A 72,089-nucleotide genomic window follows, 5' to 3' on the forward strand; every position below is an offset into this window, starting at 1 on the left:
TAAGCAGAAACATGTGAGTATAAGGAAGGAATAATTTCAAGTAACTTAGGCTTAGCTAATATAAAAAGAATAGGAAAAAAATTCCACATACCTAGATTTACTGCATCATGGTAAGTTGCTTCGTCCATTGAGAATTGAACAGTTATTTTGGGGTGTTTTCAACATCGTTCCTAGGTTAGGGCCTGGTTAGGGCTTTCCTGTATTGAAATTTGTGTTTGAGTTTCCCATTGGCATTGCTTCTTCTACCCTCTACCGGGCATTGTGGACTTCTGTCCTAGCTTCTACTGCTTCTAAAGATACGAATTCGAATTGTTATAGACTATTAAAATATCCCAGGAACTTTAAGGTAAATATCGGAGGCTCGCGATATCATGTATTCATGCTGATCAGAAACAAAAAAATACTTCGCCGTCAGTTTTGCGACTGAAAAACTCTTTGGCAACAGCCCCCAGAAAAATAAATCGACCAGCATCAAAAATGATAGAAACAACTATTTGAAAAACATTTTAGAATCAAACTATAAGAATCTTGCAATAAATTTGTCTGTTTTTGCAGGCCAAGTTAACACAATAAAAAGGCGGGAAGACTAAATGCAAGAAAAACTTCAAATATTTACCTTAAAATAGCTCGCACTAGTCGCCAAATCCAGCTTTTCGCATCTAAAATCGCAAGTCCTCTACTAAGTTTACAATTTTCGAATGAAAAGTACCGAGAAAGAGAACTTTTTACGGAGCAAGCGAGGGCTTCGTGTGTACTTTGCAAATATTTCGCCAAGAAAGACCCGGCCACTGAGCTGTATAAAGACCTGAAGTCTTAGCATAGGTGTCCCTGGCAATTCAACACACATCATGAGGTTCTCTTTTTCTTGATTAGTTGACTCAGTTTGTCTTGATTTTAAAATCAACTGTCAAAATTTAAAATGAAAGTTAATGTTAGGATACTATCAGTAATGTTTTTGCTTTATTAATTTATGAACATATTCTGTGGTACCTAACAAACACTTATTTCTTCAGTTTAATTAATCTATGATTTGATGTTGTTGGTGATTTGTATAAATGTTATTGAGGTCTCCAATTGGGACAATGGAAAAGACATATAAATTAATTATTTTTCATACATGAAAATTTAACTTTCATGAGCCCTCAAGAATATTAATTCAAAAGGTCAAATTTTTTAAAATTGATTTGTGATTAAAACCTGCCTTGCAATACATATTGTGTATAATTATAGCTCTAAATTATCTGCACAGTTTAATGCTTGATTCACATGATCTGCACTGTTCAATGCATGGTTCTTTGACAGATAATATTAACACAAAATAGTTTTTTCAAAAAATTGTATTTATAGCCTTATGAATATATATAGCTTCATAATCATATATAACATGTTTAAGGGTCAGTTTTGAGAGATGTATTACTTAAAATTTTGTAGCATAAAAGACCACATTTGATATGGAAGACTGCAAATCACCAAGCTTTTAAATGCCACTTAACTCTCACATATATATGTTATCCAAAAATGCACCAATCAAATGTTTATAGCACTTCTTGGTTGGGTAAATAGCTAATGTGCATTTGAGGAATGGATATTACAATGTCCCATATTACCTGGTTATTTTAAGGTGATCCTGAATATAAAAATAAAGAAAATTCATTGCAAAATAATTAACAAAAAACAGAAAAATTTTTATTATTTGATTTATTATAAACTGAAATAAACAAGCATGCTTGGATTTCTTGCACATAAAGAGGTAAAAAACAGTTTTATTGAATATTTCATGAATAAATCATGTTTTAAAGTACCAAAAATATAAACCTGGGGAATTCGCATGTCCATAAATATATCAAATGAGCTCTTTTATAAAGTTTGTTTGAAAATTTGATTTCGAAAAAACTTCAATTAAGGCCTTCCAGGCTAGAAATACAAGACTGTAAGTTATGATATTTTTAATGCGCTGAATACCTTATATGATAATGCGCTATACGATGTATAACGATCGGTTGTCAATGCTTTACTCCAGCCGATCGACCATGTATTTCGCTATTTAATGATTGGTTCTATGACATTTATCGTTATAAACTTACCAGAACTATCCGAGGCAATCTTTTCATCACGTATTCTGATGTAGTAAATGATTTCAATACAAGGTTTTGTTCAATTTCAATAAAAATTATCATTAACGCGATGTGCATCACCAATCTTCACTCCTTGTTTTCAAATCTCCATTATGAATATATAATGAGAGGAATTTAACTCCAAAAATGGAGTTAATTTCTCTAACCCCTCTAGATGGGATTATTTTTGCATACTAATCAACGTTCGAAGACCTCGTTACTCCACCGAGGAGTTAATATAACTCTAAAAGTGGTGTCAAAATAGCACCAAAATTTAACACCCCGAAAAATGAAATTTGGGGGTGTTAAAATAACTCCCTGAAAATAACAGTGTAGTACATTTTATTATTCATTCAAGTAGCTATTGCTAAAAGATATCAGAACAAACTACTAAACAGTAAACACTACGAATGTTCAGGATATCATTTTGTATATGTTTTGACTTCCAGTGAATAAAATGTTAACCATACTTACTGTTTTGTTTTGTTTAAAAAAATGTAAACAACACAATGGCGGGTACAAAACGATGTAAATTTCATAATTGAAATAGACAGGATAATAATTAATGTCTAACTTTATACTGACAACAACTTTATTTACAGCGTTATTGCATCTAAAATACAAAATATTAATATGAAGTTGGCACTTTACTCTTGTAGCTGTAGGTATTCTTCAAGTGTCGGTGGCTGCAGCTGAAAGTATTCCGACACAATGTTTCCGTACAAACAAGCGTGGGCATTCTGTAAAATTGCACAAACAATATATATCTTTCCAATTGGACTTAAACGAAGTTGAAGTCCTCGTTTAAAATCTGTACACCGAAAATACTTTACAATTTCTCCAAACAGCCACTCGACGGAGACACGAACAGAGTTCATAGCTTTATTGTATGCTTTCATTTCGTCGGTGAGGTTTGCATCACGAAATGGTGCTTGTAAGTAAACTCTTAACGGGTATGCAGGATCGCCGTAAATACACAGCGTTTCCCCAGTTGGAGAATATGCAATTCTTTCCAGATCCCTCATTAGACCTGACTCAGCTAGCATACCAGCATCATGTTTCCTTCCTTCTGCAAAAATAAATTAAAATGAGTCAAATCTTATGCGTGTATTTCAAACACTCATGGAATTGAAATCAGAGATCGACATCACAAACACGTATATACTTACCCCATGGTCCAGAAAGATTCGCAATCAGACCGTTGGGTATTACGATACTTTGAAATTTTATGCTATGTACTCTTTTGTGCCCGTTATACACATCCCTTTGGTGTTTTCCAGGCCTGCAAATTGGTCGTACCGTACCATCAATAAACCCAAAACAATTGCTCAAGGGGGCGCCTTTAGCATGGATGACATTGGCATACGTTTGTAGTGAGTCTTGGGTTAAAAATGGACTATCCCATCGCTGAAGTAAGTGTGACTTTCGGACATATATATGATTAAGAATAAGGTGGGTTATTTTGCAAAGATCTGGCACAGATCGTCCAAATCGTGGAACCATATCACAGTATCGACAAGGATACGCTAATCTCTTTAGAAGTATGCACAGGGCTTCCAGACCATGGCAGTAGCTTCCTTTGTAGAACTGAACTTCGTCTGGGATTTCTAAACAGCGTTTAAGGCGAAGGTCGAAGGATGTCAGCTTTCTCAAACCGCAGTTCGGTTTGACATGTAATTTCGTCATAATTTTCCCAACTGAAAGGAGTGTAAATCTTGTATGGAAAATTAGATTGCGCAAACTCATTTTTTCTCAACTCTTCGTCCAGTATAAGCAGCTGTGTGTCAGAAAGATGACCGTTTCGGTGAGCGATCAATAAAATATCTAAAATTTCCTCTCTACTTGCCATGCATACGACTGACGTTTTACCGTGCAGTGAGTGCGCCGTACTAAAAAGTATTTTGCATTTCCCAAACTAGAATTTTGGCGGGACGTTACACGGACTCGCCCCAGGCTAAAAAAATTGAGCGCTGACGTTGCCGTTGCGATCGCGGTGCGTTTCCCAAACTCTCTAATAGCTCTCGTGTGCGGCGGGCTTAATAGGAAGACGAGACCGTCCCTCTATAATCTATATCCAGTAAGTAAATCTTCTGACATGCTTCGATGCATGAATGTCGTCGCACGTAGCCAACTTTATGACATAGAACAATTCCTACATACATACACTTCATACATCAACAGGTAACGCTGCGCATGCCTGTATTGAGGTTCCTAGTCGTAATGCGCAAAAATCGAACAAAGTTGTTTTTCTTAAAAAGCTTGATTGTGTCATGCAATTTACACAACTTTACTTGCTGATAAAGTCTATTTTGATGGATAGTGTTAACCGAACCCGCGTCTAAATGCATCCAAGACTGGGGCCAGTTGTATCAAGCTCGTTTAGCTTAAACGGTGGATAAGTCAAAATTAGATAACGCTCTTACATCTCTCTTGAATGAGTGAACTTGAATATTATGCACTAAATATGTAGTTTAGTACAGTATCTTTGTATTAAGGTTAAAAACATTTAGTTTGCTTGTTGAGTAAAACAATAGACGTGCTTTCTATCTTGAACTTATCCACCGTTTAAGCTAAACGGGCTTGATACAACCGGCCCCTGGACAGTAAACATGCAGTTGCTTGTGACATATATATTCTTTACAATTGGAACTCAACGACTGTGTGGGCATAAACATATTTTGTGTATGCTCAAACACATGCACAAACATTAGTTTGCCTTCATTCGATATTCAGTAATTCTCTTGAACCCGTCTTTCTTAGTTGGACTTGTGCAAATTCTGGTTGTGTTGGTGGTAGATTACTTGCTTCTTTATCCTGAAGAGTTTCAAATATTTATATTCATTTCTGTTATTAGTGTTAATGTTATTACTATGCATTAGGTTCCGCAGAACTTACATTCTTTCCATGCTCCCGCTACGTTTTTTCTTAGTTGTGTTCTATCTGGGGTATAACTATAAGCACTTATATACCGGGTTTATCTCTTAAGCACACAAATTTTAAAAGAGGAACCGAATCCCTAATTTACCCCTATTCCTCCTTCTAAATACAGTGGGATTGCCAGCAGAATTTACATCAAATTTGTATACAACAAAAATTTACAAGATGCTCAAAAAAGTTAATAGAGAATGAGCCTTAATACGGCATACCTCATCTACTTTTTGTGATCTTTCTTTTAATTTAGTCGCCAAATCTAGATCCATATTTTTCTTATCGTCTTCGGCATGTGCCTTTTTATGTTGCATATTTGTCCAAACTTTACCAAGCTCGTTATTTTTCAGTTCAATCCCTCTAAAAACAAAACAATTTAATAAAAAGCAATATATTACAGTCGATTTCACATCACTTTTGGGGAGTGTTCAGTGTTGCCAAAATATTCCGAAGTTCGTTCCGAAGTTTGCCGCTGAACTTCCGACTTTGGTACTGCTTTGGTAGCGAGCTTCCTTTTGAATTGGCTCTCTTTAAAAGGGTGAACCACTGAGCTATATTAAATTCCTGGAGGACCGGCTCGCGGCCAAATCGTGTCCGCAAAAACATGGCGGATTTTGAGCTTTGCTGACGCCACATGGTTCCTTTTGCTCATGGTAGTTACCACTGACATACCGCGATCACAGAATACCTTACAGAAGTGGAACTCCTGTACTTTTTTCGTAAGTGTGATTCGTCACTTAGCAAGTGCATTTTTTTGAGGCTGTCACCCCCCTGCCAATACTAAATATGGCTTGATTTTAGACATTGGCAGGGGGGCGACTACCTCAAAAAAATGCACTTGCTAAGTGACGAATCATGACGAATCACACTTACGAAAAAATAGTATAGAGTTCCACTTCTGGTAGGTATTCTGTGCCGCGATACAAGGTGAAAAACTGTGTCCATCTCCCTCCTGGTTTTTATAAAAATATTTTCGGCTTTCGGTATATATTTTTTGTATTTCATATAAATCTTCTTTTTTCCTGTTCAACAAATGGAAAGGAGACGTAGCTTTGTGCTCTATATGTCTGACGTTGTGAATGGCTTAATTCACTTACCGGGGGAATGTTTTTTTCTCATTCGGCTGTTATTTTATGGCATCCAGGTAAGCCGGTTTTTATAACAATTTCAGTTTTTTGCCTTTGGACTCGAATATAAACTGATTACCAAAGGTTCTGAGCCATATAAATCCATCAAAACGTATGGTACGAACAGCAAATATACTATTTTAGACCTTTGGTACATGTGCACTGCAATGTTATATACTCAAACTTTATCATTTTCTTGACTTGTGTGGGGAAGGAATTAAATTCCTAGCAATGTCAATCTTTGAGTTTGGTCTATTTTGTTTTCATGATAGCAAACAATAATGTAAATAGGTAAACCTTCCCCCCAGTGCGTCTATTAGATTTAAGCAATAATTAACATGATCTAACTGACAAAAGTGCTGAGTGGGTGCTGATACAAAGTAATAGGATTTTTGCTGCAAACAGTGTAAATTTCAACCTCTGATGATGGTGACTGTTAAAACCTAGTTAATATATTATCTTGTTTGCCTTGTCAAATTCAAATCAATTATCATGGCTTATATTAATTGATTTTTTAACTTCTTGCACCTTGTGAATAAATCTTGTTCAGATCTCCATTTATATTTTTCAGGATGAAGATGCTATGAAATAAAGCAAGCTAGAGGTGGCTTATTAATTAATGAAATAAAGCAAGCTAGAGATGGCTTATTAATTAATTGTCATGCAATTTGTTGGAACATTGAACTGAGATGTATTAAGCATATTATACACATTCTTATGAATCTGCATTGTTATCCTTAATTACCATGTTATCTGATTTTGTTTTTGGCTGTTATTTTTATAACCATTGTTATATTTATAAAAGAAATAAATATAAACATGCATTGTGTGAGCAGTGTATCTTCAATTTGCAGCCACTTTCATAATTTTCTGTTTATGGTATCAAACTTCAAGAGGGCTAAATTCAATGGGCTAATCAGGAGTAATTGAGTCTATGGAGGGATGAATATTGTTCATTAATAAGACCAGGATCCAGGGGTGCAATTAGATAATATTGAAAACTTTTATAGCCCATTGAGGTACAATTAAGCTGATGACCTTACTGAAAAGTACATTATGCAAATATGACTCATGGTTGAAACTATATTCTTGCACTTAGTCAGCCGCCAAGCATCTTGCCCCTGAGCTTTGGCCTCTGTTTCTTTGGATTATACCTAGATATATTGTCCTGAAGACATTCAAGACCATTCAAGAAAACATTATTAATTGCATACTTTCAGTAATTCTGCTGTTTAAAATGCAATTAATGATGTTTTCATGACTTTATATTTCAAAAAAACAAAACAAGTTTTCACGGGAAATTTTTTTATAAAGGCCAGGGGGGAGAACCTGTTCTTTACCAAATCCAGGGGGGAGAACACCCTTGTAGCGGGCTCATAATTGAGCCCGGTCAGTGGTAAATACCATGGCCAAAAGGAACCATGTGGCGTCAGCAGAGCTTCTGCGGTTGCGCAGAAGGGCGAAGTCCGCCATGTTTTTGCGGACAAAAAGATGGCGGCGAAGTTACCGAAAAATGACGAGCCGGTCCTCCAGGAATTATTATATACCTCAGTGGGGTGAACGGGGAATGGGGGAATCGGGTAATGGAGGAACTCGGGAGCGGGGGAACTGGGGATCAGCGAAATGGAGGAACTGCGGGGTGGGAGAACTGGGTAACGGAGGAATGGAGAGCAGGGCGATGGAGAAACTGGGGAGCAGAGGAGATGGGGAGCGATGGATAGAAAATGGGAAATGGAGGAACAAGAGAATGGGGGACCAGAGATGGGAAGTCGGAGGAAGGGGAATTCCTCTGTCGTTCTGTCCCCCAGTTCTCCTGCTATCCTTCTCCCCCATTCCCCTGTTCTCCTACTCCCCAGTTCCTCCAAAGTAACACACAAAAGTAACATAACTGTAAATACTACAATTTCTTTTATTCATATGGATCCGCATAATGTACTATATAAAACATATTAGGAAGCAAAATGAAAATTATATACACAGAACAGTTTCTTGAGCAATGTTATTTCCATATAACATATGTTCTGTTGCATTTTTCATTATATTTTGAATAGATATCACTATTCAATTGAAAATTTGCATGCCAACTAAATGTACACACTAGCTTATTGTTTCCACATGATTTACTAAAAGGGATGTATATTATGATTTTTCACTTGGGTAATATGTAAAGTTTCACAAAACACTTTCCAGGTTGGCATTATGCAAAATAATAACAATAATATTGAACAATTTTCATCTTTTAAACGTAGAACAGATAGATATAAAAACAGTTTCTTTCCTACCATGATCAGCACATTAAAAAAAAATTTTAAAAATTTTTAAGCTATCTTGTAAAATAGTTAGATATTTATAGATATTTTACTTTATATATTTTACTTTATAACTTTTAATAATTGTAAAACACATTGTAATTTATTTTTTATGCAATGATGTGTTATTAAATCTCATCTTTAATAGTGTTGAACCTAATTAAAGGAAAAACTGTTACTACATCATAGGCGTGTATACAGTATTATCGCTTTCTGCATCTGGAATCCTAATTACAAATATATATTTATATTGTTATTATTTTGCATAATGCCAAGTCACAAACTAAAGATCATATTCTTCCTGTGTGGCCAAGTGTTTTTTGAAACTTTAGATATTACCCAAGTGAAAAATCATAATATACATCCCTTTCAGTAAAAATTAAAACTATAAATAGCATAATGGTATTGTTGTGTGACTTTTAAAATCATGTGGAAACAATAAGCTAGTGGGTTCATTTAGTTGGCATGCAAATTTTTAATTGAATAGTGATATCTATATTCAAAATATAATGAAAAATGCAACAGAACATTATGTTATATGGGAATAACATTGCTCAAGAAACTGTTCTGTGTATATAATTTTCATTTTGCTTCCTAATATGTTTTATATAATACATTATACACATGTATAATTGTGATCAGACCATATGAATAATAGAAATTGTAGTATTTACAGTTTTGTTACTTTTGTGTGCTACTTTGGAGGAACAGGGGAATGGGGAAGCTGGGTAGCAGGAAAACTGGGGAACAGAGCCACAGAGGAATTCCCTTTCTCCCCACTCCCCATCCCCGGTTCCCCCATGCTCTTGTTTCTCCGTTCCCCCGCTTGTCTCTATCCATCACTCCCCATCTCCCCTGCTCCCAAGTTCCTCCACCCCCCTGCTCTCCTTTCCCCGTTACCCAGTTTTCCCACTCCGCAGTTCCTCCACTCCGCAGTTCCTCCATTCCTCCCACTCCCCAGTTCCTTCCTTCCCCCCTTTAAAGATAGTCCTTTTGAATTTCCGAACTTCAAAATGCACTTCCGAACTTCAAAGTGCACGAAATTCAAATTTCCACAAAGTGACGAAGACAGGATTTGATGTGACATTTTCTATTCAAATCGTTCCGACTTTTATCGAAGGTTATCCGCATCTTTAATATCCACATCTTTATTTTCAAATGTTAGGTCTGTGAAAACTTGCTGACCACAGCAGGCACAGCTGTAGACTCTTGGGAAATTATAAGGGGGTCTTCCAGGGAATATGGGCCATATTGCAAGTGACAAGTGTACTATCCTAATACAAAAAGCATGATTTTGGCAAATTACACACGTCTAATATTTTAAAGCTACCTTTTTTGAACAAATTTCATGTCGTGTGCCAGTCTTTTCATATTCTGATCATCTGGATAGGGCACTTTGATCATATGAGGTTCCATCGGTTCTGTTTGACAGTATTCCTCTGCTGAGTAGCCAGGATGGTTGCGAGCTATTACAAATCCATACGGAAAAGTTATTTTGGTGAATGTTTAAACGCAAAATTATACTATATATATACATTAAATTTGTAACTTGCAAATTCCGCATTCTTTCAAAATAGGTCTGGTCGGTTAGACTGGCAGAGCATGAATGCCATGTATCAAAAAGAAGTCCTTCTTCACCTCTTGGCAAGAAAAATTTAAAAGGAATGAACAAAGGCATGAAGTTTAGCTATGCCGCTAAAGGACAATGACTACAAATTTTTAAAGAGCATTTAATAAAACCTTCTTAAAGCTTTTGTCATATGACGCAAGCTCGGTGGGATCACGTAACGAAAGTTTTTATTTCGACAGGTTTTGTTACCTGGTGGTCTGCCGGTAAAGCCCTGCTCTTCTGATAATTTCTGCGCGGTCAATGAGCAAAGACCATCTTTTTTGATCGAAGAATCTGTGGCCATCATGATCTAGAATAAGAATAAGACAGTGAGGAATAGGACGTCGTCAATGTTATATGTTTTCAAGCAGGAATTATTGAATTATTATATTAAATTATTATACTAGTATATATGTTTATATAGTATATATGTTTAAATGTACAATATGTATTCTAGTATATTGTTAAGTCACTTGATCAGACCTACGCGGAAAAGAATAGAGACGACTTTCTGATAGTTTTCTATTCTGTGCCTTCGACGTTTAATGGTTATGCTACTTGTGTGCATGCGCGACATTTGAACGAGGCTGGTAATCACTGGTAAGATAAGACTGGCAATCAACAACTGCCTATTCTGTCAGCCTCAACTGTCATTTTGCAAACATTTTAAAAAATTTTTTTGGGAACTATCAAAATAAAATGTGAAAAATAGGATAAAGGTGAAGGATGACTATGGAAAAAAACTTGGATATACAGTTCAAGACAAACTAATAATTGTAACTATAATAGTATAACCAAGTATAGGTTGAACCTCTAACTTTCTGGGTCTGGCAGGATTTTCCAAGATGTTTTTAAGTAATGGGTTAGTTGGCCGTTGGGGACTGCAGGAACTAGGTATTGATATCGAGTAATCTATTACTTTTAATTTTGACGGGTTTCAGATACTAATGTGTCAGACATTGAAAAGGCATTCCATTAGGTGCAGATCACTCCATCAGATAGTTGCCTGGTAAGGTTTCTCTGGTTCGATGATATCCTATTATCATTACAATGATGACAATCCTATTATCATTACAACTCACAGTGGCAAGAGCATTGCACCGGCATAGCAAAAGCGTAGGTTCGATTCCTGCCGGAGGACCGATAGTTGACTCATATTTCATCAACTGTTCCCGGCTTGAATTTGAAGTGTGTATAATTCCACTCGAAAGTAAGACCCTTTCAACCTCCACAACTTTATTATGTGTATAGAGATTTATGCACAGCAGAATGATGAAATGAAAATCGTACTTTCAATTTCATGCAATTTGATTGGACGTACGATGATTTTCACGTGTGAAAAATTCCATACACGCGCGCGGCTTTTGATTTGGACGTACGATATTCTTCACAGGTGAAAAATTGTGGTAAGTCATTTTGGCGACAATTTGTTTACATTTTTTTCAAGATGGCGTCGAAATATATAGGAGTGACTTTAAAAACATAATTCTTATATTCAAGATTCAAGACATTTTCACATTCAGCACATGAAATCTTTCGGAAAGAATTTCTATTGAACAAAATTACAAAGAAACTGAACGGTAATAATTATTAACAAATTACTTCATGGTTGGCGAGTGCGTACGATTTTTATGCAAGTGTTGCGAAGGATCTTTATTTATTTTTTGCTCTGAACTACAAAATTACAGCGTTTAAAAGAGGGTTGGGATAAACTTAGAATTTTGCCGTACAATGTAAATGAAGCTGAAGTTCGTACAGGAGAGTAGCGCCAGTCCCTATGCCAGCGGTTTAATCCGCTTCACATAGTTACCTACTTCATGTTTACATAATCGTCCTTGTTATTGTTATGTTAATAAAGCACGCTTTATAATCGCTTCTCCTGGTAAACCAGGACCTCATTTTTTATATTGGCGTGGTGACAGCGGTTCACAACGTATTCACGCCTCGACAACTGGTACATTTACCATCCTCAAGCGAGAAGACCGAACTTTATAAAGGTTAGCTATTCTTGAGCTAAAATTTTCCGTGCATTTTCTTAACAAACATGGCCGCCGTTCGCGCGCCAAAACAATGGCAGCTTTCCAGGAACGAAACCATAACTTCATACGAGAGCTGGAGACAGAATTTAATGTACATTTTATCCTTTGACAATAATTTCGCACCCTTCCTTGAAGCTACATGGCTCAAGAAAACAGCCACCAACCCTCACCGTGGGCTGACCGACGACGGGAAACTGTTCCCGAAGCTAGACGACTAACCGCAGCTCAGAAAAATGCTTATTTGGATTTGTTATTGGGCCAAATCGCCAATTTCTGCCCAGTTGTGTCACAAAGCTCTATCGTTAAGAATTCGGATTCTCTTAATGATATCTGGCAAAAGATTCGCCAACACTATGGTTTCCAGTCCTTCGGAGCTCATTTCCTCGACTTGGCCACAATCATTCGCCAGCCGAATGAGCGCCCTGAAGATCTATTCCAACGACTTATGGCTTTCTTTGAGGACAATTTGTTGTCTGCTAACGGCGGTATCACTCATCATGGCGAGACCTTGGAGGTTGACGAAGATTTAACTCCAACCTTGGAAAATACCATTGTAGTTTTGTGGCTTCAACTGATACACCCAGGCTTACCGCTAATGGTGAAGCAAAAGTATGGTTCAGAGTTACGCAACAAGTCCCTTGCCTCTTTGAAACCTGAAATCTCCCAGGCTCTTACTCCCCTCCTTGATGAGCTTCGAGTAATCGAGGAGACTAGAGCAATGCGCGTCGGCAGCTCAGGTCCACGCCAGTTTACCCGTAACTCAGCTAGTTCGCAACGCAGACAGTTCCGTTCATGCATCCTATGCAAGACAGCCGGCCGCCCTCATTCAACTCACAACCTCATGGAGTGTCGCTTTCTACCAGAACACGACCGACGACCTTGGGCCCGTTCCCGTCTTTTAAGGGACGACCCTGATGAGTCCACCCCTGAAGACGATGAGTCCTTTGACCCTAGTCATGATGGTGTTGCTAGTATTGTTCACGTCGATAACCCCACTGTTCGCCGTGTCAGTATCGTCCAGTCACCTGTTCTTCACACCTTTTACCATCAGTATCCTGTCCAGGTTACCTTAGACACTGGGGCCACATCTAATATGGTTCGTGCATCCTCCGCCACCGCCTATGGCCTTCCAGTTACCCCTGCTTCTCAGATGGCACGACAGGCCGACGGCATTACTCCTATGGAGGTTGCTGGCGAAGTCCACTGCTCTCTTGTCCGGGGTTCATCTTCCTTCGAACTCGATGCACTTGTTGTGCGACACCTCGATGTTGAGATCTTGGCTGGTAATCCTTTCTTGGCCACCAATGATATCGCTATTCGACCTGCCAGGCGAAAAATTGTAGTCGGTGGTACCGAGGTCGTGCGTTATGGTCCCACATCAACGTCTCCCCATTCTACTGCCAGACGTACCCAATCCTTCTTGCTCCGTAATCCACAACTGACAGTGGTCTTACCCGGTGCTTACCCTCAGTTAAGCACGCCACTGGAGTCTGAGCCTGATGCATTGCGGGCCTTAGAGCCAAGAATTGACAGTCCATCCAACCTCCCTCGCAAACCTGAAGCTGCTTGGCCTCATCCGCAAGATATCGCCTCAGTCGACCATACCATACGCATTACTAACACCACCTCATCCCCAGTCTTAGGCAAGAGAAGCAAGATATTGTGCCAAGTCTGACACGTCATACCCACCCCTATCGCCGACCCTTCTGCCCTTTGTCCCTCCCCTCCACACTGTAAAGCAACCCCACCCTCTGTTCCCAATAAGCCGTTTTCCAGCACACTCGTTATCAATCCAGATTCCTCTTTGCCTCTGAAGGTTCGCGTCCAATTTAGGGAGCTTAACCTTGAGTTTGACGATGTATTCAACCCTTCCATCTCCAAGTATAATGGCGCCAGTGGCAAGATTGAAGCTGTAGTCAACATGAGCCCAACCCTCCCTCCCCAACGCAAAGGCCGCCTACCCCAATACAACCGTAGTACCATGGAAGCATTACAGGCAAAGTTCGATGAGCTCGAAGATGCAGGTGTGTTTGCTAAACCCGAACAGGTTAATGTTTATGTGGAGTATCTCAACACTTCCTTCCTGGTGAAAAAGCCAAATGGCGGAACATCTTTTGGCGAGGTTGCCCAGGGGCCGGTTGTTCAAAAGCCAGTTAACGCTAACCCAGGGTTAAAAATGCGTAAATTTTAAACCTTGCTTAATTTTAATTCACATCGATATTGTTTATCATACAAAATGGCCTTTCATTTCGAATCTTTCCAAAATTCCATGCACTCAAAACAACGTCCCTGCCACCCTGCCCTCGCGGCATATAATCTTTCGACTGACAATATATCCTCGTCGGGAGGAGTTTTGACGCTCGTTTATTGACCAATCGAAAACGTTCTTATATACAATTTAGTCCTTAGAATACATTTAATCTTAGGTTATATATTTTAACCCTGGGTTAACTAACCCTATACCGCTAACCCTGCTTTGAACAACACAGTTTTAACCAAGGTTTAGCTAACCTAGGGTTAAGGATTTTAACCCAGGTTTAGCACTAACCCAGGGTTAAATTTAACCTGCTTTTGAACAACCGGCCCCAGTACAGTAAACCACAGCCTTCCTTAACGACAATGTTTTACGGTCCATCGGCCAGTGGAAGTTCATCATCTGCACTGACTTGTTAAAGTCGTTCTATCAGATTCCACTGGCTGCATCCTCTATGAAGTATTGTGGTGTTACTACTCCTTACAAAGGTATCCGTGTGTACACTCGATCTGCCATGGGCATGCCTGGCTCGGACACATGTTTGGAAGACCTCATGTCTCGTGTCCTGGGTGAGCTCATTCAGGAAGGCTGCGTTGCCAAGATCGCCGACGATCTGTACATCGGTGGTAACCCCCCTAGCGAAGTCCTTTCCCATTGGCGCCGTGTCCTTATACTGCTTAGGAAGAACAACCTCCGTCTCTCGGCCTCCAAAACCTTCATCTACCCAAGGAAAGCTATAGTGTTGGGTTGGATTTGGTCCAACGGCACCTTACAGGCTAGCCCGCACAAGCTCTCCGCCCTATCCTCAGTAACCCCTCCTCCTACTGTGCAGGGTCTTCGATCATTTATCGGCTCCTACAAGGTACTCAGCCGCGTACTTCCAAAATATGCTTGTCTACTCGACCCTCTTGAGTAGGCCACAGCCGGGAAAGAGTCTCGGGACCGGATCTCCTGGTCCGATGAGTTACTCCTTGCTTTCAAGACCACACAGCAGGCGCTAGGTAACCACAAGACGATTACTCTCCCCCAACTCTATCGTCGACCGCGACCTTATACTCAGCCAAAGGGCATATCGTAAGAAAAACCACATACCCAGCGCTAGGTCGAAAGCGCCCGGCCGACTTTCGCCCTCCCATCCTTTCAGTCTCCATTGGTGACCTCGTATTTGTGAAAGGCGACAAGGACAAGACAAAGGCCCGTGATAAGTACCTCGTCACAGACATCGATAATAAAAAGATGTGTCATTTGCGGAAGTTCACAAGCTCCCAGTTCCGAAGTAAAGTTTATACCGTACCTACTCAGCCAAAGGGCATATCGTAAGAAAAACCACCTACCCAGCGCTAGGTCGAAAGCGCCCGGCCGACTTTCGCCCCCCCCATCCCTTCAGTCTCCATTGGTGACCTCGTATTTGTAAAAGGCGACAAGGACAAGACAGAGGCCCGTGATAAGGACCTTGTCACAGACATCGATAATAAAAAGATGTGTCATTTGCGGAAGTTCACAAGCTCCCAGTTCCGAAGTAAAGTTTATACCGTACCTCTCACCGACTGCTACCCAATACAGGCTGCGTTTCCATCATCCACCATACAACCACCCATCCGTGGTTACGACGCACTCTGCGACTCCGATGAGTCCGCTGTTGCCGAGATGTCACTTGACCAGTCCCCAAGCCCTGCTACTGAAAGCCTCGATCTTCCAGCACCTCCCCCAGTTCCTGACGCAATTAACCGTACACCAGTTCTCTCCACTCCTTCAACAACACCCATCAATCCTCTGTCTCCTATCGTCCCTCCAAGAAGGTCAACACGGGAGCGAAAAGCCCTTACTGGTGTACCAAAGACTGGGATTTGGATCCCAATTGACTCGCTCGGATCTCCCTCTTGAAACATTGTTGACACTGCCGCGTTTAGCTTACCATGCATGCGTAACCCCAAATATAATGGGGTATAGTAAGACGGGCACCGCGCCCCAGTTGTTGTTATTAAGTAGTTCATTTCTAATTATGTTGTCACATGTAAGCGTTAGTTCCATACCGGCTCGTGGACAAGGGGAAACTGGCCACGCCAGTCCCTATGCCAGCGGTTTAATCCACTTCACATAGTTACCTACTTCATGTTTACATAATCGTCCTTGTTATTGTTACGTTAATAAAGCACGCTTTATAATCGCTTCTCCTGGTAAACCCGGACTTCGTTATTTATATTGGCGTAGCGAATAACACAAAAAATTCAACATTTAACCTCACAAAATGAACTAGAATTCAATATTATGTCATTAATGAAACATATAAACTCTAATTTATGAAAATTTGTGTTTGTAAGTTGCGAAATAGGTACAGGAAAAAACAATTTAATCGAATTTATCTTCTCAAGGCAATAATACTGTTGATATCTTGTCAAAACAGTGTTTATTAGACATTAATTACCAAATTTCTTCGTATATTCGCAATCGTTGAGTCAGCTAACACTTTCGAATTGCATAAATGATTCCGGCAGCATTATTTTTTCGAAGATATTTGCATAAATTATTGGCAAAAATGTACAAAAACTAGATTTTGCAAAACAGTTAGTTCTTTTTGTCCGCAATCCGCATTTTATTCTTTTCGTCCGCCTGTCCGCATCCGCACTTTATCCCAACCCGTTTTAAAAGAACCATAACATAAATTAACATAAATTAACATAACTTAACAACCCATAAGTCCTTCAGCGAGCCATTTTATTTCTCTCTGTCTTCATCATGGATCGAGAGAATCAACGACAAAAAAATTAAGACGAAAAGAGGTTCGCGGCCCAGACAAAGGCGAATCGTCAAGTCAAACCACTCCTAAAGGAAGTTACACTGTCATATGACCAGCTGAATCACTTGAGTTCCATGAATGCTAACTCTAATTACTCTATACGCTTGGTCGGAAATGCCTCAGCAATGTCAAAAGAGAAGTGGTACAATACTCTCCAATATCAATTCCTCAGGAGCTCTCTCATCCTTGGCTTCCGAGGATTTTCCTGAGGCATGGAAATTTCTTCTCGGAGGAGGTTTCGGGACGAGAATAAAGACGCGTTCTGAAACCGCAAAAGCCTGGTTACAAGTCGTTCAAGTGGGTCAACGACATTCCCAGTTTTTTCCAGGTCGCACCACCCAGGTCCAAAAACGAATGAGCCGCTGGAGTACTGCTCAACGCCATCCTCTGCCATTCAACAGCAACAGATTCCAACCTCGCAGGTCATTCAGAGGCCGCTAGCAAAGTTTCAGGGGCTACGGACAAGTTCATCAGACCCCACCAATAGCTGTTTAACTAAACTAAGCTGTTTAACTATGATTGCTTAGAAAGTTTATTTATGGTTTATTGGAAATTAAAGGCAACATTATTTTTGAAGTTGGGGCAGAACATCATTGAACGCAGAACATAATTGAAATATCTAAAATGAAAGTCATATATAAGAGCCCTGTTAATTTAGCAATAAACAACTTAACTAAATGTGCCCTTCTTTGAGTAACTGATTGATTAATAAACTAAATAAAAGCTACTTCACTGATGCATGTGTATAGTATTATTTCATAGGTTTTGGAATGTGCAATTACTATATGTGAAAGTACTTCTTTTGTTGGTGGCCGCCCTCACTTTTCTAAATAGTTCAGCAGCCCTTGCAACCTAAGATATACTTTGTCATCCCTGAAGCAAGACTCTTGTGGTACTTATCTGTTTCATGGAAAATTGTCCTCTAGCTGAACAGCAAGCCCTATTTTTTATTTATGACCTTTGTTCAGATTTGTTGAAATACCAGTCAATGAGATGTGGAAAACAATTTACAAAATGATTCTGCTGCAGTAATTGTATAACTAATCACACATAAAATGTCATTACGTTGAATATTTTTTAAATCCATTTAAATCCATGTCCATATATGACAATAAACTATAATAGGAGACCTTTGATAACATGCAGGAGAATATATATAACTTTTACCTATAATATAAACAAGAATATAAATTTTTCAAGGTCTCTTTTTTATTCATCTATTTTACTGTGTGATAAATAATGATAATCATAATATAAACTGACATGTAACATTTATTCATTATTCATGAGGTAGAATTTGCATTCATACCTTTTGTAGAAATCATAAATGATTAAATGTTCTTAAACGTTGTACAAATTCTTTGTACATGGTAAAGTACGTATTTTCGTGATGAAATATTTGTACAGCCTGAATCTATCATCATAAATGGTAATGTAAAATCGCCTGAGGTGACACAGGAAACCTCCTCATTCAGAAATGACATTTGAAGGAGGCCAGAAAAAATTACATGACTATGAGCATTTTATTTACCCAATTGTTCTTTAACACTCAAATCATCTATACAAACGTTTCACAATTTGACTACTCAAATTATTTGTTCAACAAACTTATTAGCGGCAAGAAATGATTGGCCATTATATGAGTCAGTCTCGCCGCTCTAGTAATGGCCATTGCTGCGTTTGACGAATTCATAAAAATAAACAAATAGATTCCTTTCCCTTCTCAAATTACTTAACAAATAATACCAGTGATGAAAAAGTTTGTGAGCTAGATTTGTGTACAAAAAATAATTGTCCTTCAACAGAAGTCTAGCTATGTTATAAAATGCATATAATTGCTACTTCATGTTCTACACATAGACAATCAACAAGAGATTTAGTGATTTCGATGGCAGATTTTATAAAGTTTGTGAAGCTATTAAACCGGCTATATTCTGTTCGATGACTTAAACAAAATATGTCACTATGGACTAGGCAGAATACTAAAAAGGCTAAACGACATGCATATTCAGTAATTCAGCCTGCGTATAATAAGGCAATACTTTGTTTCTAATTTAAAAATTGAAACAAACGCGAAGATATACACTTACCCTATATCGAAACTATGCGGATGAAATTCTATACGGCGCCAAATGTTTCTCACGTTAAGTGTTGTAAGATTCTATAACGTTTCTACTCACTATGTTCTGGCCGCTTTTACCGCACTTCAATACGACGTGGGAAGAAAGCCATAATAGGTTTTGTGCCAAATGAGTTAGCAAGAAAGATAACAACGCGCGAATGACTCAATATTACCAGGCATTTGCATAAAAGCTCATGCTCAGCCACCACCTGGCGTGAAAATAACTGAAGCGTGCATCGACTATTCTTTATTTAATAAAAGAACAGAAATTTGACATGCATTACATATTTCTAAGCGCATATTATGAAGTTCACAATCAAAATAATTTCTCCTTACCTCTTGCAAATTTCAATAACGTAAAACACTTACAGGCTTAAAATCGACGCGAAGCATACAATATGTATTCCACTGTCACAAAATATTTGTGTACTCGTCAAACGAATACTGCATTCCATGTCCCTGGTTAGTACGAATGTTATTATGTCTAGCCCAATTTTGAGTGCATCTATGTCGACACTGTTAAAACACGGTGGGAAAAGAAAACATACAACAGATTCAAGACAAGGTTAAAGGACTAAATATATATACGTATATATATTATATATATATATATATATATATATATATATATATATATTATATTATTTATATAAGCGCTAAGCATGACGGTAGGAATATGCAAAGTTGCTTTCGAACGAAATGGCTGCCGTATGTGCGGTGAATTTCGTGCGAGAGAAGAATCGGCGGATGTTTAACATCATTTCGTGTCCATCGATGTTTTTTTTCTTTGGAAAATTGCGAGAAGGTTCGTCACTACAAAGCGACGAAATTTCATCACGATCTGGGCGTTAATGGCGATAAAAATCCGTCGAGAAGATGCCAAGTTGTGAACAATCTTCGCTCAAACTTGCTTGCGAAAAGTTGACTAACGTGTACTGAAACAGGTAAGTTCGCTTTTCAACTTGCGATCGGCTGATTATTTTTACAAAATAAGCGTGACTGATTGTGTTTCTTTTTGGATCTCAGCAGTATTTTACTTTTATTCTTGTGCAAATATCGTTTTAAGCTTCCAGAAATTGGCATATGTTGCCAAGATTTTGTTCGAATTTGCCACTAAGCTGCCCTTGGCCCTCGAAAATGTTTTTAGCTTGTTTTGGCGCGAAAATACCCGTATTTAAATAAGCAACACAAGCCGTAGCAACAATATATAAATTTGAAAATGTTTTTCTTGGTTTACTGCTGTTGTTTGTCCTCTAGTTGAAGTCTGCATTGGTTCATACCCTCCACTGTATTAATTTAATAAATTTTTCGTTGGTTATACAATATCATTTAGGTAAATAAATTTAATTTTTTTAACAATATAACATAGTAATGCAGGAATTTGGATTTTAAAATTTTTACGTGGTCAAATTCCCCACATTTACTCATAATACCTTTTCAAATACGCCACATACTGGGAAAACCTAAGTTCAAATGCCCCACCCCGCCTTATTGAATTTTCAGTGGAGTCAGTACTGAAAAATTTTATTTATGCAAACAAGAAAATAAGACAGCCAGCTCTTATGCAACAGTTAACAGCCAAGTTGTTTTGTTGACACCCATTTTCAAAATTAATTCATTATTTATAGTCTAGAATATCTTTCCGGAGAATTGCAATTGTTTTTTTTTGTTTTCCTTTTCATGCCGCATTTTGGTTCATTTTTCAAAATGTGTGTTGTTTATGTTTGCTTTCTTAGTTGGCCGCATATGTATGAAGACCAATAGTCCTTCAATTTTGAACACGGGTGTATTAAATAATCAATCTAACATGCAATCCTTTGACGCCATTGTTAAAACAATGAATGATGTAAAATTCCACTGAAAAATTCAAATTCCGACCCCCTGTCAAATTCCCTACCTTCCACTTGAATAAAAGGTCAAATTCCCACCCTCTTAAAATGCCAAATAAGCAAATTCCCCAGGTATGCCCGGGGGGGGGATGTTGACATTTCGATTTGATTCCTGCATAAATAAACATTTAGATAGAATATTTTAGGTAAATTGGTTTAAGATAGTTTAAAATTAAATAGATAGGATATTTTAGGTAAATTAAGTTAACATAGATTATAGTTTGAAACTAAATAAATATACACTGCACTGTAAGTGTCAAAATAAATATATAAATATAAGCATACAAATTTTTAAACCATATAATATGGAGAGTGAACCAAGCACTTCGCATGAGATGAATAATAGTGAAACTTTTGAATTTACTTGTCAAAGAATGTGTAAACGATACTTCTGTATACCACAGTGTGAAAGTGAAAGAAAAAATCCTGAGATGTCATTTTATAAAATTCCAAAAAATCCAGAGTTGAGGAAAAAGTGGGTATGTTTGTTGAAAAGAAAAGAAAAGGAATAAGGGACCCTGGATCCAGTCATAAAGTATGCTCAGCACATTTTGTGGGTGGTGCAAAAACATACAGCAACAATGTTCCACTACTACACACAAACCTATGAAAAGCCCAACTATTCGGACAATGGCAGCCAAAATTCCAGTAATTACTGAACAAACATATTTCAAAAATACAGGTAAAGAAAGCTCTGTTGTTGATTATAGCACAAGTAAAGATGATAATACACCTCTTTCATTATCAAATGATCCACGGATGGCAGACCTTGACAATGTGATTAGATTTTTCAAACAATTGGAAACATGAGCTCTCACTGATATTTAAAACCAAATCTGAAATAGCATCACATTTTATCTCATGGCAAACAATGTTTGATATAAATGTATCATAACTATCATTCATAAACTGGAGAACTTGTATACACCATTATATGCCAAGTTTTACCCTGTTATTTCTCAAATGGGGTGAACCATAAACAATTTAACTGCATGAAAGTTTAGTTTGGAACTGCTTTAGAACACAGAGATCATGGCAAACTTTTATTGGTTTGTTTCAAGATCCTATCATTTTCCGGTCAAACATGATCTTTTGAAATGTTAACAAATATTTGCAAATTTTCCATGTTACATGTTGCTTGTAAATAGCAGTATTAACATGCAAAGATGTCCCTTAATTAAAAGAAGGCAATAAAGTATTTACAATCTGGTATTGCCTTTTTTCCAGGTTACAGTCAATGGTTTTAAAGGACTTGTCTCATTCCTTAGAAGTCCAACTCTTCAAAGTCAACATCCAGGAGATCTCTACATCGTCCCTAAGAGGCTCAGTCAGGATGTTGTGGAATGCTTTTTCTCAATCCAAAGACAAGCTTGAGGAGGAACAAACAACATGACAGCATTGGAATCTACCCATGTCAATTGTAAAGATTACTTGTACTTCTTTGACTTATATGAAATAATTTGATTCAGTATATGTCATTGAAAATGTCAAATAACAGAATAATTGGTTTAAACCCATACAAGTACAAAAAATCCAAAATAATTGGCAAAAAGAGGCTAAGTAGTGATTGCATTTCTTACCCTGTTCAGTCATTTCACTGTGACTTAATATCTTGGAAAAGATATGTGTCCTTTCAGGTTGTTCAGAGTTCAGAACTGTATTTAATCATGCTTTTGAACCATGTTGCTTTCTACTATAATTTGACTCTCATGTTGACTGTTCAAGTATCTCTCATGATTCTGTTATTGCTAACACTTTCTGTACTCTTTGTTTACAAATGAGAAAGGGGTTTTAACATCAGAAGTGAAGAAGCATTAGACAACAGCAAGTCTGTCCAAAAAAAGAGCTTCCATTGAGTATTTGAGTAATCTGCTTTGGTTGAAGTTTGTTTTGCTAAGGACCAAATATTCTCCTTGGCTTCATTTTTGATAAGCCTGTAATAGCCCTAACTGGTGCAGGGCCCTTATATACCTGTATATAAGCACCCTTATCTGGTGTATCCTGATCAGTTGTACAGGTTGACAATGCTTGGGAAAGTTCAAGAGCTATCAATAATTATATTTCCATTTTTCATCGCTTGGACTAATGTTGCAATTAGCTTACTTTTCTTCTTCCCTAACAGTGCCGGCTTGCCCAGTGATTTAAGTATTTTTGAAAGTTTTTTCCCAGTAAGTTGCTGCAATAATTACTCCGCCTGCGTATGCGCAGCGGAGTCTTAAAATGCCATGGTCTTTTTTCCTTTTCGTCGTAGTTTTGGGCGACAGAAGTTGGCATTTCTACAGGTAACCCAAAACATTTTGACCGAGAAGCCCTGGGTTACACGGATGAATTATGTACATCAGTTGGCATTTAGGGAGGTTTGGGGGTGATTTTGTGCAATGTTTATTTTTCTACGAGTCCTTTGTGCCTCGTGTTTGAATCGACGTTCTTTCCTTGTGAAAAATTGAAAAATATGAATGTCGAATTGAAAGAGCTTTCACAACCATGTTCAACAACTACAAAGGTAAGTTGTTAAGATTTAGATTGTATTCATATGCTGTGGCGGTAATTGCATATATTAGTAAACCCAAGATTTTCTGTTTTATAGTTGATTTAGTGATTCACGTTAACGTAGTGTTTTAATACAAACTAGGTATATACAAAGTACTGTTTGCTCTCAGAAATTATAGATACTACAAGTTTAGCGACCCTGCATGGGTAGAGATTTCGATATTTCTATTTACTAGAGTCTATTTTAAATGTATAAATGATTTCAAAGCCTGGTCGAATTGTATGTAATCAGGACCCAACATTTTGACAACCAGTCTTTGGCAGGTGACATCATCCCTTGGGTATCTAAGAAGCTTTGATTCCAGCTTTAGATCACCCCTGATGAAGACACTAGAGTTGACTGGACTGTCGAAACATTAGGTCCTGATTACAATTTGACCAGGCTTTGTGATCATTTATATAAACCAGAGTAGCGAGCGATAACAGGGTTAAAAGGGGTATTAAAACTGTTCCTATTACAGGATTGATTTGCCAAACTTATAAAACTTTATTTTTGTTCTAATTCACAGGCTTTGGTGCTCATTCGCAGGAAGTTGCAAAAAAAATTAATTTCCCTGAGTGTGAATTCCATGAATGCACATTTGAATACCAAGTCACATTAGAATACCAAGTCACATTTGAATACCAAGTCACATTTGAATGCCAACTTAACTTTAAATGCCAACTTACCTTTGAATGCCAACAATGAAGTTACAATGAATAAAGTTATATTAATTAATGAAGTTACATCAGTAAACAAAGTTAAGCAACTGAATGAAGTTACATCATTAAATAAAGTTACATCAATGAATAAAGATGCATTTATGAATGATTTCATATTAATGAATACAAAATGTATAACAAAAAATCCCAAAAGTTTGACAGACAACAGTTTGACAGGCAACAGTACAAAAAGCACCTCATTTTGTAACCTTTTGTCACCTGTAGTGTTTCCTCATCTGCAGGCGGAGTAACGCCTTGAGCAGGCGTCTTGTTCTTCTTGTTTTGGATAAACAGACAAACTGTGTAAGAATTCAGCAATGCTAGCATGTGTTAAACCTGCAGATCTAAGCTCACTAACTTCTTTTTTAATAGCAGGATTTTTCTTAAGAGGTTTACTTTTGTGTTTAAGTTCTTGCCGTATTGCCACGCTTCCCTTATTTGGTTTTAACCCACTTTTTTCTCTAATTATTTGTTGCTTCGACTTAAAAAAAAAGTAACAATTCTTTGAAGAACAATGGATGTTGCATCCGACTTTGGTTCGTGAGGTACTCAGGAAACAATTATAGATTGTGGTTCTTGAGGTACTCAGGAAACAATTATAGATTAATTAAATAAGGTACATTAGTTATGTTATATTAGTTCTGTTTATATTAGTTTGTGACAATGACATGTGTCAGTTGACACAAAAACTAGATTGCATGTTAAAGTTAAAGCCAATTGAAACTAGGAACTCCTATCAAAAGGATCTAAAAGTAAAGCTAACCTGTATTGTCGACACCTGTATTGCTAACCTGTATTGTATTGCTAACCAGATAAATATTGAATGTAGCCCTGAGGACACGCCAAAGAAGTAAGTAGCAACGATTAATTTCTTAACTCATTTACATTATTACTTTACTTATAATTCTTAATATTGTATATATATAGATCGAATAGTATCAGTGTCAGTGTTAATAAACAATCAAAAGTCAAAACTATACGATTACGTGTCTACTACATTCATCGAAATAAAGCGCATAACTCCAACGGACCATAGCATTCGATTTCTGCCTCTCCGTGAAAGTGAGTCCCGAGGGGTTCTGCGACCGAAACAATGAATGAAAACGAAGGAACTTCATCGGCGGTTGCCACCACCGACGAAGCAAGGCTAAAGAGTGCAAAAATGAATCGACGAACCGCGAAAGCCGCATTGACGAGAGCCGGAAAAGCCCTGAACCACCTCATTGACGCAAAGCGGCCGAAAGAAGAGGTAAGCGAATCTCTTCTTTTATATAAGAAAACGTACGAGACTTTGGTATCAAAGCATGAAGAATATACCAGTCTGATAGAAAGCGACGAGCTGTTTACAGAAGAGGAAAGTTGGTTAGATAACTGTCAAGAAACGTTCATGAATTTGGACATAAAAGCAAAGTTATATACGGAGGCGATAGTAGAAAATATCAGCGAGCCGTTAAATGCTAACGTAGGTGCATGTACTAGTAATTCAAGTCTAGATCAATCTGAGCAAAACATGGACGGTGAAACTAGCATGCAAACGTCTAATGGAATTTCAACAATTTCAAATCACACATCTGGTAGTATAAATCTGTCGCCTGCGGCTCAGGCGCCCAATCCTGTCATCACAACGGGCGATCCCATTCCAACTGAACACGCAAATCACCAGATAACGAGTCAAACATGTAGTTTTAAAATGGAAAAGCCTAAAATGCCCAAATTCACCGGTGATGTAAGAGAGTACGCAATTTTCCGCGCAGATTTTAAGTACGCTGTTGAATCAAGATACGGTAAACGCGACGCAATGACATTTTTGCGAACATGCCTCCAGGGTAAACCACTTGAGCTAATTAAGGGAATAGGTACAGATTACGACGCAGCGTGGGAATACCTTGACTCCGTTTACGGAGATCCGCGTTATGTCTCGGACACGATAAGTCAAGATATTGCTAAATTTAAGCCGCTACGCGAAGGCGAAGACTCCCGATTTTGCGAATTAGTTCACTTAGTTCGACGATGTTATAACACATTGAAAGAAGTCGGGCTGCCCAGTGACATGGACAATAGCCATATGTTGTCCATAATAGAGCAAAAAATGTGCGTCGACGACCGGAAAGTGTGGTCACGAGAACTACAGAGAGATGGAAAACCGGCGTCGTTAAAAGGTTTGATCGATTGGATGTCGACAGAAATGAAGTCGCGTATGCGTGCAACAGCGCCGATTAGAGCTGTTGGTAGTAATAATCGTTTCATATCGCATTTAATGAAAGGTGATGAAGGAAAACATGACATTGCGAAACATAAATGTTGGCTTTGCAAGAATTCCACCCACTGGCCTGATCAATGTGAAAGGATCAAAGGTATGACACCTGAGAGTCGCCTGAGCGTTGCCAAAGAAAACCACGTGTGTTTTGGTTGCCTGAAACGAGCCGGTCGAGACCATAGGATGTCAAACTGTAACAGACGTAGACAATGCACGGCAATCGACGATGACAAGCAATGCACCTCCTTCCACCACCCTTTACTGCACCAAAGTACGAAAGCTAAAGTTGGTGTCGCATTGACAAATGAAAATCAAGAGTCCCTTCTTCCAATGATTTCCGCAAATATCTGTGGCGCTAACAAAATCTACAAAAGAGGAAATGTTTTGTTCGACAGCGGTGCGCAAATCAGCTTGATCAAACAAGATACAGCAGATCATCTCGGTTTGAAAGGCAAGGCTGTGTCTATAACGATAACGAAAGTTGGCGGGGAAGAAGAGAGTGTCAAGACGAACGTATATAAAGTACCAGTCACATCATTGGACACCCGAAAGACCCATTCCGTAACGGCAGTCGGAATTTCATGCATCAGTGATGACGTAATGGAAATCAAGCTCGATAGAGTAGCAGATAAGTTTGGCATAACGCAAAGTCAGATAAATCGTGGCAAAGGCAGCAAAGACTTGTTGATCGGAATCGATCATGCTTTCATGCATACCGGAGAAACAAGACAGAACGGACGTTTAGTCGCAAGAAATTCGCCGCTTGGATGGGTAGTGTTCGGATCTGCACCTGGAGAAGCTAAGAACGTGCATAAGATATTCCACGTCAAGTATGCCATGGCCGTAGATTTGACGGATTTCTGGACAACGGAATCAATGGGTGTACAAGTAGAATCGTGCCTATGTGAACAAGATAAGCTCAGTCAGGTTGAACGCGAAGAGAAGATTTTGATCGAAAAATCTTGCAAGAAAGTAGGAAATAAATGGTTAATTCCGTACCCGTGGAAAAGAGACCCAAAGCAGCTGCCGGACAATCGACCCCAAGCAGTAAAACGGTTAGAAACTACAGAACGGCGACTTTTAAAGAATCCGGAACAGGCAGCAGCTTACGACAAGCAAATGATTGAAATGAACGAGATGAATTATTCCCGAAAATTATCCGATGAAGACATCAACAGTTATGAAGGCCCAGTTCATTATGTTTCCCATCATGGAGTCCTACGTCCCGAAAAAGCAAGCACTCCGTTGCGTATCGTATTCAACTCATCCGCAGTCTACCAAGGACACTGTCTGAATGAATACTGGATGAAAGGTCCGGATCTTCTGAACAGTTTATTTGGTGTAATCCTCCGATTCCGAGAGAATAAAGTCGCAGTCTCTGGCGACATCTCTAAAATGTACCACCAAGTATTGATACCCCTAGAAGATCAACACGTCCACCGTTTCCTCTGGCGAAATCTGGATTCAACCCGAGCACCAGACACCTATGTGAAGACAGTCCTCACGTTTGGAGATAAACCAGCTCCAGCAATGGCACAAGTAGCACTGCAAAAAACGGCGGAAGAAGGAAAGACCACGAGTGAACGGGCTGCAATGGCGATCAAAGATAACAGCTACATGGACGACATCTGCGACTCCGTGCAAACAATCGAAGATGCAAAGAAGTTGACCGAAGATATCGACTCCATCTTAGAAAAGGGAGGGTTTAAGATAAAGGCATGGCAATCAAATGAAGACCTCGAGAAGAAAGTGGAAAGCAAACAGCCGAAAGATGTAAAACCTCTCCAACGAAGTTCTGAAGACAAAGTGTTAGGAGTCGTATGGAACAGCTTCAAAGACGTTCTAAGCTTTGTAACGAAAGTTGAGCACAATCAGCCAAACACGAAACGCAGGATTCTAAGCCAAGTCGCGAAAGTCTACGACCCGATTGGTTTCGCCACAGCGTTCATCATTCGAGCAAAGATAGGAATGCAAGAGCTATGGCAAATGGGAGTTGACTGGGATGATGAACTGGATCCAGCCGTACAAGCGAAGTGGCTGAAATTCTTCGAAGAACTGGGACGGTTGAAAGAAGTATCCTTTCCTAGAGGTCTGTTCGTACTCAACAGCATTGGTCTGCCAATTCTTTGTATCTTTGCTGATGCGTCGGAATATGCATTCGGAGCGTGCGCATATCTTCGCTGGAAAAAGGAAGATGAAACGTTCGAAATTCGTTTCGTCCCTGCCAAGTCACGCGTTGCACCATTGAGGAAGTTAACGATTCCACGACTGGAGTTACAAGCGGCACTTCTAGCATCACGCCTGTCAAAAATCATTCAAGAAGAAACGTGCCTCCAATTTGATAGAATCATATATTTCATCGATAGCACAATTGTACTAGCCTGGATACGAAGCACATCTCACGTGTACAAGCAGTTTGTCTCCTCTCGAATTGGAGAGATCCAGAGCAACAGCGATCCCACCCAATGGAGACACATACCAAGCGAAGCAAATGTGGCCGATGACGTCTCTCGAGGAATAGCAGTTCACGAGTTAAACGAAAGATGGCAGCATGGTCCCGAGTTTCTACGTCTACCGGAAGAAGATTGGCCAGAAGATAAGTCAGACCTTAGCAAGCAAGAAATGCCCAAAGAAACACGGAAAACAGTTTGTACCCTGAAAGAAACCAAGAGCCCGATAGACCAGAAGAAATATTCATGCTGGAGAAAATTAATCAGAGTCACCGCCTACGTTCTAAGGTTCGTAAGAAATGTTAGAGACAGAATAAATAAGCCCAACGAGAGCACCGGACAGTCAAATAATAATGAAAGTCTTAGCCCACGAGAATTAGAAGAAGCCGAAAGGTACTGGATAAAGGATGCCCAAAGGAATCTTCACAATCGAATAAAGAAAGGTGAGCTGAAAACACTAAGCCCATTTACGGATGCGGACGGAGTCATTCGAGTCGGTGGAAGAGCGGACAGAGCAATGACATCGTACGAGTCGAAACATCCTGCACTGCTACCGTATGAATGTTGGATATCTCTCCTCATTACTCGCCAGTCGCATAAGTTTGGTCACAACGGAGTAGCAACCACAGCAGCAAAAGTCAGACAGAACTACTGGATCATAAGAGGCCATGATCTTGCAAAATCGGTAAAATACAAATGCGTGTTTTGCAAAGGAATACAACCCAAACAAGAAATCCAAGTAATGTCCGAATTACCCGAGTTACGATTGGCCCCACACACCCCACCATTCCACTTCACGTCATGTGACTACTTTGGTCCTTACAAAGGGAAAATCGGACGGAACAAGACAACGAAGCATTACGGAGTAATATTCACGTGCCTCAACACGCGAGCTGTGCACCTCGAATTAGCAGTAGATTGTTCAACCATGGATTTCCTGCAAGTATTAAGGAGATTCTTCGCAATAAGAGGATACCCGAGATGCATGATAAGTGATAACGGAACACAGCTAGTTGGAGCCGTGACTGAGCTTCGCAAGATGGTAAAAGGATTAGACGCAAAGAAATTGCAAGAATTCTCAGCGGAGCGCGGTATGGAATGGAGATTCATAACACCTGGCTCCCCGCATCATAATGGCTGCGCTGAAGCATTGGTCAAGAGTGTAAAGATTGCGCTGAAGAAGGCTATTGGTGATGCTTTGATGACGCCTTTCGAGCTCTACACCTGTCTGATCGAAGTCGCAAACCTGGTCAACCAACGCCCAATCGGACGAGTTCCGAACGATCCCGATGATGGCAAGTACATTTGCCCAAACGACATGCTCCTCGGGCGAGCTTCGTCGCAAGTACCACAAGGACCATTTAGAGAGACTAAAGACCCTCGGAAACGTGTCGAATTCATACAAAGAATAGTGGATTCGTTTTGGCGGCGATGGACCCGTGACGTCTTCCCTTCCCTGCTCCCAAGAAAGAAATGGAACACGACGACTCGCAATGTGAAAGTGAACGATATAGTCATGGTAGCTGATGATAACGCAATTCGTGGAAAATGGACGATAGGATGAGTGACGAAAGTGTTCCCTGGAAAAGACAAACGAGTTCGAAATGTAACGGTCGTGACATCTAGAAAAAGATACAGTAGACCGATCACAAAGATAGCAGTTATCCACCCGGCAGAAGATACCGAAGAATGAGAGAACCCTCATTGGGGGGAGAGTGGTTCGTGAGGTACTCAGGAAACAATTATAGATTAATTAAATAAGGTACATTAGTTATGTTATATTAGTTCTGTTTATATTAGTTTGTGACAATGACATGTGTCAGTTGACACAAAAACTAGATTGCATGTTAAAGTTAAAGCCAATTGAAACTAGGAACTCCTATCAAAAGGATCTAAAAGTAAAGCTAACCTGTATTGTCGACACCTGTATTGCTAACCTGTATTGTATTGCTAACCAGATAAATATTGAATGTAGCCCTGAGGACACGCCAAAGAAGTAAGTAGCAACGATTAATTTCTTAACTCATTTACATTATTACTTTACTTATAATTATCAATTATTGGACGAGGTCGAGCAAAATATCGTGATTTGTCGGTGGCGAGCATATCAATTATTTGCCGATGCCGAAGGCAGAGGCAAATAATTGATCTGCGATCCGAAGGCAGAGGCAAATAATTGATCTGCGAGCCACCGACAAATTACGATATTTTGCGAGAACCGAGTTCAATAATTGTTTTATCATTCACCATTCAATTTTCAATTCATTCACCACTCAATTTTCAATTTTGAGTTCGTTTTATCGGACAGTTCGGCAAAGCGAGTCGCCATTGTTTATAAAATTGACATTAATGCGCATGCTGAGAGTATTATTTGCAGCTGAGTATTATTTGCACGCAGTTAACTGCAGGTAAATTAACCAATCAAAATTGAGAATACTATAAAGTGAATGATAATTCTTAATATTGTATATATATATATCGAATAGTATCAGTGTCAGTGTTAATAAACAATCAAAAGTCAAAACTATACGATTACGTGTCTACTACATTCATCGAAATAAAGCGCATAACTCCAACGGACCAGATTGATTAAATAAGGTACATTAGTTATGTTATATTAGTTCTGGTTATCCCCGAGCCGGTGCGAAGCGCCGTGCGAGGGTACTAATTCCGCTGGGAGATTTATTACACCCGGGTATTGTGACAGAACATAGCGGAATCCAAAGTTGCTCAAATTCTATGTCGTGGACCGTGGACGTTCAATGGTCATGGTACTTGTGCGCATGCGCGAAATGTAAGCGAGTAAAGTACTGGTAATTAGTAACCCGCTGATTGGCTAAGATGAACAGTTTGGATTAAAACGTCAGCAATTTAACTGTCATTTTGCAAACTATTTTTTAAAAAAATGTCTCGAAAACAAAATATGAAATGTGGAATCAAATAACAGATAAAACACTGGGAAGAGTTTAAGATATTATCAGAACTGGAAGAATTAGCGGTGAAAAGGAACAACTGGTTTATAATCCTTGAAATGGTAGGAGTCTATTTTGTTTATTTCGAGGTTTATTTCGTGTTTGCTGTACGAATACATTTTATGAGCTTGGTACAGTGTGTCGTTTTGCTCGGTTTTGCGAAGACGTGACCGACTATTTAAGGCTTTACATCATCGTTTTAACTCAAAAAGAGTTCTTAAAAGTGTATTTTGGAGTTTTAATATAGCAAATATCACTCTAAAGGTTTATAGAGTCGACTGCAATCACTGCATGAATTTAACAATCGAAAAACAGCATTCGACGTTCACTGCTTGGTTATTTATATTATTTGTGCTGTTTTGATGTTTTGAAGGTTTAGATATAATGGAGTATTAACTCTCACTTAAACTGTGAAAGTCTATAACTTAATGCAACGGAAAGCAGCAGGTAAACGGGTGATTTCACTTCACCTTTACGACTGTATTTGTTTCCGAAAAATTTGAAACATCAGCTATCGGCTTTACATTTAGGACATTTCATAATATTGAAGGTTAGGTCTGGCTAGCTCAGGAAATATTTTGCTTCGTTTGAAATGGCGAGGGGTTGCTGCATGCATGTATTTCTAGTATTAGTTTGTGACCATGACATGTGTCAGTTGACACGAAAAGTAGATTGCATGTTAAAGAAATAATAATAATAATAACTTTAAGTGTCAGAGAAATATAGCAGTATAGACCCACTAAGTAAGGACACTATTTACATAGTATATATTAACTAATAAAATATGAATTTCTACATTATACGATACGACTAGAAATATTTCGTACTACAAACTATTATGTACTACAAACTGAGCAGTTCTTGCACGTATCAGTTAATCAGTTAATTAAGCAGTTCTTGCACGTATCAGTTAATCAGGTAATTAAAGCGAATTGATACTAGGAACTCCTATCGAAAGGATCTAAAAGTAATGCAGGAATCAAATCGAAATGTCAACATCCCCCCCCCGGGCATACCTGGGGAATTTGCTTATTTGGCATTTTAAGAGGGCGGGCATTTTAAAAGCTAACCTGTATTGTCGACACCTGTTTTGCTAACCAGATAAATATTGAATGTAGCCAGGACACTGAGCTATATAATAATTCCTGGAGGACCGGCTCCTGTCAAAAAAGTGAAGCAAGAAACATGGCGGATTTTTTCGTGCTGACGCCAGATATGGGCCCAACTGGCCATGGCAGTGACCACTGACAACCGCGATACAGTGCTTCAGGCGCACTCCTTCGCCCTCCGGCTGTTTTCAAAAAACTTTTTATATATATTTTTTAATTTTTCGGTATTTTTTTAACCGAATCTTGTTTTCTACTATTTTTTTTGACGTGAAGGAAGAACTACCTATTTTTTCAATTCGTGGATGCTGTTAGTGGCTAAAAGGGGGGATATCGACTCGCACTTGTAAGACTTACATTTGTTTAAAATCTTCGTCGGTGGCATTTTGAACTACAGCTTGCACAGAAATACAATGTACAAAAAACATATATATATTTTTTCCGAGCTAGGCGAGCTTCAAGCTTATAATAATGGATTGGAGTTTATTCTAAGTGCAGTTGTTTACCAATCATTCCAATCTTTTGTGCCAAAATGATGTATTTCAAAATTTTGTTGCAAGATCCTTGCACTTGCCTAGGCATTTGTACCATTCCCTGTATCCCTCAGTATGCATGTGTATCAAGCTGAAATTTTAAGCTGAAGTTTGATAATTTTGGCCAAGGCCATAACAAAGTTATATGGACTAGTAATTTACATGTAAGATTGTTTTTACCACAGGCAGCCCGGTCACTGGTGTTACGTCATGCTATTGTATATGTATATAATTACAATAAGGCTGGCAACTCTCTCACAAAAAATATAATACATACATTTATACCATCGCTTAAAACAAAAATACTACGCTAGTTTCTTAAAAAAAAACAGATACAAAACACCTTGGATATATTGACTATATTTATCTGTCGTTTTTAGACTTGAAAAAAACTCTAAAATGCTCAAATTTTGCGAATTAAAATTGTATTTTCGTTGAAATTTTGCGAAACAGAGGCGGGATATAGTTTACTCGACAAACGTCATCATCGGAGAATTCGTCGGTAAATTTCTGATTGGCTGTGGCAAGTTCGGAAAATAACGAAGATCTTTTTTCTTTATTGAGTTGACCTTCGTAATTTTCCGAACTTGCCACAACCAATCAGAAATTTGCCGACGAATTCTCCGATGATGACGTTTGTCGAGTAAACTATATCCCGCCCACTGAGCTATATAATAATTCCTGGAGGACCGGCTCCTGTCAAAAAAGTGAAGCCACTAAGATGGCGGATTTTGAGCTTTGCTGACGCCACTTGGTTCCTTTTGCTCATGGTAGTTACCACTGACATACCGCGATACAAGGTGAAAAACTGTGTCCATCACCCTCCCGATTTTTACGAAAATATTTTCAGCTTTCCGTATATATTTTTTTGTTTTTCATATAAAATGGATAAAAGCGTTTCTCTTTTTCCCTGTTCAACAAATGGAAAGGACACGTAGCTTCGTGCTCTGCGTCTGACGTTGTGAATGGCTTAATTCACTTATCGGTAGAATGAATTTTCTCATTTTGCCCTTATTTTATAAAATCCAGGTACAGTTAGTCGCCCAGTTTCTGGACAGTACCAGTATTTGGACACTAAGGGTTTGTTTTAAAATATTCCTTCAGAAAATAAAAACGAAACAAAACCGATACATTTCGATGATAGACCGACAGTTCACGATTTTCATGAAGGTTTTATTTTCTTTTTCGATGTCTTTTTCGTGAAGTTATCGAAGTTTTTGTCAAGGTAGGTAAAATGTTTTTTTCTAAAAAGGCCGCCATTGACCGTGCCGCGAATTAAATAGCACACTTAAGTTGAGTTATTTACTTTGAAAATATAACACATGTAGTTATTTTTTGTGTAGAAAAAAGCTACAAAGTCCGACTATATACCTGAAAAAGTTTTGGTGCCATTTTCAAAAATACTGAAATGTATTTACTTTTATTTCGTAGCTGATAGTTTTTTACGCACTTGCCCGATAACTGGACACCTAATTCCTTGTGTATATTTTAAATTCTGTTAACGCTAAAACAACACATTTGCACAAAATTTGCATGTGAGAACCATGTCAAAGTTTTAATCCTTGGCCACCAGTGCAATCCCATGGAGGAGGGGCAGTTATACCATGCCAGTATTGCATCTCATTAAAGAATTGCACGGATGCAGCCATGGTGGATTTGACATTTGCTAAGGTCAACAATGCTGTTGAAAATATGCAGGAAAAATCTGTTTTAACAATAAAAATGATTTAAATCAACTTGTGTTGTATTATTGCGTTAAATAAGAGATAATTAGGTAAACTTTACCTTGTATTCGAGTCAGATCCGATAATTTTTAAACTGTCCAAATACTGGGCATGATGTCCAGAAACCGGGCACGTTACCTACTCCGCGTTTATATCTTTTGACAAAACTATACACAATGCGCAGCGATTAAAACAATCATAATAGTAAATTGACCCTTTGAGCTGCCAAGTGGTAAAATTTTGTGTTTGGAGCGATCCTTGAAAGTAAGTTACGGCTTAAATATTACTTTCTGTCCAGAAACTGGGCGACGTACTGTAAGCCGTTTTTCAACTTTTTTTACTATAAACAATTTCGTTTTTGGCCTTCGAGTTTGGACTATAGTATAAACTGATTACCAAAGCCTCTGAGACAATAAATCCATCAAAACGTGTGGTACAAACAGCCTTTGGTACATTACAGTGCTGTCAATGCAATGTTATATACCCAAATTTTATCATTTTTTCTTAACTTGTGTCGGGGGAAAGTTAAAATTCCTGGCAGTGTCAATCTTTTGAGTTTGGTCTATGTTGTTTTCATGATAGCAAACATCAATGTTAATAGGTAAACCATTCCCCCCAGTGAGTCTACTATAGTCACTCGTCTATTGATCCCACCCAACATCAATTAACATGACCTGAGGGTGCTGATTCAAAATAATAAGTTGCTGTAAACAGTGTAAAATTCCAACCTCTGATAGTGAGCCCTGTTAAAGCCTAGGTAATATATTATCTTGTTTACCTTGTCAAATCCAAAGTGAAATGATCAATTATCACAGCTCTTAATTTATTTTTTAGCTTCTTGCACCTTGTGAATAAATCTTGATCATATCTCCATTTTTATTTTTCAGGATGAAGTTCATGCATTTTATGACTGTGCATTGTTATTCTTAATTTCCATGTTATCTGATTTTGTTGTTGTCTGGTGTTTTTATACCATTTGTCATATTTATTAATTATTGAAATAAATATAAACATGCATTGACTGAGCAGTGTGTCTTTAATCTGCAGCAACTTTTGTAATTTTCTGTTTATGGTATCAACCTCCAAAGGGGTTATATTCATTAGGCTAATCAGTGGAGCCTATGGAGGGATAAATGTTATTCTTTACTATGACCAAGGGTCCAGGGATGCAATTAGAGAATGCTGAAAACTTTTAAAGCCTATTATTAAGGTTTATTAGGGTACAAGTTGATGACTTGAGTGAAAAGTATATTATGCAAATATGATTCTTGGTTGAAACTATATTGCTGCACTAAGTATTAGTCAGCTGCCCAGCATTTTGCCTGAGCTTTGGCCTCTGTTTCTTTGGATTTTGTATTGTGCATAGATATAAAGTCTTGAAGACAACATCACATACTGAATACTGATTACATACTTCCTGCAATTCATCAGTTCAGGGTTTAGAAAAGTCAAATTGTTGCCCATAAATTCCTAGTTGTCTTCAAAATATGCGAAGATAGTGCCAAAACATTCAAACATTTGTAAACTCTCATATTGGAATGTATAAATAACAAAAATATTATTACGAAAATAAAATAAGAAACCTGTCAGTTCGTGTCAGTATTTAAATCTTTAGTTTGTCCACATTTTTCCATATTTAATATTTTTGTTTCCGCACTGGCTAAAAAATAGCGTGTATGACTTGTATTCATCTTAAAATAAAACTTTATTGTATGTCAGTGCGAAAAATATAAAAAAAACAACCGAAAAACATTTCAAAAACAAAAAAGATTTCACGGCAAAAAAAAATATAAAACCAGGGGGGAGGATTGTTATTTACAAAAACCAGGGGGGAGAATACTGCTGTGGCGGGCTCAGAATTGAGCCTGGTCAGTGGTAAATACCATGGTCAAAAGGAACCAAGTGGCGTCAGCAAAGCTTCTGCGGTTGCGCAGAAGGGCTAAATCCGCCATGTTGGTGGCTTCAAAAAGATGGCCGCGAAGTTACCGAAAAATAACGAGCCGGTCCTCCAGGAATTATTATATAGCTCAGTGATCCCGCCTCTGTTTCGCAAAATTTCAACGAAAATACACTTTTAATTCGCTAAATTTGAGCATTTTAGAGTTTTTTTTCAAGTCTAAAAACGACAGATAAATATAGTCAATATATCCAAGGTGTTTTGTATCTGTTTTTTTTTAAGAAACTAGCGTAGTATTTTTGTTTTAAGCGATGGTATTAATGTATGTATTATATTTTTTGCGAGAGAGTTGCCAGCCTTATTGTAATTATATACATATATAATAGCATGACGTAACACCAGTGAACGGGCTGCCTGTGGTTTTTACTCTGTCAATAGTTCAGCTTTGGCTTTGGTCAGGTATTTCATTTTCACTTTCCAGTGGAAGAATGGCTGGTTTATATAATGCCAATTGTGGAAAAATAGAAACAAGAAATATCTGAGTTTGCCCACTTTTCCCATTTGCTGTCAAAAGTTCAAAACTATACACAACTTTGATCTGGTATCATAGCTATATACACAGTGAAAATAACAATGTATTTATTGTCTGAACACAGACAATTTTACTGTAGTTTTAATTGTATTGACATTTAAATTTGATGCAAAGCTTAAAATGAAAATGCTAAACCACAAGAATACAAAGCCATATAAATTATTTTATATCCATTTCTTTTCCTTACTTCTATCATTTTAATAACAAAAGAAGTTCCTAATATACCAATCAGGTTTGCAAAAGAAAACAAGTGTTGGTCCCAAGAATCCTCTAAAAGACTAAAACCAGACAATTTAATAGACCAGAAACAAAATATGAGTGACAGACTGGCATTTAAGAACTTGGAAAAGGCAAAAAAAAAATGGGAATAGATTATTCAGGATCAGCTGTCTTTTGACTGAATGACATTCATGCTGATATTTTTGCACATGCTCCTGACAAAGCATGGATTTTAACCATTAAAAAATGGACAGAGCTCATTGACAATGAGCTGATCAGTCTGACACTGATCAGTTTCAATGATGTGTAAGAATAAAGAATGAGTTCATTGTCAATGAGTGTGACCAAAATCCAACTGTAGATTATACTCATATCAAAGAGTAAACATGTAAAATACTATTCAAACCAACAAAGCATACCCGATCCTAAATTATTGTCCGTTTTTAGCTTTATATACAGTAGGGGGCAAAAGTTTGAGTCCAGTTGTTGTAGAATCCCAGTATTAAATCCTGGCAGTGTATTCGAGTTAAGACATGCGTGCTAGTGTTTCAATACTGTAAACCATATTAATTGCACATTGTTTTGGTCCTATTGATCTAAATTATAACAAAATAAAGTTCTCATTCCTTTACACAACTCAGGATGGGTGGGAAAAAGGGCAAAGTGATGGTGCACAAGGACAAATAGTTGCATTAAGTATTGAAGAATTCTTTCCTCGTAAGATCGCAGAAAAAGTGAGAATTTCAAAAGGTGGTATGCAACTAACCTTGGAGAAATTCGAAGAAACTAAATCCTACTGAAGCAAACTTTTAGCTGCTTTGGTCATGCTGGGTTTGGCAATATTGAAAGATATAATAGGATCCTAATTAAAGAAAAGTATCATCCAATTCTTCAAGGACATGGAATTTCATCTGGCACAAAGATGATCGCCCGTCTAACTACATGATAATCACCCTAAAGACATGCACATCTCCTATGTGCCAGAAATCTTTTAGAAGCAAACTCGTTCTGGTGATCTCTTTCTCATGGCTTTCCACCTCAAATTCCAGATCTAAAACTTATGGAACACTTTTACGACCGTTTTAACCGGAAAAGGGCGAGGCACAGACCCACCAGCCAGGATGACTTGAGGCAAGTGGTCAACGAAAGCTGGCAAGGTATTGAACGTGCGACATTAAAAAACCTATGGAATCTATGCCAGCAGGAATAAAGGCCGTTTCAAGAGCAAAAAAGAGGGATACTAAGCATTGACATGTAATGAATTTTTGCACATTAACATACGTTAAATGAATATCATAACATCCCATAGTTGTTGTGCAGCATGTATTTTTCAGTTCACTTATTTACTTTTTTCTAATTCACTTTTCAGTAAGGTTTTCTGTAGAAAATTAATATATGCTGCTAAAACAATGAAATTTAGTCACTGGACTCAAACTTTTGCCTCCTACTGTATGATATTAAACTTCGTGTTCAGTTCCTTCGGCTTTTTGCGATTTTGGTTTTGCCAATGATTTCAAATATCATCCTTAAATACCCGAAATTTTTGAGGTTTTAGGGATCGTTTACCATATCTAAAGCACGAGAATTACGTTTCAGCCGTGCACGACTTGAAATGAAATCAATAAATGGTAGAAAACTGAATTCGTAACTAAAACAATTTTATATCGACAAAGTTTTAAAATAACATTTCATAAACAGGGGTGAGTGAATGTTGGAGCGGGCTCAATATTGAGCCGTGTCAGTAGTAATTGCCATGGCCAGTTGGGCCCATATCTGGCGTCAGCACGAAAAATCCGCCATGTTTTTTGCTTCACTTTTTTAGCCAAAAACATTAGGAGCCGGTCCACTGAGCTATATAATAATTCCTGGAGGACCGGCTCGTCATTTTTCGGTAACTTCGCCGCCATCTTTTTGTCGCAAAAAACATGGCGGACTTCGCCCTTCTGCGCAACCGCAGAAGCTCTGCTGACGCCACATGGTTCCTCAACGCAAGAACAAATATATATTAAAACGTCAAAAATTGTGGACAAAATTGAAGATTTTAATTCTGACACGAACTGACAGGTGTTTTTTTTATATTTTCATTATTTATACATTCCTATAAAAAATGCTTGAACTTTTTGGCTCTATTGTCGGACATTTTGTGGACAACTGGATATTTATGGACATCAATTAGACTTTTTAAAACCTGCATAAACTGCAGAATTACTGAAAGTATGCAATTAATAATGTTTTCTTGAATGTCTTCAGGACAATATATCTAGGTATAATCCAAAGAAACAGAGGCCAAAGCTCAGGGGCAAGATGCTTGGCAGCTGACTAAGTGCAAGAGTATAGTTTCAACCATGAGTCATATTTGCATAATATACTTCTCATTAAGGTCATCAGCTTAATTGTACCTCAATGGGCTATAAAAGTTTTCAATATTATCTAATTGCACCCCTGGACCCCTGGTCTTATTAATAAATAATATTCATCCCTCCATAGACTCAATTACTCCTGATTAGCCCATTGAATTTAGCCCTCTTGAAATTTGATACCATAAACAGAAACTTATAAAAGTGGCTGCAGATTGAAGATACATTGCTCACACAGTGCATTTTATATTTATTTCCTTTATAGATATAACAATGGTTTTAAAAATACCAGCCAAAACAAAATCAGATAACATGGTAATCAAGGATAACAATGCAGATTCATAACAATGTGTATAATATGCTTAATACATCTCAGTTCAATGTTCCCACAAATTGCATGACACTTAATTAATAAGCCATCTCTAGCTTGCTTCATTTCATTAATTAATAAGCCATCTCTAGCTTGCTTTATTTCATAGCATCTTCATCCTGAAAAATATAAATGGAAATATAATCAAGATTTATTCACAAGGTGCAAGAAGTTAAAAAATCAATTAATATAAGCCATGATAATTGATTTGAATTTGACAAGGCAAACAAGATAATATATTAACTAGGTTTTAACAGTCACCATCATCAGAGCTTGAAATTTACACTGTTTGCAGCAATTACTTTGCATTACTTTGTATCAGCACCCACTTTGTATCAGCACCCACTCAAACTTAAAGATTGACATTGCCAGGAATTTAATTCCTTCTCCACACAAGTCAAGAAAAATGATAAAGTTTGACTGTTTCGTCTGTTTGAGTATATAACATTGCACATGTACCAAAGGTCTAAAATAGTATATTTGCTGTTTGTACCATAAGTTTTGATGGATTTATATGGCTCAGAGCCTTTGGTAATCAGTTTATATTCGAGTCCAAAGGCAAAAAACTGAAATTGTTATAAAAACCGGCTTACCTGGATGCCATAAAATAACAGCCGAATGAGAAAAATCATTCCCCCGATAAGTGAATTAAGCCATTCACAACGTCAGACATAGAGCACGAAGCTACGTGTCCTTTCCATTTGTTGAACAGAGAAAACTGAGAGAAACACTTTTATCCATTTTATATGAAAAACAAAAAATATGTACAGAAAGCTGAAAATATTTTCATAAAAACCAGGAGGGAGATGGACACAGTTTTTCACCTTGTATCGCGGTATGTCAGTGGTAACCACCATGAGCAAAAGGAACCATAGAGATTATAAATAAAACTAGAGGAGTCATCGAGGAGAAATTGGGGAGCGCGTTAATGGGGGGCAAATCCAAGTCCCGGATGTTCACTCATTCATGATGTCCGAGGCCAAAATATGTCGTTTTTAACGAGTTTTTTTATTTCTAAATGTTTTTTTGCCTAAAATATCGTCTCACGATGTCTAAGTTAGTAAAACCAGTTTCAAAAAGCACTGTTTTTCCTCAAAAAACCGGCAAAGCGACCTAAATAACGAATATAATTTTTTTAAAATTGTTGCTAACGTGGTTGCTAAGGAGGCATTGATCTAGCCAATCAGCGCTTGGCTTAGCAACCGGGACTTGAATTTGCCCCCCATTATCGCGCTCCCTTTTTTGACTGATGTTTCCGATACCAATACCTCCTCTAGTGTTATTTATAATCTCTATGAAAGGAACCATGTGGCGTCAGCAGAGCTCAAAATCCGCCATGTTTTTGGCGACACGATTTGGCAGCGAGCCGGTCCTCCAGGAATTATTATATAGCTCAGTGAGCCGGTCCTCCAGGAATTATTATATAGCTCAGTGAGCCAGGAACAGCTGGGGGCATTTTGTTGTCGCTGTCTAAAAATTGCGGGCGCATTTCTTCAAGAAGAATTTTAATTCTTCGAACGCCAAAAACATGTATTTTGAGGAGCTTTTTCTCCATTTTTACTTGTTTTTTCATGGAAATAATAGGGTGTATTCAAAGATTACGTTCCCGTGCTTGCATACAAGGGTATAACGACATTCTCGCGTAAATATTTGCGAAGGATTTTTATTTGCAAATGGGCGACAAGTTGAAGTATTTCACTCATTGTCAAAGTTTCAGGACCAGGTTACAGCAGTATGTAAACAACGAATTAACCCTATTTTACTCTTGACAGAAGCTGACATATTGTTGTTTCCACTGGTGTGTTCATTAATCTATTTGTCCCTTCTCACGCGAAATAATAAGTACCTTAACATGCATTTTTCTATAGAAATAACACCTTTTCCTCTTTCGATTTCGTGAAAACTGACCTTTGCCTTCAGTTATAAAGTATATTTTATGAAAGTTAAATCATGTTTTGTTTTATTGAAACATTAGCCACTCATGGAAAAAATGCTCTAGATGTTGTAATTTCACAAACCACTTAATTATGCTCTGAAAATGCCATGTTGTAACATACTTACGAACTTCCTTCTGTATGAGTTTGTTATGATGTAAAAATTGCTGCAAAAGTGATTTTAATATGTCCAAGTATTGGTTGTTATGAATTATGAAAAGTCCTATTGATTTGGTAAGTTTTAAGAATCTAACCGCAAACTTTAATATGGGCATGCTTGCTTTGTGAAATTATGTGATGCTGTGGCACATATATAAAAATATTTTAAAATTTTTACCAGTGCCTCTCTCCGAAAAATGGCTTAAAACTATCCATATTGTTCAAACTTCATAAAAAAATTTAGTGGGCATGCTGAGAAAAATGCGCACAATACTTATTTTTGTCTGTAAACAAACATATAAATTAGCCTGTGGGATATGTTACTTCCTATTTCTGATCATTTAACTAGAGTATAATAAAATTATTTGAGCGAAAATTTAGTATAACATTGCTTGCATCAAAATACAATAATGGGGAATCTTTAGAACCTTTCATTTTCCTAAGGGAGGTGGAAATATATGTGTTTGAGCTCAATTTGGCCTGAGACTGTTGCTATAGCTGTCCGTATTTCACTTTATTTTATAAAAATTATTAAATAAATGATGTAGAGGAGTATACGGAAGACTAAATTTAGTTAATGCCCATGTTTTCTTAAGCAATTATTGAAAACAATAACTAGTGTCTATTGCCCTTTTTTCTAATACTTATTAATATATTTTTTTCATTCTTTCTTATTGACAACCACTGACAAAAATGTTTGCCCATTACTGACAAATTACTGACAACAGAAGCAGGTCGGAGTCGCGAGATTGTTTGCATAGCACAGTTGTATATATTTTATAAATTGATTAATATGGAAAGATCAACATCTGATAAAATGAACATAACTATTTTGGTTTCAATACTCTCATGCCATAGTCCCACTGTGAAGATTCTGGTGGCTTTTTTAAGTTAATGTCCAGCTGAAAGCTGACAAATGACTGAAAGCTTCCTGCAATAAATGCTTCCTTAACTGCTAACTAACCAACGACGACCACATTGTGACTGAAATTCTTAATGTCCAAACGAAAGTGACGAACAAAGTTGTGAGTGTGACAAACCAACATATTGTTTGCTAATTTAGATCATTGGGATGCTTTCTCAATGCCATGTTTTGTACCACAAGATACAACAAAACCAGCAGTTACAGTTACACGTACATGATATTCTTCTTTTCGTAAAGTGCCGAATTCTTTCTTTTACTGCAAAAGTATTCAACTATCTTCACTCCTATCAGCCGCCATTTTTTAAATATACGAGGTCTTTGCGAAAACTACTAAGGCGTTTCGTGTGCGTGGATGCCAAGTTCGCGCATGCTCCGTACAAAATGCCCAGCTGTTGCCCTGAGGAGGGTATTAGCGACGGTTTTTTGGACGGCTACGGCATAGACAATCCAAAAGACAGGGACTGGAAACCCTATTGACTATTGCTATTGGCTATTGTTTCTTCGCGCGTAATCCGTAATGCGGACAGCACTCAGAAGCGACATCAATGGCGACTTAATTTTAAAGTCAAAAACATTACGCAAGCATTCGAAGGAGGTTTTTCGGCTCTATTTGACCCAATATAGGTTTAAAAACCGGATAAGTGCATTCACAGATTTATATTTGTTCAAAAGATATAAATTACAAAGCCTGAAGTGTATTGAAACTATAGTTACAGGGTTCGAAATGAGTGCAAATTTTGACAAAAACAATGGCGACTCGGTTTTTACAGTCAAAAATATTACGCAAGCATTGAAAGAGGTTTTTTGGCTCTGTTTGACCCAATATAGGTTTAAAAATCGGTTAAGTGCATCCACATGTTTATCTTTATTAAAAAGATGTAAATGACAAAGCCTGAAGTGTACTAAAACTGTAGTTACAGGGTTCGAAGTAAGTACAAACTTTGACAACAACAATGGCGATTTTTTACAGACAAAAACAATACCCAACCACTCAAAGGGGGTTTTTAGCTCTGTTTGACCCAATATGGGTTTGAAAATCAGTTAAGTGCACCCAAAGGTCTATTTTTGTTCAAAAGATGTGAATTACAAAGCCTGAAGTGTATTAAAACTATAGTTACAGGGTTCGAACTGAGTGCAAACTTTGACAACAAGAATGGCGACCTTTTTACAGACAAAAACAATACGCAAGCACTCAAAGGGAGTTTAGTTCTGTTTGACCCAATATATGCTTAAAATTCGGTTAAGTGCACCCAAGGGTCTATTTTTAGACTTAATTAGGAAGCCTGGACATTTCTAAATTAGGAAGCCTGGACTTTATTCAAACTACAGTTCTACAGGGTGTCCCAAAAAAAACGAAAACTATTGAAATCACTCATTGTTAAAATTTGAATGCCGTGTTCACGAATTTCAGCCCGTGAGGATTTAATACAACTTATAAAATGCTAAATGCTTTGTGTTGCTAGAGAAAGGGGACATGTCGAAGGTCATGGTCCTTGAGATGCACATTTAAATATTGTTATCTATATTTGTAAATTGTAAATATTGTTAATAAATATCATTTTTGCGAACAAGCAAATTTGACTGCATCATATGCATACATAAAAATGCTTATGGCAACCCCGATTTATACACTTGTGGGCCCAACACAGTGCTTAGGCATTCAAACTCTAACAATGGCATTGTTATGGGTGATTTCAATAGTTTTCGTTTTTTTTGGGACACCCTGTAGGGTTCGGAGCAGGGGAAACAGAAATAGCCATTTAGGCGCATCACGGATTGCACGCCAGCATCGCTGCTTTTATCACAGCGTTTCCTATGGAATGCCAGGACTGTCTTAAGTGGTCATTTGTCATTACATCTTGTTAATTTGTTGTTATTTAAGTTGCATTTTACCTTATATGCGGTCCATTCTTTATTACATGTGGTACTTTAGGGGCCGTCGACAAATAGATTTCGTCTGGTAATCGCGGACTTGTACCGCGATGGGGGGGGGGGGGGTAGCCTTCAATCCGTGATTAAAAGGGAAATTAGGACGAAATCTGACTTAAGAGTTTTTTAGGTGTTACACAATGTTATAAACTTCGTAATGGTTAGAGAAATTTTAAACCCGGCCGATGAAGAACGAGTTTTATAATAATACCGCTGGATTATTTATTTGATCGCGGTAAAAAAACATGGCGTCAGCTTAATATCGTTTGTTTAATTATGGTTTTATGTAAATATACGTCCCTCGTCCTTTTTTATAAATTCGCAGATTTATTTAAAACAACATAGTTCAGGTATGTACTGTTTCTTTTGAAAATTTATAAGGTGTTTATTTTAAAAATACAACAGCAGTAGTCTGTATGTTCTCATATTAAACGTAGCACTTTTCCCTCGTGATGTTTATATTATTAAAATACTATGCTTCCTCTTCATTCTCGTATGCGGGGACCAAAAATCAAGTGGTCCGCGATGGAGGGGGGGGAGGGGGTCTACACCACCGCGGTACAAGTCCGCGATTACCGGACGAAATCTATTTGTCGACGGCCCCTTATTCATTACATGCTGTCCATCTGTAATTAGATTCGGTCCACCCGTAGTTATATGCAGTCTCGGTTATTATATGCGGTCCGTCCGTTATTATATGCGGTGCTTTATTCATTATATGCGGTGCTTTATTCATTATATGCGGTGCCTCATTTGTTATATGCTTACTTCGTTATGTGCTTACTTCGTTATGCGGTAAAGTTATGCGGTAACTTCGTTATGTGGTAACTTCGTTATGTGCTTACTTCGTTATGTGCTTACTTCGTTATGCGGTAACTTCGTTATGCGGTCACCCGGTTCATCTAAGTCATACGGCTGATAGCCGTGTTTAAAGGCTAAAACGGACGGGCTGGCAGCCGTATAACGTACGTACGTTTGTCCGGTCGCCCCAGACTTCATGATGCGCTCAAGATCTGCAGCGCGCGTTTACAAGGCCTGGGACTAGGCTGCAAAATCTGTATAACGTACGTCCGCTGTATGATATATGGTGTATGAATGGTGATATTAGAGAGTTTGCACCATGAAAGCCGTGAAAATGATTTCATGTTGCAAACTCTCTAATATCACTATTCAACCACCAGATATCATACAGGAGACGTACGTTATACGGCTGCCAGCCGTGAATATGATTTCATGGTGCAAACTCTCTAATATCACCATTCAACCACCATATACCATACAGCGGACGTACGTTATACGGCTGCAAGCCGTGAATATGGTTTCATGGTGCAAACTCTCTAATATCACCATTCATACACCATATACCATACAGCGGACGTACGTTATACGGCTGCCAGCCGTGAATATGGTTTCATGGTGCAAACTCTCTAATATAACCATTCATACACCATATACCATACTGCGGACGTACGTTATACGGCTACCAGCCGTGAATATGGTTTCATGGTGCAAACTCTCTAATATCACCATTCATACACCATATACCATACAGCGGACGTACGTTATACGGCTACCAGCCGTTAATATGGTTTCATGGTGCAAACTCTGTAATATCACCATTCATACACCATATACCATACAGCGGACGTACGTTATATGGCTGCCAGTCGTGAATTTTATTTCATGCTGCAAACTCTCTAATATCACCATTCATACTCCATATACCATACAGCGGACGTACGTTATATGGCTGCCAGCCGTGAATATGATTTCATGGTGCAAACTCTCTAATATCACCATTCAACCACCATATACCATACAGCGGACGTAAGTTATACGGCTGCCAGCCGTGAATATGATTTCATGGTGCAAACTTTCTAATATCACCATTTATACACCATATACCATACAGCAGACGTACGTTATACGGCTGCCAGCCGTGAATATGGTTTCATGGTGCAAACTCTCTAATATCACCATTCATACACCATATACCATACAGCAGACGTACGTTATACGGCTGCCAGCCGTGAATATGGTTTCATGGTGCAAACTCTCTAATATCAACATTCATACACCATATACCATACAGCAGACGTACGTTATGCGGCTGCCAGCCGTGAATATGGTTTCATGGTGCAAACTCTCTAATATCACCAATCATACACCATATACCATACAGCAGACGTACGTTATACGGCTGCCAGCCGTGAATATGATTTCATGGTGCAAACTCTCTAATATCACCATTCATACACCATATACCATACAGCGGACGTAAGTTATACGGCTGCCAGCCGTGAATATGATTTCATGGTGCAAACTCTCTAATATCACCATTCATATACCATACAGCGGACGTACGTTATATGGCTGCCAGCCGTGAATATGATTTCATGGTGCAAACTCTCTAATATCACCATTCATACACCATATACCATACAGCGGACGTACGTTATATGGCTGCCAGCCGTGAATTTTTTTTCAAGCTGCAAACTCTCTAATATCACCATTCATACTCCATATACCATACAGCGGACGTACGTTGTATGGCTGCCAGCCGTGAATATGATTTCATGGTGCAAACTCTCTAATATCACCATTCAACCACCATATACCATACAGCGGACGTAAGTTATACGACTGCCAGCCGTAAATATGATTTTATGGTGCAAACTATGTATTATTAGCATTTATACACCATGTACCATACAGCATAGGTATATGTGATAGAGCTACATGCCGTGTTTTAAATGTTATAGTTATAATATTAATGGTGTTTTGTTATGGTTGCATTAAAGGTTTTTTCAAGAACAATATCGACAACAATATACCACCACTACACACCCAATGGTTTATTTATTACATATATTTTGCATAACAGAAAGGATAGGATTAAAGAAATATGACATTATTTGAAAATTCCTCTCTGCTTGTATCTTCAAACTGCAATAGGTGAACAATCTGAGGAAGATTGCGCAGTCCACACTACAATCACTAAGAATGCCTATGGATAAAAATAAAATCATTAAAATACTTCTCAACATTTTTGACACAATATGTCAAGAACATATGTATACATGCAAGTACCATACCTTTTATTTTGCATATGCATGGTTCTTGCATGACGAAGTATGCTACAAGTATCTCTACTTCCATGATCAGTTCTATAGTGAACATTTCTGTTCTCATATCATCCTAAGCCTTTTTGTTTTCTCTGGGCTTTTTGATAAGGAGTTGTGCTATCAACTTCACTGATCCTCTCATCTAATCCTTCATCCTCTATTTCAGAAAATATAATGATCTCATCATAATATCATGTATCTCATCATCATTACCTTCTTGTAAAAACCTTGTAGGCTGAGCAACCTTCTCCATTTCTGTGAGACCATCATGATGATGAATGACTACAGGAAGAGAAGGCTTGAATTAGGCAACTTTTTTTACACATATCAGCAAATATCACTTAGATGGTACATATTTGACATAATTTGACCTATAGTTTCTGCAGTCCTTACCTATAAATCATTGCAAAGTTGCATAATTCATATAAACCATTGATATAAAGAAACCAAAATAAATATGTACCCCATACTAGTTATATCATCAAGCCAGATGCCTAACAAAATTGCCTTACTTTGAAAAATTAAAGAAAAATACCACAATAAAAACTGTTAAAAACTGTTATAAGAGTAAACTCTTTCCAATTGACTGACTCATAGGCCAAAGAAACATTATTAGAATCTTGTAATTGTAAAAGATGGCGTCGTTTATTCCAGAATGAAATTCATAACAAATAAAAATATTCGCATTTTCCAGCAGAATCCCATGTACTTCTAAAGTTCAGTATCTTACTACTTCATTCTTTAAAATTATAAACGTGATTTTTCGTTTAACTTCAGATTTGGTAAAGAATTTCTGTAGAAACTATAATTGGCAGAACTCAGCGTACAAACGGACGTACGTTACACGGCTGACAGCCCGTCCGTTTGGGGTGTTTTTTACCGGCTAATAGCCGTATGGAAACAGACGAAACGGGTGATGCGGTAACTTCGTTATGTGGTAACTTCGTTATGCGGTAACTTCGTTATGCGGTAACTTCGTTATGTGCTTACTTCGTTATGCGGTAAAGTTATGTGGTAACTTCGTTATGTGCTTACTTCGTTATGTGCTTACTTCGTTATGCGGTAACTTCGTTATGCGGTAACTTCGTTATGCGGTAACTTCGTTATGCGGTAACTTCGTTATGTGCTTACTTCGTTATGTGCTTACTTCGTTATGTGGTTAGAATATCATAAATAACACGACGTACTGCAGCATAGACAGTGGGCTCAGAAAAACAGTTGAGAGAAAATGGCGTCTATAAAAATATAGAATTGAAAAGAATATATGAATATTTCTGCTTTAATAATATAAGGACTGCTTTATATGCATGCGCCAACATGGATAAAGTACTCGAAGCAGCAGGCCTTCTGACTTTACTTGAGCGGTTTAAAGAAGAAAGGATCGATCCAGAACTAGTTTTAACGATGACAGATGCGGAGTTAACTGTTAACCCGACTTGGCGTGACAACGATTGGGGATCGTATTCGTCTTCGCACAGTCTGTAGAGACAAGAACGGATCCAATCCAGCAGAAACCGCGGCGTCGACGTCAGCGGCAACAACACCAAAGGCGACATCGTCACGTTCTACCAGAGTCCCATCCGCTGCTTCAGTCGCAGCCGAACGTGCGAGATTGTTCAATCCTCGCCACGCTAGAGGAACAGCGATATCTAGAAAGAGAAAAGCATCGGGAGCAGCTGGGAGAACATGGACTGCGAAGATATTTTGCTTGGCAGACCGCCATCAAACTACCCTACCCACTGCGAGCGCAAGACAAGTCCTGTACAGTGCAGGGTTAGGACTGAAAAAAATCAAATTTTTGCAAAGCGACAACGAAGAGGAAGTTGCGGAAAAGCTTATGTCTGCAGAGAAATCGACAGGTGAGGAGACTGTGGGATTTCCACAACTTCAGGACGGCGGAGGATTTGAACTTCTTCAATGCCAATCTAATTTCCGACAGCTGACAATGATCAAGTGTCAGTGGTCTGTCAAACATCTAAAAGCAAACATTGGTGGTCAGTCAAAGATATACGTTCGACCGATACAGCGTAGCCTTTCGACCAAGCCTGTTAAAGCTGAAACTGTTGTGAATGTAAAGCAAATGTGCGAGGGATGCAACAAAGAGTTTCCAATGTTTGAATAAATTGGAATTGGAAGCTCAACTGACTCCGATACAGGAGATGCAGATCTCCATGACAATGGAAATACTGTGTTATTGCAAAGGCAAGATCAAAACCCAAGTGGTAACAGCACCAACGTTGTCAACAACGATGAGCTGCAGATCAACGAGACAGCTGGTGAACCACTTGTAACATCTGTTCCTGAAACTAATAACAATCCACCTCAGGTAGATTTAACAGAGACGGATGATGTGACAGTTGTTGACCAGGTTGACCTTGAGCCTGGAGCAGCAACTGAGATTTCTGATCAATTGCCGGAAGCTGAAGATATCAACAGCATTGTGAATGGTATTGTACGTCATTGTGAAGAAAATCAAATTTCCAGTACTAAAGAGGTTGTGCGTTTGATACAATCTAAAGTCGTACAAGGGAGAAGTCTGGAAATTGAAAATGAGGATGTGTGTCCAGAAGGAGAAACCAATTACATCTCAGTTGATCGTCTTAGCATTTTGGAGACTGGAATGGAAGAAATTGCTGGATTAGAAAACCTGTTTTTCACTTTAGAGGTTCAATTTTATGGGGAGGTAATTATTTGTTTTCTTTGGCAAGTTCTATTTCAAGGCCTTTTTAACATATAGTAACATTGGGGGGGGGATGGGCAGAGGGGGGGGGATGGAAAACCTATATGATTGTTGAGAAACTTTCCTTTTTAAATTAAGTGTAATTAATCAAGGAAGAAGAAAAAGTGTGGGGTGCAATCATCTATGAAACTACACTAAAACAATTATTCACCTCAGGCTCGGTGATTATCGTGAATAAAAACCTCGACTTTGTCTCGGTTTTTAGTTGTTAATTAGTTCATTAGTGGAATAGTTGTTAATTAGTGCTAGAAGTTCCTTGCATGTATTTTTATTAATTTATAGGTAGCACGGGATTACGGAGGTCCACGGAAAGAATTCTTCCGTCTAATGTTATTAGAGATCAAGGAAAAGCGTCATCTTTTAGCAGATGAATATATCTGTGTTGGGACAATAATGGGTAAGCTCACTCATAGCCCTAGTGTGTTGGTGCTCCTTGACTTGTTTTCACTCTCTCATAACCCATTTATCGGATTTATTGGACGTGGAGTACAGGCTTCGTCAGCTAGATTAAAAAATTTCATGTGTGTTTCTGGTTGGGAACGCGAAAAGTCAGACTCTAAACTTTTCATTGAATATATTTATCAGGTTCAGAATCTATTCTAATAAAGAAAGTTATTTAATTTTTTTGGTTAGTTAGGAGAAATGCCAACAACTGTTTAGACTATTTTGTTCCAAAATACATATTAACTGCAACTGAAAAGCTTGAAATCTATGTTTATACTTTTTATTATGAATTATCATTCATACTCTTTTAGGTCTCAGTATACTACAAAATGGCAAACTGCCTCAGTTTTTAACAGATGACTTATTAACTGAAATGTTTGAGTCAGATGTGAAGGCTAATGCCGTACAACATTTGATTAAGGGACTGGAAAAACTTGGCATATTCCAGGTAGAATACTATAAATAATCTTTTATTACATTTTAAGATATGAGCAACAATTCACATTATTGAAAAAATCATTAAAAATAGTTTCGTCGCGTGAAGCGTTGCACATAGTAGAATCAGGTTCTACTTTTCGCAACGATTGTGGCAACGTTGCAACGTATTTTTAGAGGATTGCACAGTGTAACATCCCTCTTGCAATTTGCAAATGGTCTCGCAATGTTTATACACTAAATGGCTTCCTATTGGCTGTCAATTCGGGGCCAAAAATTAGCACTCGCGGTTTTTAGCAATAATTATTGCAAGTTGCGAGCATATTTCTTTGTATAACATATCGTAATCTCTTGCAATGCAATGCTAAAATGTTTTTCTTAACATTGTGAGACAAGTTACATCAGTACTGACTACTGGTGGAAACTTCAACATTTATTACTATTATGATTTTTAGCTATGTCAGCAAATTCCATCATTACGAGAGATTTTTGAGCCAAATCCATTGGCCATTCTTACGTTACGAAAGATCCATACGTTACTAGTGCCACAATTTAGTCCAACTGGATCAAATAAGAGAAGATATGAAGCTTCTGTTTATTCACTCTTGTGCAAATATATGCGAGAGGTTGCTGGTAAGTTTTGGTAGATTACCAGTGCTATAATTGTTTGATTACGATTTAATTTCTATTGCAAAATAGATGTTGAAAAATAAGTTAAAACCATTTAAACAGCATAGCAGAAGGAAAAGAAGGTCATAAGATTAACATCACCCCCATTTACAGTAAATCCAAAGTTAATCCCGTTGTCTTTAGCAAGCTTTAAACGATGACACTTGCCTGGCTAACATGCCTGGCTAACATGACCCGCTCCCTGGTAATTTACAGCAATCACCCTAAATATTATATATAAAATGATAAAAAAATTATAAATAAAAAATTCCAGGGCCTGCATGCTACAATTGGACAACCAATACAAGGTTTGTCAGATAATGGTGTACTTTTTTGTTTACATATATAGCCGGGAGAAGAGGTGACGTAACGTTAGGTTGGATTCTCCAGTTTGCAACATCATGTGATGAAGAGCCCTTGCTAGGATTCAAAATAGCTCCATCAATTCGCTTTGCAGAAGTGATGATCGTTCTTGCCCACAGCCAACACTTGCATCAATTGTATGACATTACCATATGCTTCCCACACATCTAAGCTGTTTTATTGCTGAAGCTGCTGAAGATGTTTTATTTGGCCTTTATGATGAGGCATTTTTTAGCAAGCACTTTGGCAATGTTTAGACTTTGGAAAAACATTTTTTGGTGATAAAATTGTGTTGCATTAAGTAACACTGTGTTTAGAACAATAAGAACATAATGTAACCCAGTTAAAGCTTATACTTTACATTAAGTTGATAGATCTATGTTCTAAATAGATGTGAACATGATTGCATTAAGACAGACCATTAGAAAAGTGATGAGGGGTAGGGCAAAAGCAAAAGATGACCCACAGGAAATACAAGAAAACTTAGGCATATTAGTGTGAAAAAACTATGGAATAGAGAAATCACTTGTCTAATGGTCTGTTCCTTAATGTACATTTATATCAGTTGCAGTTAATACAACTTAGTTACTTCTCACATTGACAACAGTGTATTTCTGTTTTTTGTTAATAAAAATTGTTGTTATCAGGGACTTGGGTGTGCCTTTCAATGATTTGTAGTGATGAAACATATTGCTCCATTCTAAAATTGTTTGAATTTAATTCTAGAGAATTGAGTTCAGTTATACAATTCTCACTTAGCATTAGAAGTGGAGGAGAAAAAATTGGCCTGTCACCATATTCTGTATTATTCTCATCATCATCAACATGACCACCCACACCATATTCCTGCAAATCATCTGATGACAGATCCACTCCAATTGGATTCTGTGCTTGTCCAGCAATCCATAGTCTCAGTGGGCTGGTCCTGGTTGTCCGCATTCTGTGTGTAGCCCAAGCTCGTTGCCACAGGTTTAGTTTATTATTAATATCTTGCATGTAAGTATGGTGCAGAGCAGCAATATGTTGATCATTTAGTGGGTCCAGCAGAGATTGATCTTCAAGAAAATAAAACAAATTGTAATAGTAGCTGAGAACACCTTGGAACACGTCCCGCCACAGCCTCTCAATCCTCTGGTTGTGTGTACTGCGGCCGGTTATGATGCTTCCACGATCACTTCCTCTTTTCTCAATCATGTAGTCTGCGATACGAACGTTCTCTAAGCCTTTGTCAGTCCTTACCCTACTTGGCAAACCATATTCAGTGACGGCATCCAAAAAACATGAAAGCAGGGTCTCAGCTTTGTTGTTGTTTGTACAAACCAACATAACTGGTAATCGACTGAACCCGTCTATTCCTCCAACTATAATAAAATTCCACCTTACAAGTTTATGGTTCGTATCAATGTGCGGCGTGCCATAGATGGTTGGGCCCTTTAACATTGTATATACGGCGATGAAGCCTTCCCTTCTTTCTGCTTGCTACACCTTGGCCGTCCACTCGATGTATGGAATCACGAAGTCGATTTCTTTGAACCTTTATCCCTTTTCCTTGAAGCAACTGTTTCAACATACTTTCACAACACTTTGCCGAGGAACATCCTTGTCTTCGGGGCCAGTGAGCAATATTATGTCACGTGTGAAGGGACCACCATGCACATTTTTCTTCTTGCGTTTGCTGTTATTGGATGTCATTGCGGAGCGTTGCTGACCACTAAAATATCGTCTAGCATTATACCGATGATTTACTGCGTTTGTCAAGTTATTTCCTGATCTATGCGTTTGGATTTGAATACCTTCAGCTGTATTTAGCGTGTTGGATGGTCGTTCAGATCGTCCAAACACTTTCCTGACCTCTTCCTCCACTGTTTGGTTTATTGTATTGCCTGTGTTTCGAGTGCTGGTACCTTGGCTTGCCGATCCGATACTGGCAGAAGGACTTAAAGCATCAGATCATTCCCTAACATGACTTAATATTTGCGTTAAAATTTCATTTGCGGTCCGTGCGGGTCTTGTTGCTGAAACTGAATTTCTAGCCGCCATTTTGTGTTGTGTATAACTGCCACAGTGACAACTGCACATTATTTCCCGCCATAAGTATAAGTAGAACTGGCAGTCAGTATAATGTATATTTTTGCGTTTGTAAATTTATATATAATGTATAATAAAAAATTCTCGCCCTAATATAAAAATATTTTGCGTCTAAAAAGTCTCGTTTGTACAAAATAATTCTCGCAACTATAAATAAATAAAAGCATTCTCGCTTCTGTAGAAGAATTCTCACATTTACAAAGTAATTCTCGCAACCATAAAAAAATTCTCGCGTCTATAAAAAAATTCTCGCGTCTATAAAAAAATTCTCAGGGACTTTTGTCCACTTCGGCATTCCATAGCGGTCGGTATATAAAATTGCAGCAGGGAAATATAAAGTTGCAGCAACGAAATATATAAAATGGCAGCAACGAAATATAAAATTGCAGCAACGAAATATAAAATTGCAGCAGCGGTCGTTATATATAAAATTGCAGCAACGAAATATAAAATTGCAGCAGCGGTCGGTATATAAAATTGCAGCAATGATATATATAAAATTGCAGCAACGAAACATAAAATTGCAGCAATGATATATATAAAATTGCAGCAGCGGTATATAAAATTGTAGCAATGATATATATAAAATTGCAGCAACGGTATATTGTTCAAGATGGCGGACAGTGAGCCAAAATATCAAAGAGAGCCAAAATATCAAAATATGCTGTCAACAATAGAAAATCCTAAAGAAATTAGAAACCATAAAGATTGCATACATCTTAGCTATGATGGCATTCGCTTTAGATGGACTGGAAGCCTTAAATCCCTGCAAGATTTCGTCGAATACGGCATGAAATTACGCGGCAGTTGGTCTTCGCCAGGAGGGAATTCAAAAAAACTGACCTGCTCTGACCGAGATTTAACTCTAACATGGTACCCGGGCAAGCAAAATACTGTGATTTTACATGGAAAGAAAAGCTAAGAGTTAGCCGACACACTCATTAAAGTTTGTAACGCTGTAGTATCAAACAACCGTTTGATCGATATAAACAGCCCTACAAATGTAACAACTACGTGTGAAGAAACAAACTTGAGCAAGGGATCGTCTTCAATAACAGATATTGAGCCCATGACTGCAAATAAATTGACAGTCAAAGACCTTGAGGACTTTATTGATAATTCCTTTCATAATACTATAAGTACTGTCACTCCAAACTTTGCTCAAGTAAGTGCAACATCTACTCCGCTTCGACCACATAACGACGCCTCAGCCCGACTGGAAACGGAATTACAACTTACTTTATTTATAAGGAAAACCGAATGGAAAATAGCAGATTTGTTGGAAATGGTTAGTGATCAAAATCGAGTGATCAACACATGTCAACAAGATATATGCAAATTAAGAAGGGAAAATTTGAATTTAACATCACGGATAGCCACTCTGGAGAGCAAATTATCCAACAAAAAACATCCTGAGACAGACACAAGACACAAGCAAAGAAGTGATAGTAACATCCCAACACTTAAACCGGTGCACAGGCAAAAGAACCCTCCACTCGTTAGAGAATGTAGTCCAACAAAATTACCAGGTGAAAAGTCCCAAAAAGATACTATTAAAGTGAATTCTGAAATTGAAAACTCGATCAATCAAGTAACAAGCCAGAGTGTGAAAATGCTAGCTGCGAACGTTTTGAATTAGACAAAAATCAACAAAGGGACTATTACAAGAAACAGACAAGTAAATCAAAACCACAAGTCCCCATTGATGCATTCAATCCCTGCACAGATAATATACCAGATGGCAGAACCACTACAGCAACCCTCATTAGCCCCCACTCTTTTACGAGCCAATTAAGAGATTATCAAGTTCATCAGCAAAGCAAATTCAATCCACCAGCCCCTACAGCCACTACAGAAACCCTCATTAATTCCCATACCTTCGCGAATCAATTAAGAGATTATCAAATTCATCAGCAAAGGAAATTTAATCCACTAACCCCAATTGATGCACAAAACCCTTGTATGGAAGATGCGCCCAACAGAAGTAGCCACCAAGCAATTAACAGTAATTCTCATTCCTTTGTGAACCAGTTAAAGAAATACCGCATTAATCAAAGAAGCAAATTCAATCAACCAAATGTGACCCCTTTTTGGGGAGGCATAGTTACAGTCCCGCCCGACCATTTACAGCAGGGGTATGTCCACAAACATCGACCAAAATCCACGGACCTAGATTGGAGGAACCATTTACGCCTAGTAAAACTGATTATGTCGAGATAAATAACAATTCACAAAAACACGTTCCCAGTTATTACAAGATTCCAGTGAGAATAAGTTATCGAAATACGAAATTAAATTGGAGAGACATGTCATTGCGAAATACATATTCCAACCCGAACTTAGTTACTATAAAACCTATTAGAAATGGTCCATCTGCGCAAAAGATCATACCTAAATGCATGGTTATAAACGCTCGTTCTCTTGCTAAACCTCAAGCTGCTTCTGCGTTAGATGTTGAGCTTCGTACCTGGGAAATCGATATTTGTTTTGTGTGCGAAACATGGTTGCACGACAAGATACCATCACACCTAATATGCCCAAATAATTATTCAATCATCAGAAAAGATCGCTGTGATGGCCGAAATGGAGGAGGTGTTGCTATAATTTATCGGAAAGATTGGAAGTGTAAGCCTCTAAATTTCCAAAATAATTTGGAATGCATTTGGTGCGACATTGAGACGACAAATAGCAAATACTATGTTGCAGCCGTGTACCACCCCCCGGATCCGACATATGAAGAAAACGAATTACTGAATCATATATCAGAGAGTATTGAGAAAATCCTCCGGTGTGAATCAAATGCCCGAATTATAATTGGAGGAGATATAAATCAACTAAAGATAAAGGACATCATAAGTCAACATAATATGGAGCAAATGGTAAAAAAACCTACAAGAGGTCAGAAGGTACTTGACATTTTTCTAACTAATTGTCCACATTTATGGAAAAATCCTAAAGTTCTCGATAGTCTGGTAAAATCTGACCATTTGATCATTATAACAACTCCGCGAGAAGCAATTAAACCAGAGAGAAAATCAGTTTACTTTAGAGATGCAAGAGACCACCGAAAATCTGCTATGATGAGAGAGTTGGAAGCACAGAACTGGAACTGCATTGAAGAGTGTAGAGATTTGAACGAATCAGTTGTACTTCTAAATCATATTATTACTTCGGCCTTCAACAAAAGCTTCCCATTAATCAAAGTAAAATTATCTACACGTGATCCTCCTTATATGTCTCCTCTGGTAAAACATTTATGCAATATGCGTAATAAAAGCGCAAAGAAAGGAATAAACGAGGACTTACAAAGGAAAATAAATAAGCTCATCAGAGAAAACATGATTAGAGCAGTTAAGAAGACAAATGGAAAATATGTATCCGGGTCGAAGAAATGGTGGGACACAGTAAATAAAATTACTGGAAGGAAAGCGAACCGGACATGTATAGATATAGATCCAGATGTCATAAATAGCTATTTCAAGGCGATGAATACAGATGACAACTACACATCTCCGGAAATCGCCCCTATACCAAATTCTACTAGAGTACCACATGTTGACATATTCACGGTGGAAAGGTTTTTGCAAAAACAAAAGAAAACATCGGCAGGGCCAGATGCCCTACCATATTGGCTATGGAAAGACTTTGCAAAATACTTAGCCCCAGTTATAACAAAGATATTCAACATGTCATAATGTGTTCCCCTCTAATGGAAAACCGCCAACCTCAACCCAGTACCTAAGGAAAGTCCTCTTACGGAATGTACTCAATTAAGGCCTATATCCCTCACAAATGTAATAATGAGACTATTCGAAAGAATAGTTCTTAAGAAAGAGATCTCATCAGAATTAAAGCAAATAATAAAATGTGACCAATTCGCATGTAAAGAAGGAACAAGTGCAACTGATGCTCTAATAATGTGCCATCATAAATGGCTAAACTGGCTGGATAACGACGTCGACCATGTCAGAGTTATTTCATTTGATCTAAAGAAGGCCTTTGATTCTGTTTCTCATGGTATTATCAGCAAAAAGTTACAAGAAACAACCATTAACCCATACGTAATAAACTGGATTGTCAATTTTTTGACAGATAGAAGACAGAGAGTAATACTAAATGGGATCGAAACAAACTATGTAGGTACTAATAAAGGAGTACCACAAGGCACAGTTATTGGCCCCTTTTTATTCTCCCTGATGATGAACGATTTGGCAGTCAAAGATCCACATAACAACATTCTAGTCAAATTTGCAGACGACATGACTCTCAGCGTTCCATTGAGAAAGAATTATGACTCCGCAATAGCTGAAGTAGACAATATTAAAGAATGGACAGAAAGAAACAAAATGTCATTAAATTTAGGTAAAACTTGGGAAATGGTTATAAGTCGTAAATAAAAAAATCCTCCGCCAAACCAAATAGAGGGTATTAAGCATAAATCTTGGCTGAAACTGTTGGGAATAACATTGCAGAATGATCCGTCGTGTTGGGACATTCAATTTGACAATTTGCTAACTAGAGCTAGTAGTCGAATGTACATTTTGAGGATGTGCAGATCATACGGTTACTCAAAAAAACAGTTAAAAACTCTCTTCGATGCCCTTATTATGTCGCTGTTTTCTTTTGGAATTGAAATATGGGGTTCCGCCCTTGAGAAGAAATATCGAGAACGGGTTGATCAATTTTTACGGAGAGCATATAAATATGGATACACAACAAAATGTGTTCGAATAATGGATGTGATCGAGGAAAAGGACAAAATCCTATTTGGTAAAATATGTAGTAACCTGGACCACCCTTTATACAAACTACTTCCACCTAAAAGGAAAAAGCGTTTAAGGGAACGAGAACATGATTTTATTTTACCCAAAGTCGAAACAGAAAGATTTAAAAGGTCTTTTTTAAATAGATGTCTTTTTAACAATTTTAGCTAACTTTAATAATCTTAAATTTTAATAATCTTAATAGTAAAACTTAAAGGATTGACTTTTAATAACTTTAGCCATAATAGATATTGTACATTAATAATTCTATTCCATTCCTGTATATGTTAGTATATGTTAGTTTAAATTGTAAGGTCACACGTCTGTTGTGGCTAGATTTTATATGTAAAGACTTTAATAATAATAATAATAATAATAATAATAATAAAATTGCAGCAACAAAATATAAAATTGCAGCAGCGGTATATAAAATTGCAGCAATGATATATATAAAATTGCAGTAACGATCTATATAAAATTGCAGCAACGATATATATAAAATTGCAGCAACGTATATAAAGTCACAGTCTTAAACAAAACATTGCAGCAATGAATATTTGATATTGCATGTCCCCTATGGGCCACCGTACCAATGGAATGATGACCTATTGAATCCAACAGCACTTCAAACCTATGCTGACTGCGTGCATCAATTGGGAGCCCCTTTGGCGAACTGCTTTGGCTTTATAGACGGTACTGTTCGTCCCATTTGTAAACCCGGAACAAATCAGAGAGTAATGTACAATGGTCACAAGCGTGTGCACAGCTTGAAATATCAAGCTATTGCAATTCCTAATGGTATCATTGCACATTTGTATGGCCCAGTTGGTAGGTTCTGTTTTAATTAATTAATGCATCTTATAGTTTGAAAACCAGTTAAAGCTATAATTAAACTACTTTAAAATTTGTTATTGCAGAAGGAAGGAGGCATGATTCTGGGATGCTAGCAGACTCAGGTTTGTTGCCTGTTCCTGTTCTCGTAGAGAATGCACTTTCACCAGCTGGTCTTCCCATGTGTGTATATGGAGACCCCACATACCCCCTGCGGGTTCAACTTCAAGCTCCATTTCGAAATGGTGTTGGCATGACTCAACAAATGGCTGCTTATAACAAGAGCATGAGTGAAGTTAGGGTTTCTGTGGAGTGGTTGTTTGGTGACATTGCAAACTATTTCAAGTTTGTGGATTTTAAAAAAAATTTAAAAATTCAATTAACTAGTGTTGGAAAAATATATATAGTGTCTGCTTTATTAAGGAATGCTCTAACTTGTCTTCATGGAAACCTTACATCAGAGTATTTTGGTCTGAATCCACCGCACATCCAGGATTACTTTGCATAGATGCAAAATAACACTGACAATTTAATTTCTTGAACTGCTCAAATTTAATTTCAAAAACTATAGCTGTAACATTAAAAGGCAAACAACAACAATGCATTATAAATGCTAAAATTGTAAATATAGCAAACCTCTCTTGTAAATTAAGATCAATATAACATTCCCATTCATGCAACAAATGTACCTGGTATAACTAATTAATAACCATTGATAGATGCAAAGTTGTAATTAATTTCAGTACTTTCTATATCATCAATTTTATATATTGTGCTACTGATTAAAAAAAATAATTAGTTATACCAGGAACATGCTCTAATTGAACCTTTTATTCCTTCTTTACTAACTGTTGCAACAGTGTCAACATGGCTTGATTTTGTTGTTGTTGTTGTTGCAATAACATATTTTGCAGGTTTTGTGCCTGGACTTGCTGTTGCTGCATGCTTTTCATCATTTCTGTCTGAGCATCAACTTCTGCCTTTTTTAGATCAATCTCTTTCTCTCGCAGTTCTCTTTCAATCGCAGCCTTTTCTCTCAGATACTCAACTGTCTCGCTTCCACTTCTGCGCTTTTTTTTACTTTGCCCAACACTCTCTTCATTCTTCCTTTTGTTTGACTCTCCCATCCTTTCCATGGCCAATTTCCTCATTTCTTCTGCCTTCCATTTGTCTAACTCAGCTTTCTTTCCTTTCCCAGCAGTTTCTTCTTCTGCCACCTTTGTTTTCTCATTTTATTTTCTCCAGTAAAACATCAAGTTCTGTCACTTCAACAGAGATCCCACTGGCTGTTTCCTCTTCACAAATTTGTTTTCTAAACTTTGTTTCCAACAAATTAAACCTTTCTCTCACTGACCTCTGAGAAACCTTAAACATCAACTCTGAACAGCTGTTTAAATTACCAGCAATGTCAGTCCAACATTTTCCTTTCTCAACAGAGCCTTTTCTGTGTTTAAATGGTTGCAGAACAAGAACTTCTCTCAACAGAAGAACATCATGATTCTCTGTCCATTCCATTGCTGACCTATGATAATAAAAATAAAGTAAATTGAACACTAATAAAGCACTGGTTTTGTCCAAAGTTCTAAAATGTACTTCAAGCTAAAAATGCAAGTTGTTTACAAATAACCTTTAAATATTTAAATCGTTCGTAGTCGCGAGTACTTCTAAACACATGAAGTGCCGTACTAGACGGAGTACTTCAAAACACATGAAGTGCCGTACTAGACGCGCGTACTACGGCTGCCAGGGGGAGGCAACCGCTCGCAAAATATGACTGTCCTATTTCCGGTCGCCGTAGCCGTCCAAAAAACCGTCGCGGCTTAAAGTCCCTAATGTAGCACCTCTCGGAAGGTCGATGCTGATTGGCTGATATGTTTTTCATCTGAATTTCTATTTTTCCATTCCAAACAGAATTCCGCATTTTTGGGAGTATACTCGCGGTTTGAAAATGTGATCGCATGCATAATTAACATAATTACTTTTATTATTTAAACTTATTTAGACTGATTTACCATACTATGCTCGTGCATAGTATACTATGCTCGTTGTAAATTATTGAATATTATAAAATTTGACATACAATGTCCATTGCGAGTACGGCAGACACATAGCACGCAGCACGCCGTGTTGGTTTCGAAACGGAAGGTCGTTCAAGTTGCTATTTTTCTGGCAAAAACAAGTTGTTATTTTCCGTTTCAGCGCAAAGATTTACATCAAATGCGTAAATTTGGTTAGCAAATGCGCAATGCGGTTGCCTTGCCTAGCCACGCTATGTCCGTCACAAACACACCGCGTTTCTATCAATTCTATGTTTTGAAATCCGGTTCATGCTACACAAAAACAGCCTACCTAGCTTAGGTTACTCATTCTACGCTGAGTCTCGAATGTGGACGCTTGCAAGAAAGCAAAGGTTTATGTTAAAATTCTATTCGCATTGCGAGACAAAAAATTCTATCTTTATTCTACCTCAATCAAAGCTATATCTACGCGCATGATAGTTAAAGTTGGTGCGTCTGCAAACCAAAGTAAGTAAATAGATAATACGTTGTTTCAGTTAGCAATTGTCGCGCTAAGTGTTTCGATAAGCGCTGCTAAAATCGGTTTAGTTGTTATATTGTATTGCATGCTAATTCTTAGTTTAATAAGTATATCTCATTTATGTCAATTATCAAGTATACTCGTATTAATTTCATGTGATAGGTTACTATAGTTTGTCTGCTTATCATATTTTAGTTCGAACCGACGCAATATTCTCAATCGACTTATTCGACCCAAACCTGTATATATCCTGTTAATAAATTATCAAAATTCCTACGTCGAGTTCGTTTCATTCTACGCACCGCGTCTACCCCTGTAGATTTATTGGGAACTCGTTGACATTGAATTTCTGTCCCAGTGAAGCTACATTAGTTCGAATTTGATGCATTGTTAAAGGAATTTGAGGAATTTACCCCACGTCAAACCGTTTCGGATTTCGTCGCTGTCATTGCGGTTGTTAAATTTATCTCTACGGATCAATTAACGCATCCTTAGAACGGACACGATTAAATTAAGAGCGATTAACGTTAAATACCTATGGCATCCAAACATGAACAACTTCAACAATTGAAGAAAGCGCGCAGTTTGACAAAGGCAAACGTAACCAGAAAATTAAATAAAATTAGGGAATTGATAGACAATTCTGATAATCTGCCGGCTATCAAGGATCTTTTGACCGAATTGCCTGATGTTTTAAATGAATTTCACACGGCGCACAAGGCATATCATTCTCAAATTTGTGACGAAAACGAGTTGCATGACTCCGAAGAATATCGCTACGCCGTCGAGCTATCCGTTACAGAGCTCGAGCATGACATCGACGCACTGGTTAAACAAGTGCAACTGAACATTGAAAAGTCTTTTAAGGATCATCACATTTCGGACTCCCACAGCGGTCATATTCGGCCAGAAGATTCGATCAGTCAAGTAGGTTCCCGCGTATCGTCTCGTTCAAACTCGCTATGTGGTTCGGCAACAAGTTTTAGCAGTTCGAAAGCGAAGGCCGCTGCGAAGAAGGCTGCCTTAGAATCGCAGGCTAAAACCTTACGTCGTGTCCATCAGCTCGAAATGGAGGAGCTCACTCTGCAACAACGAAAGAAAGAGTTACAGCTGAGCGGAGAAATAGCCGCTGCGAAGCTGAAAGAGACGTGTACGAGCAAGCCGAGGCCCAAGAGCTTAAGCAATCGACCCTTCCTGCTATTAGACGCTCGTACCGGAAGGTCAAAGAATCCCTTCGCAACCGAACCCACAGGGGACAACCAACATCAAAGTATGGAAAATACTCCCAAGATCAATTCGAGGCAGGACTTCGCCAGCAACTCAACATCTACTCCACGTGACGAATTGTTCCAACGAATTGTTGAAATACAAGACCAACAAAGTAACGCCCTCCAACAACTTATCCGCCAACAGCAACAGGGTGTCTTAGCTTTGACTCTGCCCCAACCAAGTATGCCAGTCTTCAGCGGAAACCCTGTCGACTATTGCGATTTCATCCGCTCCTTCGAGCATCTGATCGAGTCGAAAACCACAAGCCCAAGTGCACGACTCTACTACCTTGTTCAACACACTAGCGGTTCTGTACAGGAACTCATGAAAAGCTGTCTTTCGATGAAAGAGGACGAAGGATACGCAGAAGCTAGAAAACTCCTCAAAGAACGTTATGGAAAGGAGTACCGGGTCGCCGCCGCCCACCTTCAACGGCTGGTCGACGGTCCACCAATCAAGAGCGAAGACGCGAACGCCCTTCAGCAATTCTCGATACAAATAACCAGTTGCACAAACACGCTGGAGAAGATTGGATACCTGCATAAGCTAAATAACTCGGAAAATCTGAAAAAGATAGTCGAACGCCTACCCTACGCGATGAGAGTCAAATGGCGAGACAGTAGATCGGATCGTTGAAATAGAAGAGCGCGATGTCACAATAAAGGACATTAACAAATTTGTAACTGCCAAAGCAAGGGCTGCAAATCATCCAGTCTTCGGAAAGATCGCCATAGAGAAACCCAAGCCGCTCAAGCAGAACCAGAGGAAATCACAATATGGAAAGGCTACAGGTTTCGCAACCCAATCAACCTCACAATCACCCAAATGTCCACAGTGTGGCTCCAACCATTGGCTGTCTCGCTGTGATAAGTTTAAAAAACAATCTCTAGAAGAGAGACAGAAGTTCGTCCGGGAAAAGAAACTTTGTATTAACTGCTTGTCAACTGGTCACTACGTCCGCTCGTGCGAGAAAGAAAGTTTTTGTAAAGTTGATGGATGTGTCGGCAAGCATTCAACCTTTCTTCACCCGAAATTGCAACAGCCCCTGAACAACAAGAAAAACGACTCCAAACAGGAAGAGAAAATTCCGGAGGATCGTCGCTCTGAAGATAATCATTCCGAAACACAAGGTAACAACGCCAACAATGGTTACGTCAAGTCTAAGCCCGGTGGTAGTTCTCCAATCACAGGCCTCGCAATCGTACCTATCGAAGTGAAAGCTAAAGGAAGCTCGAAGACGGTAAAAACTTACGCGTTCCTCGATTCAGGCTCGAATACCACCTTCTGCACCGAAAAATTGCTTGAAGAACTCGAGACCCACGGTACAAAGACGAAGCTGTCATTGACGACGATGCAAGCCGAAAATGTTCCGGAACAATGTACAATGGTTAGCCTGGAGATCTCGGACCTCGCGGGCAACTCTGAAATCAACCTCCCAACGGTGTATTCAAGGCCGAACTTGCCAATTCCGAAAGACGCCATTGGAAGGCAAGAAGATGTAAATCGCTGGCCCTATCTAACTGGAATCAGAATAAATTCAATCGACGCAGACATTGGACTGCTTATTGGTAGCGATGTCCCGGAAGCTCTCCAACCTCGTGAAATGCGACAAAGTCAGAACGGTGGTCCATTCGCAACCCGAACGGCCCTTGGATGGGTCCTGAATGGTCCATTAGGCAGAAACGGAACGAAGACTTCGACGGCGAACCTAGCTCAAGCTAATCTAACCTTGGACGAAAAATTCGAAAACCACTGCAACTACGAATTTAATGATTACAAATATGATACTAACCCAACAATGTCTCAGAACGATCGAAAGGCTCTCGGCATCATGGAAGAATCGGTTAAGATGGAAAATGACCATTACGAGATCGCGCTCCCGTGGAAAAACTACCCACCAGACCTACCTAACAATAAAACCCAAGCCGAACATCGCTTACAATTGCTGAAAAAACGACTAAACAACAATCCCGAACTTCTTCGGAAATACCGAGATTTCATGGATAAACTATTCGAGAAAGACTACGCGAGCGAAGCAATCAACAAAGAAGAAGGATCGTTAGGTACGCGCTGGTACCTCCCACATCATCCTGTCTTCCATCCACAAAAACCAGATAAAGTCAGAGTTGTTTTCGACTGTTCTGCGAAATACGGCAACACCTCCCTTAACGACCGGCTCTTACAGGGGCCGGACCTAACCAACTCACTCGTCGGGGTGTTAACACGGTTCCGCGAAGAACCCATTGCGTTCATGTCCGACATCGAAGCAATGTTTCATCAAGTCCGCGTTCGACCAAGCGACAGAGATGCTCTACGATTTCTGTGGTGGCCGAACGGCAATCTCGAGAACCCTCCCGAAGAGTATCAAATGAACGTCCATTTGTTCGGCGGTACTTCTAGCCCAAGTTGTGCGAATTACGCACTGAAGAAAACGGCGATGGACAATGCATCGCACTTCCACGACAAAACCATCGAGACCGTCAAACGCAATTTTTATGTCGACGATTGTTTGAAATCAGTTCGCGACGAAGAAGAAGCAATCAAACTTTCGAAGGAATTACGCGAATTACTATCACTAGGAGGATTTAATCTCACGAAGTGGTTGTCCAATTCTCGAAAGGTTATTGAATCCTTGCCGGAAGCAGAAAGAGCAGCTCAAGTCAAAGATTTGGATTTCGACAAGATTCCAATAGAAAGAGCGCTAGGCGTCAGGTGGAACGTGTCTTCAGACACGTTCGGCTTCGCAATCGTGATTAAGGAACGACCGGCAACGAGAAGAGGAATACTTTCGATCGTCAGTTCTATTTACTACCCCCTCGGATTCGTTGCTCCTTATATTCTCTCGGCAAAATTGATCTTACAAGAACTTTGTCGATTAAAGCTCGACTGGGACGAGAAGATTCCTGATGAAAATCTTAAACACTGGCAAGCATGGCTACATGATCTACCTCAACTTGAAAATTTAGCTGTCGAACGCTGCTTCAAACCAGCTACAATGAATGAGATCAAATCAACACAACTTCACCACTTCTCCGATGCCTCGCAGCAAGGTTACGGAGCTGTGTCCTATATTAGAATCGAAGACATATCGGGAAATGTCAAATGTTCGTTCGTGATGGGAAAATCCCGACTTGCGCCTATGAAGCCAGTAACGATACCCCGAATGGAGTTATCAGCGGCTGTAGTGTCTACGAAGCTCGACAAGATTTCAAGAAATGAATTGAGCTTGCCTACCGATCAATCTTTCTTTTGGACTGACAGCACTTGCGTTTTGCGCTACATTGAAAACACGACCAAGCGATTTCAGACGTTTGTCGCAAATCGAATAGCGACAATACATGATGCATCGACCCCCAAGCAATGGAATTACGTGGACACTCGTTCAAATCCTGCTGATGACGCATCAAGAGGCGTGCCGGCAGACTCTCTTGCGATGGATCAAGGGTCCCGATTTCCTTACTAAGCCACCCGGAGAATGGCCAAAGAGACCTGGAGATCTGGGATCAACCACGGCGGTCCTAGACGACGACCCCGAAGTAAAGCACGGTTCGTCTGTTTGCGCTGCCAGCATAGCGCACGTTTCTAAGAAAAAGTTCACGGATCAACTAATCGAAAGATTTTCATCATGGAGCAGATTAAGAAGAGTATTCGCTCTTATACTACGCTATATAAGAAACCTGCGTTCGCGTGCCCAATTTCAACAGAAAGATCGAGCAGAATCCCTACCATCAGCAAATATCCCACCAATCAGTTTGACAGAATTGGTCAATGCCGACGTGAAGTTTTGAAACTCGTACAGCAGGGCTGCTTTGAGGAAGAGTTTCGACATCTTCAAAGTAAAAGATACAACAACTCGGTTAGCAATGCTAGCAGTATTGCAAAACTCGACCCTATCCTAGTCGACGGCCTCATTCGAGTCGGAGGTCGTATCCAACGAGCACAGATCAGCGATGACGCTCGTCACCCAATTATCCTTCCTAAAACCCACCACGTAGTCACCCTAATCACCAAATATTACCACGTCTCTGGTCACTCTGGCATAGAATACACGTTATCTTTAATAAGAGAGCGGTTTTGGATAATCAAGGCACGGACTACAGTTCGAAAGATATTGAATGCGTGTGTTAGCTGCAGAAAAAGACAGTCTCCTGTCGTCGAACAAAAGATGGCAGGCCTTCCGGCAGATCGCGTAACCTACGGAAAACCCCCATTTTCCTTTACTGGCGTAGATTGCTTCGGCCCGTTCTCTGTACGCCGCGGAAGAACGAGTGCGAAACGATATGGTATCATCTTCACCTGTTTAACAACTCGAGCAATCCATGTAGAAGTAGCAAATTCTTTGGATACGGAATCCTTCATAAATGCTTTACGAAGATTCATCGCAAGACGGGGCCAACCTGAGGAAATGCGGTCGGACAACGGAGGTAATTCGTAAAAGGCGAAAAAGAACTTCGGCAAGAAATCGAAAAATGGAACCAAAATCAAATCCATGACTTCCTCGTGCAACGTAGTATTAAATGGACATTTAATCCACCTGCAGGCTCACACCACGGCGGGGTGTGGGAGCGATGTATAAGAACAGTTCGAAAGGTAATGAGAGCTATTACCAAGGAACAGTTACTCGATGACGAAGGCCTCAACACATTGATGTGCGAGGTCGAAGCTATTGTCAATGGACGGCCATTGACAAAGTTGTCAGATGACCCCAACGATCTGCAACCCCTAACCCCCAACCATCTCCTATTGCTCCGAAGCGGAACAAATTTACCACCTGGAAATTTCTCAAAAGACGACTGCTGCAGCACGAGGCGATGGCGACAAGTACAGTATCTGGCCAATGTATTTTGGAGGCGATGGATTGGAGAGTATTTACCATCATTGCAAGAACGGCAGAAATGGCTTAAGAAACGACGGAATCTAGAAGTTGGTGATATTGTCTTAATCCTCGGTGAGAAAACTCCACGCTGCAGCTGGCCAATGGGACGCATTCTCGACGTCTACACCAACCGTCGGGATGGTCTCGTGCGTTCTGTGAAAGTGAAGACAAGCTTATCGGTGTTGGTTCGACCAGTGGACAAGATTATCTTCCTGGAATCTGAAACTGCTCCAACAGACGATAAGTAGAAAATAATTAAGATTTAATAGACGGCGATAGCCAGGAGCAATATATACAAATATACACATATTAGATTAAATGCTAGTTTAGATTTATCATAAAGTTTCGAACCCATATAAATTTCAGGTAAAGGCTTCAACATCGCCTTTAAGGGGCCGGAATGTTGGTTTCGAAACGGAAGGTCGTTCAAGTTGCTATTTTTCTGGCAAAAACAAGTTGTTATTTTCCGTTTCAGCGCAAAGATTTACATCAAATGCGTAAATTTGGTTAGCAAATGCGCAATGCGGTTGCCTTGCCTAGCCACGCTATGTGCGTCACAAACACACCGCGTTTCTATCAATTCTATGTTTTGAAATCCGGTTCATGCTACACAAAAGCAGCCTACCTAGCTTAGGTTACTCATTCTACGCTGAGTCTCGAATGTGGACGCTTGCAAGAAAGCAAAGGTTTATGTTAAAATTCTATTCGCATTGCGAGACAAAAAATTCTATCTTTATTCTACCTCAATCAAAGCTATATCTACGCGCATGATAGTTAAAGTTGGTGCGTCTGCAAACCAAAGTAAGTAAATAAATAATACGTTGTTTCAGTTAGCAATTGTCGCGCTAAGTGTTTCGATAAGCGCTGCTAAAATCGGTTTAGTTGTTATATTGTATTGCATGCTAATTCTTAGTTTAATAAGTATATCTCATTTATGTCAATTATCAAGTATACTCGTATTAATTTCATGTGATAGGTTACTATAGTTTGTCTGCTTATCATATTTTAGTTCGAACCGACGCAATATTCTCAATCGACTTATTCGACCCAAACCTGTATATATCCTGTTAATAAATTATCAAAATTCCTACGTCGAGTTCGTTTCATTCTACGCACCGCGTCTACCCCTGTAGATTTATTGGGAACTCGTTGACATTGAATTTCTGTCCCAGTGAAGCTACACGCCGAGAACACCGAGCACGCCAAGAACACCGAACACGGCGAGAACACCGAACACGGCGAGAACACCGAGCACGCCGAGAACACCGAACACGCCGAGAACACGGAGCACGCCGAGAACACCGAGCACGCCGAGAACACCGAGCACGCCGAGAACACCGAGCACGCCGAGAACACCGAGAACACCGAGCACGCCGAGAACACCCAGCACGCCGAGAACACCGAGCACGCCGAGAGCACCGAGCACGCCGAGCACGCCGAGAATACCGAACACAGAGAAAAAAAAACACACACGAAAGTCTTCGTTAGTATAAAATTTATCTTGATAATAAGATGAGATAGGATTGTTCGAAAGGCGTTTAGCTTAAACGGTTCATAAGTTCAAAATGGAAAACAAAATTTTCCGTGACTATATATTTATTGAACAACTGAGCTAAAATATTTCAAATGCAAGGTTAATCGTTTAATTGTCAATGGAAGTACATAGGATGCATAAGATGCAGCTTTAGTCATTCACAAGATGTACCAGAGTATTTTTATAGTGTGGCTTATCCACCGTATAAGCTAAACGCCTTTCGAACAACCGGCCTCAGAGATGTAAAATATGAACGGATTTCGAAAGATCTTTTGAATAAGCGACCCAATTATTTATAGCCGGAGTTGGGGCCCGAGAAGAAACTATTTTGACTACAAGAAATATTTTTACCCATGCACCTAATATAAATCCAAACCAAATTTCTATATACCCAACCCTGTGAGATTTTTTTTCCAGTTTTGCATAACGAAACCACAATTATTTTTTAGGTTGCAACCTGCCCGTACCTTTCATGAAAGTTTATTGCTTAAGGGCTGATATAATTGCGACAAATCTCAAATTGTATACCGGCCATGGATTTTTCTAAATC

At 38.6% G+C, this 72,089-nt stretch overlaps 5 protein-coding genes, 2 long non-coding RNA genes and 1 pseudogene across 9 annotated transcripts; 4 read left to right on the plus strand and 4 right to left on the minus strand.

Moving 5' to 3' along the window:
• Positions 1–2,453: 2,453 nt before the first annotated feature.
• LOC114538401 lies at positions 2,454–4,466 on the minus strand. The gene is made up of 2 exons (XM_028559578.1): positions 3,284–4,466; positions 2,454–3,183 (listed from the first exon to the last, which is right to left on the minus strand). Exons 1-2 carry the CDS (start codon positions 3,858–3,860, stop codon positions 2,762–2,764), a joined length of 999 nt encoding a protein of 332 aa, XP_028415379.1. The 5' UTR covers positions 3,861–4,466; the 3' UTR covers positions 2,454–2,761.
• Positions 4,467–4,715: 249 nt separating this feature from the next.
• On the minus strand, positions 4,716–19,874 carry LOC114538402. 3 transcript variants are annotated; one of them, XM_028559579.1, is made up of 5 exons: positions 19,669–19,874; positions 10,298–10,397; positions 9,809–9,944; positions 5,261–5,402; positions 4,716–4,928 (listed from the first exon to the last, which is right to left on the minus strand). In XM_028559579.1, exons 1-5 carry the CDS (start codon positions 19,690–19,692, stop codon positions 4,833–4,835), a joined length of 498 nt encoding a protein of 165 aa, XP_028415380.1. In that variant the 5' UTR covers positions 19,693–19,874; the 3' UTR covers positions 4,716–4,832. The 3 variants fall into 3 exon arrangements, with proteins under 3 accessions (XP_028415380.1, XP_028415383.1, XP_028415381.1); XM_028559582.1 differs by having other exon boundaries at positions 19,636–19,874; XM_028559580.1 differs by lacking the exon at positions 19,669–19,874 and adding an exon at positions 19,268–19,466.
• Positions 19,875–20,000: 126 nt separating this feature from the next.
• LOC114538405 lies at positions 20,001–22,777 on the plus strand. The gene is made up of 3 exons (XR_003688730.1): positions 20,001–20,243; positions 21,593–21,870; positions 22,416–22,777. It is a non-coding gene; the product is annotated as an uncharacterized LOC114538405 (long non-coding RNA).
• Positions 22,778–23,603: 826 nt separating this feature from the next.
• On the plus strand, positions 23,604–31,517 carry LOC114538404. Its single transcript, XM_028559584.1, has 3 exons — positions 23,604–23,691; positions 24,248–25,290; positions 25,368–31,517. The coding sequence occupies exon 3, from the start codon at positions 25,534–25,536 to the stop codon at positions 30,709–30,711; it is 5,178 nt and encodes a 1,725-aa protein (XP_028415385.1). The 5' UTR covers positions 23,604–23,691; positions 24,248–25,290; positions 25,368–25,533; the 3' UTR covers positions 30,712–31,517.
• A 17,043-nt stretch (positions 31,518–48,560) lies between these two features.
• Positions 48,561–50,005, minus strand: LOC114538413. Its single transcript, XR_003688732.1, has 3 exons — positions 49,383–50,005; positions 48,960–49,271; positions 48,561–48,871 (listed from the first exon to the last, which is right to left on the minus strand). It is a non-coding gene; the product is annotated as an uncharacterized LOC114538413 (long non-coding RNA).
• An 821-nt stretch (positions 50,006–50,826) lies between these two features.
• Positions 50,827–54,122, plus strand: LOC114538414. The gene is made up of 6 exons (XM_028559591.1): positions 50,827–50,951; positions 51,126–51,672; positions 52,012–52,126; positions 52,485–52,621; positions 53,064–53,241; positions 53,627–54,122. Exons 1-6 carry the CDS (start codon positions 50,827–50,829, stop codon positions 53,809–53,811), a joined length of 1,287 nt encoding a protein of 428 aa, XP_028415392.1. The 3' UTR covers positions 53,812–54,122.
• An 8,009-nt stretch (positions 54,123–62,131) lies between these two features.
• LOC114538411 lies at positions 62,132–63,014 on the minus strand (annotated as a pseudogene).
• Positions 63,015–64,928: 1,914 nt separating this feature from the next.
• LOC114538415 lies at positions 64,929–68,592 on the plus strand. Its single transcript, XM_028559592.1, has 2 exons — positions 64,929–65,748; positions 65,822–68,592. The coding sequence occupies exons 1-2, from the start codon at positions 64,929–64,931 to the stop codon at positions 68,590–68,592; spliced, it is 3,591 nt and encodes a 1,196-aa protein (XP_028415393.1).
• Positions 68,593–72,089: the final 3,497 nt, after the last annotated feature.

Source organism: Dendronephthya gigantea, unplaced genomic scaffold, assembly GCF_004324835.1.
Source record: "Dendronephthya gigantea isolate DGI-Jeju-01 unplaced genomic scaffold, DenGig_1.0 000183F, whole genome shotgun sequence".
NCBI classification, from domain to species: domain Eukaryota; kingdom Metazoa; phylum Cnidaria; class Anthozoa; order Malacalcyonacea; family Nephtheidae; genus Dendronephthya; species Dendronephthya gigantea.

Excerpts from the sequence above, each read along its gene's own strand:
- LOC114538404 (XM_028559584.1), top strand. The coding sequence starts at position 25,534 with ATGAATGAAAACGAAGGAACTTCATCGGCGGTTGCCACCACCGACGAA.
- LOC114538401 (XM_028559578.1), bottom strand. The coding sequence starts at position 3,860 with ATGAGTTTGCGCAATCTAATTTTCCATACAAGATTTACACTCCTTTCA. Across the intron at positions 3,184-3,283 it reads GAATCTTTCTGGACCATGGG|AAGGAAGGAAACATGATGCT; the intron begins GTAAGTATATAC and ends TTATTTTTGCAG.
- LOC114538415 (XM_028559592.1), top strand. The coding sequence starts at position 64,929 with ATGGAGGAGCTCACTCTGCAACAACGAAAGAAAGAGTTACAGCTGAGC. Across the intron at positions 65,749-65,821 it reads GAGAGTCAAATGGCGAGACA|CAAGGGCTGCAAATCATCCA; the intron begins GTAGATCGGATC and ends TAACTGCCAAAG.
- LOC114538402 (XM_028559579.1), bottom strand. The coding sequence starts at position 19,692 with ATGCTTCGCGTCGATTTTAAGCCT. Across the intron at positions 10,398-19,668 it reads TTCGCGTCGATTTTAAGCCT|ATCATGATGGCCACAGATTC; the intron begins GTAAGTGTTTTA and ends TTCTTATTCTAG. Across the intron at positions 9,945-10,297 it reads CTTTACCGGCAGACCACCAG|CTCGCAACCATCCTGGCTAC; the intron begins GTAACAAAACCT and ends GATTTGTAATAG.
- LOC114538414 (XM_028559591.1), top strand. The coding sequence starts at position 50,827 with ATGTCTGCAGAGAAATCGACAGGTGAGGAGACTGTGGGATTTCCACAA. Across the intron at positions 52,622-53,063 it reads AAAAACTTGGCATATTCCAG|CTATGTCAGCAAATTCCATC; the intron begins GTAGAATACTAT and ends TATGATTTTTAG. Across the intron at positions 53,242-53,626 it reads ATATATGCGAGAGGTTGCTG|CCGGGAGAAGAGGTGACGTA; the intron begins GTAAGTTTTGGT and ends TTACATATATAG.